This window comes from Centroberyx affinis, unplaced genomic scaffold, assembly GCF_046629955.1.
Source record: "Centroberyx affinis isolate AG114_WGS23_722 - 3 ecotype Tasmania unplaced genomic scaffold, CSIRO-AGI_Caff_v1 ptg005017l_1, whole genome shotgun sequence".
NCBI lineage: Eukaryota > Metazoa > Chordata > Actinopteri > Beryciformes > Berycidae > Centroberyx > Centroberyx affinis.
In genome coordinates, this window is record NW_027282471.1 from 1 (window position 1) to 60,752 (window position 60,752).

Genomic DNA, 60,752 nt, shown 5'->3' on the forward strand with positions numbered 1-60,752 from the left:
CTTATCTAACTTAAACTTAAATACATTGATGTTGGCTAACGATACCTGGTAGCTGGCCGTTGGTCCTACAGATGCCGCTCAGTCCGCCGATAGCGGATTTGATTAAGGAGATCATGTTGTATGAACAGCAAACCGTCACTCAGTATAGTCGCTATTAGAGCATTTTATGCACTAGGTAGCTTGTTACTAAAATCATGCTCTGCACAAGGTCGCTGCCATTGCTATGTTGTACCGGTTAATCAACATCCGGTGTGCTGCTTTCTGCCCGCCGTGTGGATACAAGCAGTGTTCATAACAGTTCCCGAGACGCACAGCACATGATGAACACCAACATTCTCTCTCTCCTCTCTCTCTCTCTCTCTCTCTCTCTCGCTGGCAAATTTAAAAAAAAAAAGAAAAAAAAAAGTGAGCAATGCAGCATCCTCCATCAAAGCCTCTCCTGCATCCTTTTTCATTTGCAAACACTGTAGTTTTACACACGCACACACACACACACACACACAAGCGATGGTCTCCCGTGGAGGATCATTTCAATGGAGCGCTGCCAAACAGAACAAAAATAATTGAAGTAAACCAGTCTTGCTAACTGAGAGGCACATGAAAACGAGGTTCCCTCATTCCCGTGGAAGAATTTAATGCAACTCTGTTAGCGTCTATGAATCCTGAGGGGGTTTTCTTGTCGCTTTAGGGGTTCTGAGCAGAAAGCCGCTGCACTGTGTTTTCAATGAAATATTTATTCCTCTATTGAGGCGAGTCTGCCACTTAACTCGAGTGGCAGAAAATCACAAATGTTTTGCTGTGGGATATTCAATCGTAATATGAAAATAAACAACCTGAATGACACCGCCTCGCCCCTGTAATGCATTCACTGCTGCGAAAAACAGCTTTCAGCCCCAGCCTCTCTCTCCTCTCCTCATTTAGAGCGTCTTACGAGACGCTCCGAGGGAAGAAAGTAGTCCTGCTGAGCGCGAGGACAATCTGATGTCATCTGGATTCATCCTCGCTCAGGAGAACGATCGGGTTGAAAATCCGACACCGCAAAACAGAATCCATTTTCGTTATGCTTATTATCTCCGTATGATCTCTCAGTAAATATTTGCGTCGGAAAGTTGAATTCTTAAAAAAATCATGTCACTCATTTTCTTTTTTCATTTTCCTTTGAATGGTATGCTTAATGCAAGATAAACTGCAGTAACGATCTCTCTCTCTCTCTCTCTCTCCCTCCCTCTCTCTCCCTCTCTCCCTCGCTACAGCAACAGGAGCAGGACCCCACCAACCTGTACATCTCCAACCTGCCGGTGTCCATGGACGAGCAGGAGCTGGAGAACATGCTGAAGCCCTTTGGTCACGTCATCTCCACGCGGATACTGAGGGACGCCAACGGCCTGAGCAGAGGGGTCGGCTTCGCCCGGTACGCGCCCACACACACACACACACACACACACACACACACACACACACACACGCATGCACACAGACTCACAGCTAAGGCTTGTAACAGACAAAAACAGAAAAATGGAAAAAAAAATTGGCATTAAAGGTTTTTGCAGGACAAACTGGCTGATATCACATATACAGTATATGCACCGATGTTGTGCCATGGATGCCATTTAATAATCAAGCCAAATAATACTGATTTATAATTATCACACTATCACACAGACTCGTGTTTTAGATAATTGCAAGAGGCAACATTACCCTAAGCTGACTCCCTACCATTTACAACCAGAGGACATCTAGCAGTAATGATACATCTCCACACTCCAGTACCCTTGGCCCCTTGCCTCTCCTCCTGTCTGTGTGTGTGTGTGTGTGTGTGTGTGTGTGTGTGTGTGTGTGTGTGTGTGTGTGGTCTTCTCAGTTACACCGTGGAGTGTGCCAGTGATTAGAGTGCTAGTCAAGGCTCCATTCAGGGTCACTGGCTATGTGAAGAAAACCCTAGACACACATGGAGACATGCGTGCACACACATACTTACCACACACACACACACACGGTGTCTCTCTCTTCTCTGTTACTCTCTCTCTCTCTCTCTCCCACACACATACACACACACACACACACACCGGCTCTGCTTGCCAAGCAGACAATTAGTCATTGAGCTGTGATTGGGTGAGTAGAGCTGAATAGGGGCAGACAAAGAGGACATGACACACAACAGATCAGACTGAATGGAGCTTTTTAGCTGGGACAAAGGGAGAGGAAACCCCTTACAACACACACACACACACACACACAGGCGCACACACACACACAAACACACATTCATGTATACTTAAAGGCATTTTACTCACGTTTACACACACAAACGCACAAGAACAGATGCATACTGCAGGTAGGCATTTAGCACACATATGCATGCATTAACATCCACAGTCTTTTTAATAATATATCTCTCTCTCTCTCCTTTATCTCTCTGTCAGGATGGAGTCAACGGAGAAGTGTGACGTGGTGATCCAAAATTTCAACGGGAAATTTTTGAAAACCCCCCCAGGCATGGCAGGTAGGACCTCTCCTCTCCTCTCCCCCTCCTCTCCTCTCCTCTCCTCTCCTCCTCCTCTCCTCTCGACATCATTTACTCAGCCTCTCTCTGCGTTTTCTCTCCGCAAAGATGGAGGAGAGACTCATCGCCACATTGCGGAATGCTTGTCATGTATCACTCTGACATCATGATAGTGGACAGCTTGCATGAACGCTGCGCACTTTCTTCCCAGGCTGCAGGAAAGTGGGTTATCTCCCGCCTATCTGAGTACTAACATCATCATTGTTTCATAGGCTTTTAATGGAGGCTGCAGAGGAGGCAGCCTTGGTTTCACAGCGGTAGACAAATGTGCACTGTGTGAGATCCAATACAACTGGTTAGCAGGTCATTTTCTGGAGATTTTTTTTTTTTTTTTTTTACTCATTCCTTCTCTTACTGTCACATTTGGTATCAGAGTCACTGTCATTCAACAAGTAAACTGTTAAATTATCTCCATATTTCACTATATTTTCCCATGTTTATTTTATTTGACAACTGGAAACCTGTCAGATAAAATGTTTTATCTGACAACTTTACAGTTACACCATCTGTCTGTACACAAACCAGTAGGTATCTGTTGTTTGTGTTGGTGTGACAGTTATCAGCATCATCTCTCTCTCTCTCTCTCTCTCTCTCTCTCTCACTTTCAATAACTGTATTGGCATGACTGTTCATCAGGAACAATATCGCTAAAGCAGTTTACAAAATGTCAGTTTGCAAAAAAACAAAAAACAACTCTCTCTCTCTCTCTGTCTCTCACTCCGAAGAAGCTCACTGTGTTGATTTAGTAGGAAGATCTGAGTGACTAATTCCTTGACTGTACATGACACGGATTGAAGCACACACACACACACACACACACACACACACACACACACACACACACAGACAGACGTCCCCTAAAGGAAACAATCTGTCCCGGTTTGCCCCCCCATATAAAGAGCAAAGACTCGTTCCCTCTTAACACAGAGGGGGAGAGAGAAGGGGAAGGCTGGGATCTTGAGAGAGAGAGATGGAGAGAGAGAGAGAGAGAGGAAGGAGGTGAGCGAGAGGAAGGGAGGGGAGGGAAGAGATAGGAGAAGGAGGTGCGTCGAGGATGAGATCGAGGATGCCAGGAGGTTTGAAGAAGCGATGAAGGGTGTGTGGGTGTGAGAGAGACAGAAAGAGAGAGAGAGAGAGAGGGAGAGGGCCAAGCGAGTGACTAAATATGAGTGAGATGAAAGAGCCTCTAAGAGGACGGGCTGGAAGAGAGAGAGAGAAAGCCGAGGTGGAGGGAGAGCCAAATTGAAAGCGACAAAGAACGAGAGAGCAGAGACGGAGATACAGAGGGATCAGATAGAGAGACAGAGAGAGAGGAGGAGTGGTGCGTTGAAGAAAATGGAAATCAAAAGACAGACAGAAAGAGAGAGAGAGAGAGCTGTTCCCCGTGCCGTGGCGGTATGATTTGTGAGGTATGGTGCGCTGCTCGGTTTCTCACACACACACAGACACACACACACATAGCTGTGTACATATAAACTGTGAGGTGCAGTTGTGTAGTTTTGTGGCAGACAGGCAGACAAGTCAATGATGGATCATTCTATCCACCTCTGCATCTATCTGTATGCCTGTGTGTGTGTGTGTGTGTGTGTGTGCGTGTGACACTTATAACTCTTACTTGCCAGGCCCAGAAGTCCTCATACGGGCAAAAAGTGTGACTATAAAGAATTTTAAAAAAGTTCAAAATCGAAATTGAAGAAAACTTTACTGATATGCAGGTTCTTGTATGAAGTTATGAGGGGAAATGGTGAAATATGATGATTAGCTAGTAGCTGACTGGGCAAGAGAATGAAGCGCCAAAGATTGTTGCTACAATTCATTATTATATTTTGAGAAAATTCCAACACATATCTTTCAATTATACAACAGTTTCCAAACACTCACTGCGACTGGATGGGAGGCATTCTGAGGCTGCCAGTAACAGTGGACTGATGGATACCTCATTAATTTCACTCTCTTGCACACACACACACACACACACACACCCACACACACACTTTCTCTAACCACTGTTTGGGCTATTATGAAAGCCTGAAAAGAGGCATTGCCTATCTCTGCCAAGGCTGTCCAGCTCTCCATTGTGTGTGTGTGCGTGTGTGTGTGTGTGTGTGTGTGTGTGTGTGTGTGTGTGTATTTATGTATCATAGGCTGACCTGTCAAATTGCTCTGAGCCCATGAACCAGTGAAATTGGTGGGAGAGAGAATCTAGCAGGCTAGACCCTCTGTGTACTGATCCATCTAACACACACACACACACACACACACTGTTTACTGGCCTAATACGCAGAGAGAAAATGCGTGTCTCTGAAGTCAGGTTCTGTTGATTTATGTCACTGGCTTTTCTGTGCCACTGACTGTCAAGCCTGTGGCATTTCCCAGTCTGTTGCAACAACATCATGACAGGCCTTTGTGTTTTTTTTTTGTGTCTATTTCTATTTTCAGAGTTGTATTATTTTTTTTGTCTTAAAAGAAAATCGCTGCTATCGAGGGTTAATGTTGAGCGTTAATGCCGCTGTGCAGGTATGTGTGTGTGTGAGTGTGTGTGTGTTCCTCTGATTAATGCCATGATCTGTCCCTCCATGCTGATGTATAGACAGGCCACAGTCATATTTCACCCTCTGGCCGCTAGATTTATGCCTGCATCGATCACATGACCAGAGCGTCCATCAGCCCTCGTTAACGGGACGCCCATCGATCCTGGTCCACCCTGCAGTTTCCAGTCATAGAGATAGAGGATCTAGATGGGACATAGAGTTAAATAGCATAGGGTTTTACTGGGTTTTTACAGATTCAGTCCAACCGCGATCTCCTTCTTGATGACACGTTCGACCAATCGGCGCTCGCAGATTGAAAACAAATGAACGCGGACTTAAAAAAAAGATTTATCCAAAGATCGACCGACCTGAACTGATTTCACCCACATTTATTTTGATTTCTCGGGCCAGGAAGGGGGACACAGATCCACATGGAAGATATCACCGGGCTCTCTCCTCTCTGTTTCCCTGCCATCTATTGGGTGAAAACAGAATTCACGTTATTTCTGCGATTGCGGAACCGTCGGGCCTTTTTGTTGTTGTTATTATGAACATGAGCGAGTCTTTCCGAAACTGAGAGACAAGAGAGCCAAAAGCCACGCAGGATTACAGGAATAACACATGCAAATTCTGTTCTTGGGGGGGGGGGGTGATTTTTGCTTGAATTCTTCCTATTTCCTTTGTCTTATCTTTTCTTTTTTCTTTACAAATAACAATAAATCCCCGGAACAATAATAAATAACTTGCAAAGTTGAATTCATTCTGGGTTATTCCCCGAACTGCCAACACACACACACACACACACACACACACACACACACAGACACACACACTCGACCCTTCACTAAAGGTTCAGAGTTTCTCAAGAGATCTTGTTGATTCATACTCATTTGAGATTTGGTTATAATAAGCCCAGTAATACCAATACGTTCTAACTTTTTTATTGATGAATGACTTAACCATAACTGCATTCAGCCTGTTTTTATATGCGTTTGATGCGTGCCAACACAACCAAACTTGATAAACACCAATGTAGACCTGATCAGTTATCATCAAAGAAGAGATGGAAAAGAAAGAAAGAAATTAGCCCTTTCTTCGTGTTTTTCCTCTCTCTCTTCCTCATTCTCACCCTTTGCATCCCCCCATTCGTATTCCTTTGTCTCTTTCCCTCTCTCTCTCTGTCCCGCATCTCATCCCCCCCTTTCTCTGTCTCCACTTGCCTCCCCCTGGCATTTCTCCCTCACACATTTGTCACTCCCCTCCTCTTCCTCTCTCTATCCCCCTTTTTCTTCCACTCTCTCTGATCTTTCTCCCTCTCTCTCCCTCTATCTGACACAAACATAGACATTGCAATACTGCAATGTCTATGTTTGTGTCAGCTTATATGTTATTTGGGGGCACTTATCCAATACAAGGATAGAATTGGGTGTTAAAATTTGATGGTTTCTAAGTACAAACCAAATCCCATTGATACTGTCACTGAAAAAAACGTTAAAACATTCTAACTCTTGATCATGTTGATACTTTAATTCTCAGAGAAATAAACACAGCATAGGGTCAGTAGATTTTGTTCCCGCTCGTCTCACAGCCAATTTCTATCTGTGTTGTTTCAGCTTTACAATAGCAATCATTAAACATGCACTCCCTATCACCCAGCCAGAGACACCTCACAAAAAAAAAAATCATCCTTACTTACCCGTGAAGAAGAAAAATGGCTGCCGGGTTGCTCAGCCCACTCTTCTCCGATCACAAGTTTAGTGTGGCCAGACAGTTAGCGTTCAACTGTGGCTGCTCTCTGAGGGAAAAACGATGGGGGGGGCTGCCACCATTTAAACAAAAAAACCCATCAAAAAATCCATTTATAATGAAAAGTTTTTGGTGGATGATTTGGTCAGTGGTTGTCATCGCCAGCTCCCACTTCGTCAGCTCTTACTTTAGCCGGAACAGCCAGTGAAGTGGGAGACAGGAGGGAGACCATTTCACTTTTGTCAGTTATATCTCTTCCCAAGCGTCCTCATTCTCATCCTCATCCTCGGTTTTGTTTCATTCGATGGTACATTTTGTAACATTTTATTACAGTAAGCCTAGTTAAATACGAAAAAAAGCCCCAACATTTTATAAAAATGGTAATGGTAATAGCTATATAAATAAACACAGGGCTCTGTCACAGGGCTTTGAACTCTTTGATGCTGAATGTCTCAAGCAGAAAAGGGATGCGGCCCATTTAGCCCAAGTGAGGGATTCCACATTTCTTCACATTTGCGGATTGGCTCCTGCGTTTTTTTCTATCTAATGATTTCCCATGTTGCCAACTACTGGATTGAATCTCATTTTAATTGAGGAATTTCACATTTTTTTCCATTTGAGGAGTGACGTTTATATAATCTTTGATGTATTTATATAATCTTTGATATTCCTATTTCTCTCTCGCCCCAGAGCAGAGAGGGATATCTTGCTCTGTTGGAGATTTAACAGTTTCTCTGTTGCCCTGCAGTGGTTTGCTACATCCCATGGCTATAATCAGTAGTAACAGTATGTGCCCCGGGCACCGCTGTACAAACCAGCCGCCCCGCTGCCTGTATAGAGATCCTGTAAGTTAAACACAAAACACCAGAGAAAGAAATCCATTTGAAACCAATGAAGCAGCTCTGTCTGTCTCTGTGTAACTTTGTAGATCTTTCTCTCTCTCACTTATGGCATTGTATAGTACAGTCTCTCTCTCTCTCTAACGTTTTGTTTACATCGCCTGCTGCCGTCACGTCCTTCCTGTCCCGTTTGTCCCGTCTCCATGGCGACAGGATGTCAGTGTCAGTGTCATTTTTTTTTGTCCAAACAAAGAAGAATAAATAAAAACTGGAGTGGACCTATTCACTATTCAAACTATTCACAAGGCAATGATCCAGCACTGACATTCATATTTTGAAAATAAAAAATGAAACTGTTAAATGGGCTAGTGAAAGCCTTGGTTAATGAAAAACTCTGGCTGAGGTCTGGTCCAACTTGTGAGCAATCCGCAGTTTCTGAACAAACCCACATGTAGTTTTTGTGCAGCAAAGTGTTTTGTCTGTTGTTTGATGATTTGTCCTCGCCAACCTCCCAGCTCTCAGCAAAGACTGTTTAGTAACTACTGGGAAATGCACATGCACACACACACACACACACACACAATAACCTGATGCGTGGGTGGTTGCCTTTCTTTCCCTTTTTTCTCTCTGTCTCCATATCAATTTTTCAATTCAAATGTTCTTTATAGGCATGAAATACAAAATTACTTATTGCTAAGCAAAAAGAACAAATAACAGAATAAACAGATTCAGGACATACAATATGCATTTTTTTCAATGTTAATGTCCTTTAATGCATATTTTGCTGGAAGTGTGGCAGACTTTTTTTCCTCCTACAATATGTTGTTTTCAAAATGACTACATATAGGCCCTATCCATGTGTTACATTCCCCGACATCATTAACCATCTAGTCTTTGGCTAGTCTTTGGTGTTGCTATGTTACAGTGCATTCGTTCTCTATGAGAAGCACGTGCAGTGCATGCTGGGATAGCTTGTGGTGGGAACTGAGCACCCACCCGACGCGGGGTGCGACAAAAGTTGAGTTCAGCTTACTTTATGCAAATGCACGCCGTGTTCACCATGCGAGAACAAATCCATTTGGCCGAAGAAGATGACATTTATTGCGCAATGGCTCTACCGGCTTTCACCAACTTTCTCATTACCGGAAAGTAACGTTAGCCGTCCAAGCATGTCTTTTGAGGACAAATTGATTATAGCAGTGTCAGGATTTCCTGAATTGCGTGAGCCCTCTCTCCCTGCCTATTAGGATACTGATAGGAGCCATGCTGCCTGGAGGAAGGAGGCAGATATTGTCGGTGCCCCTGGTGGGCTATTAAGACGGATTTACCAGTGAACTCAATCATTAGCAATAGTTTTCCCTCAGTCGATTTGGATTGATTGACTCTTATTTCTCCAACTCCATGTCTGGATATTAAAAGTTTACACAGCTATCTAAACTCTTTTAATATCAAAATATTTGGTTGATTAACTTGCTACCGCTAGTCGATATGCCCAATTCATCGTCTCCAGTGGGACTTTGGCGTTACAGAGTTGTGAGCAGGGGAGCAGCGGGAGTCAAACTGAGCATTAAAAATGGCCTCTTCCTCTTCTTCTCCTGTGAAACGCAACAGATTATATTAATATCGCTGTGAATGGGAAGCTGAATAGCTGTGGCTTGTCATTGTGAGAGAGAATGAATACAAAGCGAATTGCAAAGTGTGCTGCAGGGTGTTTTGTGTTGCCTGGAGGAATACGTGATGTTAAGCAATGTGCAACGTGCATCTATGCTTCCACAACAGTGAGTTCTACATTTATGGCTGCCTGCGTTGCACACCATGCCCCTACTCAAGATCATCTTGATGAATGGGAGCCAATCATCAAAGCTGATTCTAAACTGATGCTGTTCCTCCAGGACTTGGAGAAGGAGGATGAGCAATGTCCTTTTATCAAGAGGGAAACGGTTGACTCTTGTGCACAGACTGAGACTGCTGAAAGCTCTGTCCCCGTCCTGCATCAACCTGAATGTTGTGAGGGAACAGAAGTCACTGTCCTCTCTGCTGGAGGTGACAATAACTCCACCTCAGAGGAGGTTCTCCCCGTCTCTCTTGCTGAATACACCCTGATTCACCTGCTCAAGGAAGGATCAACCAACCTGCTTCAGGAGTCCCAGGCTCCAGCCATGCAGGTTGAGGTCAAAGCTCAACCAAGCCTTGTGGTTGAAACTGTTAAGGACACCAAGGATCTGTCCGGTCTGACCCTGGAAAAAACACTTTCATCCGTCTAAGTGGTCAAACCTACAGGACCTCAGAGTTCCAGAAATCTGTACAAGAAATCTGCTGGCAACATGGCTGCAGCAGCAGAGACGCCACTCTAACAGACCTGCCAGACAGAGGCAGATGAGCCAAAGCCCTGCTTGACTGCCCTCTCACCTGCAGTCCACTTCTGAACTCCTCTCATCTTCCTATCCACTTTACACAAATGAACAACTGAAACATTTTATTTGAATACATTTATTTGCACACTACTGTTATAGTGTCTTTGCGCATTTCTTCAAAACACACCTTTATTCCTGCAGTTATGCGTAACCTGTAGCCTAAAGCAGTGAAAGCGTAATGGAATTAGTAAATATATGTTGGCCATTAACATTTTCTATGCCTCTATTAATAACAATATAATCAACATTTATTCTAAATGTGGCCATTTTAGTCCATTTTGTTTTTAATATACCACTTGTTTTCTGTAAAAAAAAATATTATGTTTAGTGTAACATACTATTTAGGACTATTGCAAAAAATGTGCAGTTTGCAACATTATTGCTTCTTATATTCTGAACAATCTGTCATTGATGCAGTTTGATTAATGATCATAATGATTCCAGTAATTAAGATTATTCATATTGAACAACCAAACGATGCTTAACTAATCATGGAAATGACAATGTTCCTGTCTCAGTGGTTTTAATGATAATGCTAATATTTGAGCAGATATAATTTGTTACATTCATAATATACAGCCTACACAATTCATAAACATACTGGTCATCCATCTTAGAGAGAGAGAGAGAGAGAGAGAGAGACAGAGATGTTGCACTTTAATAGGCTAAAAAGGCCTTGAAAGGCTACTTTTAAATGTTGCTGTTGTTGGTGGTTTGCACTGATTAACTGCCCTCAATATCAAAATCTGGGTATATTTTATTTGCAATCAGTATTGTACTTTGACTGGCTCACAGCACCGTTATACATGCTCACATTATGCACATTGGAAGCTAAAGGGAGGGGCATGCCCACTTGTCAGAGCAGAGTTCATTGGGAATGAACTTGAGATTTGCCTAACTCTTTCTCTCAAGTATCTCCAGAACTGAGAAATCTCCTCCCAGGGAAGCATGCCCCCCCACCCCCCCCACCCCCCCCACCCCAACAGGTATGATAAGGTGGCAACGCAACCAAGCTAACATTAGTTGTCAAAGTGAGCGTGAAGCTAGCCTAGCTGCAATGCTAATGTTAGAGTGACGCCAGTGTTAGCTAGCCAACTTAGCTCTAATCCACTTTATTGGTAAATGCAACAAAATCACTAAGTACTTGGAAGTACTATGGAAATACCATCTGCTGGTCAGGGGTGGGCAAAGTATTCAAAATGTGTACTTAAATTAAAGTAGACATACTTTGACAAAGAACCACCTCACTTAGACTGGTGCCTTGTTCAGTGGTCATCTCAAATATCACCTGAGTAGAAGTCTTACAGTATCAACTTTCAAATGTACCAACAGTAGAGTAAAAGTCATAGTCACTGTGACGGCTGTTGTAACGTTGTTGTCTTCAGCCTTTTTGCATCCATGCAATCAGTTAATGATCACACACCTGCTGCTGCTGGCTGCCCACTGCCCAGTGTTGCTCTGCTCAGTGATCTTGAACTGGGTTCAAAAGTGCATCGCCCACACACACACCAATCAGATTGTTCTTTTCGATTTGGTCGGGTTACTTTGATTTTGAGTGTGAACGCTAGATTTAATATAAATAAATAAATTGAAATTGTAAATGAGGGGGATTTTTGTAATGAGTCAATGTATGAGAAATGTTAATTTTAAATGTTATCGTGTAGAAGTCAAAGTATGATTTTATAGAATTTTTCCTTAAGTTCTACTATTGCTGCTGCTGGTACAGATTGTGTTCCAGTTATCTTCCTCATTCCTTGCTTATCTATCCGTCTTGCTGCCATTGCCAAATTGTGTTCAAGTGACATGTGACAGCAGACTCTGGTGTTGTGTATACTGTACTAGGAATTATTGAGACATTTCTTTCTCTGAAGTTGAGTAAGATTTCTTGTTAACTCTCTCTTATATTTAGAAAGCTATACTTGGTTAAAATGACTCACCAGGTATTAAATGATCTGAGCAGACCTGTACTGATTACTATCTGTCCTGACATCTGTGTAATTAGTGTAGTTGTCCTCTCTTTTCTGAATCTTTTTTTTTTTTCAATTTTTTTTCTCCTTGATGTGCAACAATTATTGGAAGTCTATAAAATGAGTTCTTCCACTGTTTTTCCTCTCCAGACCAGTCAGACCAGGCAGACTTATGAGATAGACATAGAATTATGTTTTGGTTTGCCAACATGGCAGCCAGGGGGTTCTAGAATGCTACTGCAACACCTCTATTGTTTTGAATTTAGGAAGATGTGTTTCTCTTACTCCTTCATACTACTACAATGCTATTTCTATCTGGTGCTCTCTCTCACACACATCCTCTCCTCTGTGTGTCTGTCTCCCTAATGGACTAGTTATCTATTGGATGGCTTTTTGGCAGCTTGCGCCCTTTCTATTTATTTGCCTCATTCTTTCACCTTCCGTGGCTAGTCAATGTTTGTGCTTGAGATTCCGTCCCTGCTTTTACGTTATTATAAGACACTCCCTGTAATGAAATTCTCAGCAAAAGCCTGTGCAAGAGGCACACTCATGTTGCAGTGTGTTAGTGATGTGGTCAAGTGCAGTTTTCATATGAAGCAACAAAAACCTTTATAAAAGTAATAATAACTGAACCTCTGCAGCATTCCTCTTGAAGACTAATCAGGTGGCAAGTCCAACATTACCATCAATTGCCTTCCATCATGGTATTTTAAAAGGACAGACTGGTAATATGGAATTCTATGATAAATTAAAATGTTCCCAATCATTTATACCAGTTCAGGGAGCAATCAAGTAATCACAGCAAGCTAAAGTCTAAGCCTTGTCAACAACCCAATATAGTTTAGGCTTAAGTCTACAATTTATGTTGGCTTAGAAAACTTATTGTATCTATATCAATTCAAGAGATAAAAAGTAGCCGACGTGGGCTGTGAATGTTTGATTTACCCGTCAGGTTGTTTGTCTTCTGCCATGTGGGCTATTATTTTGATTGATGCGTCTGTTTGTCGCCGTTGATTCACAGCGGGCAGGTTGGGCTCCTGCCGACGGGACGGGAGGGCCCCTTTTATACTGAGTGCAAACTACGTCATACGTCATTGACTGACCGGGAGCCCATAAACGAGTGCACCCTCTCATTTACTCCCTCGGGTTTCTTAGATCCTAATATTGAACCTGTCACACTGAGATTGTGTCATTGCTTAGAAGGTGTGTTTTTGGGGGGTCAACACAAAGCGATGGGCCTTTAAACGGGTCTGTCCGTTACAAGTAAAGTTAAAGTTGAATGTTGACCAAATGTTGAGTGTTCAAGTCTAGTGAGATTTATCGTGAGCAGAATAGTAAACTAATGAAGCATTGTGTTATTATAACTGTCAGCATTGTGGAAATTTGACTGGCTCCCTTTGAAAAACTCTCTGTCTGGTTGTCAACAGAATCAAACAGATTTAGAATGTAGAATTCCCCGCTGGATCTTGTGTCTCCATTGGTTGTACCCACGGAGGATCAGATCAGAGACTGTGAAAAAGTTTCAGTTTGGGTTTTGACTGAAGGTCTTATCATCACACAGCTTAAATCTTTCGGCTTGGTGTTCTGTTTTTTTAGTCACAACTGAAAGATGCATTATGGTACTTTTTGTGCTGTATGATGGTGACATAACTGCAACCTGTTTGTTTTTGAGAGCATCTGTGGAAAGTTTTCCTGGAATTGCGCTTAAAAGTATCTGTGGAGTCTGTGATTTTGGATACAGGCAAGTTTTGATTCAGGAAACTGCTTTGGAAACAAATTAATTTTTCCTAATGAAAATAACATTTTAAGACTCCGACTACACTAAATGACTTGTTAAGATGGATGATTTTTGCAGTGTATCCCTTCAACTTTTTAGCCACTACAGATTAATTAATAATCAGTTGCCATTCCTTCACCATTTGTAACCCATTCAAATTCTGGCTTGTAAGGATAATTTTTTGCAATAGCCAGGAATGACACATACTCTAAAGGTGAGTAAGTGAGGATCATTGCAATTCCCAGCATCCGATCATTAAAAAAAGAAAAAAATCACTGCCTAGATGATTTAATAAAGGCTTTTCCTGGAAGACATTCAGTCATATTGGCTCTATCCTCCCCCCACCTACACTATGCACGTGCGTGCACACACACACACACATACACACACACACGCTTAACTCATTTGTTCTTGTTCAACAGATTTCACCAACAACTAATGGTTGTTTGACTTCAATTAATTCATATCAAAGGTGCGATTAGTCTGCTGGCTTTAGCTGATATGCTTCTTGTTCCAGTAAACATTAGTGGCAGCTAATGCCTCTGACCATACAACAGTGCAAATTAAGAGAAAAATGAATGGATGATAATTTTCTTTGGGGAGTCGAATTTCAAAGGAAAAACACATGATCCATGGTATGTATATATATAAATATATATATATATATACATACCATGGATCATGTGGATCATGTGTTACTATATATATATATATATATATATATATATATATAGTTATTGCGGAGACTAATCAAACAAAATGTATCTTCTGCTCAGGCTGTTGAACCTCAGTATTTTATTCTTCTTTATATGTTACTTAGGGGGGGTTGGGACTGCTACGGTAGCAGTGACTAGCCACTAGCTTCATATAAAATTTGAATTGTCCAGTAAAAAAAAATTGACAATTTCTCCAGAATCATTTGGGGACCTATTCTAAATTTGCTGCCCAAACAAATATTGGACTCCTGATACAGTCTGAAAAACACTTTATTAAAGCAAATGAGCAAATGAGGCAACAAAAAAGACACAAAAATATAGGTGTGTGTGTGTGTGTGTGTGCATTTCTGCGCAGCCTGGCTTACTGTATCATCGTTAGCCTTTCCCCACAGTGCTGGGCCAGTGTTTAATGGCTGGAGCTATTTCACCAGCCTCAGCTCAGATATAAAGGCAGCTTACAGCTAGAGTGTTATTGTTGTGTGTGTGTGTGTGTGTGTGTGTGTGTGTGTGTGTTCATGTGTGCCACTGTGGGGGATTATACAAAATGGAAGCGAGGAATACCTTCTCACCAACCACTGTCCCTCCTGCTGAAGGCTTGTTATACGTCACTTTTAACAAGCGCTGTCATTCTTCTAGAAGATTCCCTCTGTTCTCATGTTGCGTGCTTTACTCACTGGATGTTAGCATATGGCACACTAATAAACTGAATGAAGGAAAAGTACACAGTGACATTTTGGACTTCAGTCTGTCATTCTTTACCAGACACCTATCACATTATGAGGAAATACGTTTCTGCATTATTGTCTTTCGCCCTAAGAACAGCTTGTTAGTGTTGTTTGCGTTCCCAATTCAAACAATAAATGGCCCCAGCTATCCAAAAGCAAACAATGTTGTTTTTTTTTCAGCTCACTGAACTTTTTGCTGCCTTTGTGACAAGCCTGATGAATAAAAATAGATTAAATTCAAAATATCGAGGTATCCCTTTCATGTAAACGCCTGTGACAAACAATTGTCTTAGATCAGCGGGAGTTTCTGTTGTCTTTGTGTAGTAGTTTAGAAAAGGAGCAGAGAAGAAGAAGTGTCCTGACTATGAACTTGACAAGTTGTCAGCCAATCTGCAATGTTGCTTTCTCTGTCTAAATTGACTGCATTCTTTCCTTAACCCCTAAACCTGAAATTCAAAACTCAACTGAAAGCTAACGTTAGCGACGAAGCTAACGTAGCATTATCAGCGACTCTAGCCTACTTCTCTCTCTAGCTCTTCTAGTCAACATTATCATATCATTCCATGGCAGCAAGGTGACAGAGAGGCTTCTTTGGTTTTTGCGGCAAAATTTCTCACCTCAGCAACTTGCTCTAAGTCAGTTTATATGGAAGCTGGAAGCTAGCCCAACGGTACACATAAACATGGCCGCCACTCCTACCATCCAGCCTAAGTTCTGTGGGAGCAATATTTACAATTTGTTTTGTTTGGCACACTTGTGATAAGACTGTCTAAAACATACACACGCACAACCCTAAACAAATGATTATGTACCAAATGTATAGGCTATATGCGTGCATGGAGCAAAGAAGGAGGAGGAGAAGAGAGAGGTAGGGAGTGAGACATTGTGGAGACAAAGAAAGATAAGTAGAATAGATAGAGATGATAGCAGAGCCGCAGCCGTGTGGCCATGTGTTATTCAGATAGAAATCAAGTTAAAACAGTATAATGACAAAGCACTCCTAAATGCAGTATAATCACACAGCAGTCTGCGTCTCTGTCTACTTAACTAATCCCATACAGCCCCCAGGCCTTCCACACAGCTTTGTCTAAACCTTAAGCTCTGAATACTGAGATGAGTTTGTCTCATTTTTCACTTTACTGAGATGAAGAAGTAGTTTTCTTGAAGTAGGCCAGGTAATCACATAGCGTTTATTTTTACTTTCATAATGTTTGCATCTGTCCGCATGATGATTGCGATATAAATCAGAATCAAATATCTCCTTTGTCAAGAACGCCTCCAACCTCATGAAAAACTATACTTCTACATCTTCTTTGTGAGTTCTCAGGATTGTATGTCTGACCTATGAACCTCTTTGTTATTATGCTAGATGCAGTTATGGTGATCTATGAATTTTGACTTTCTCTACAGTTTGAAATCAGTTACTAAGGGCAAGAGTGCCAGCTAACAGCCTTGTGTAATTCATAACACAAACCCTAACCCTAACCCTGGTGGATTCTTAAGGTAATGTGTGAGAAAAATGGGTGGCTTAGTCAGACAATTACAGAGTGAAAACAACTGATGGGGTGGCAGTGCTTCAACATTTTGCAGTTACAGTTTGGGGCTTTCAATAGCTTAATATATTCTGTTGTATGTTTGCACTCGCTGTCCGAAGACCTAATATAACCATGCTGATAATTCAGATAAAGCATGGCTATCAGTGTTTTATTGGTTGCTAACTTGCCATGCATCTTCTATGGTGACCTTAGCTAACCGTTGAATGAAATCCATAATACCCAAGAGGGCATTATTTACTATGATCCAAGGTACGAAGGTGATGCAGTTGGTATGAATCTAGCCGATTATTGCTGTAATCTATTATCTATATTAGTATATAATCTGTTTATCATTTTGTGGAGGAATAAAGGGCTAGTTGTGGGTTTAGTTAGTACAAGTAGGAATGTACATATGTACTGTATGTCTGTATGTGTGCATGTTGGTGAACCATAACTGGAAATACAAGAAATATCCTTTGGTGTCAGTGAACAAAGAAGACAGACAATCAGCTGTGTATAAACTATCTGTCTTATCTGAGAGTCTTGGTTCATGTTAGGATGCTGCTTAACGCTGTGCTTCTTGAGTCATGCTCATGCTGAAGCATTGCCCAGAAATAGAACCCATTATACACGCCCTCCTGCTTTCTCACAAACTTTAAAGATAAGCTTTGTAAATAAATGTATACAAACCAAGGCCATTTTCTCCCTCTTTTTCTTTTTGCATAATCCCACACCAATCCAGCTGGTTCCTGCTAGTTCAGGAGCCTGGAGGGCATTAGAAGCTGCAGCCTATCAGGTTTAAGTTAAAGTTTGGTGAACTTTTGTACGGGAGGTCACAGTGAGCTAATCCCATTTGTAATCAAGGCTTTCTTCTTTCTCGGGTCCAGAAAGGGACCGCGTTGTCTTTGGAGAAACCGCTATTGCCGTCTATAGCCCCGGGGGTCATGCTGTGTGCAGTTATTTAGCGTATTAACTATGGCTGTTTGCTTTGTCGTTTGAACCGCGCTCCCCGCGCTTTGATGCTTCGCCAGTGGCTTTGTTTCCGTGTCAAGGCTGGTTGTAAGAGCTGTAGAGATGCTGCGATAACTCTGCCGTTGTTCAGCCGGATTCGACGTGGACGAGATGGATGTGAGAGCCGAAGTGCTATTTCAGGTCCAATCAATTCATGTTACGTTGTTGTTGAAGTCGCCGCATTACGCCCCGTCTTCAAGATTTATCTTTGAATTGTAATTCTTCACCTAATGAATGACATTTCACTCTTTTCTGCCATTAAAATGTCTGTTTCTCCCCGTCTCTCTCTCTCTCTCTTCCTGACTCACCCTGTAGCCCCTGCAGAGCCGCTGCTGTGCAAGTTTGCTGACGGAGGCCAGAAGAAGAGGCAGACCCAGGTCAAGTACCCCCAAAATGGCCGACCGTGGACACGGGAAGGAGAGGTGAGGCTTAAAACTGTTTGTATTTACAGTAAGTGTCCAAAAGCGCTCACCAGTGGTAGCTTTTGTAGAAGATCCCCGTCAACTACAGCAGTTTTTTCTTTCTCAGATGTTCTAAAGTAGAGTGGAAAAGGCATATTATAACACAAGAACCATGTTTCTCCATCCTAGTAATCAACAGATCATTATTTTCACCTTCTGCCAGCTGAAAAGAAGCAGCAACTCAGTTCTCACCATCAGAATGTGGGAAACAGTGTTGATTTGGAGAATGTTTTAACTGACAATAGCAACATTATCAAAGCCAAACTTGTGTTATTCTTGCCTTATCATAAGCATGACTAAAGTATAACCACAAACCTCTTTCAGGGCTTTTCCTGCTCAGCTTCCTAGCACAAGCATAATCATAATCTTATCATAATAACTCTAGCCTATGTCAACGAGTTTACAGCCCAGTGTTAGGCCCCAAAGTGAGAGTGGAATACAGTCACATACGGTAAAACTGTGTCGCAGCATTACACGGCTCACATGAAACGATGTGCTGCAGAAACTATTAGTCCGCTTTTTCATAAACTTGGAAAATCTGGCTCATTTTTGACATTTCACAATATAGTTTCAATGGTTTGGCTTGGAGCCCCAGTCGTTAAACATTTACCTTCTGCAGGGGCTATTATCAGCATTCATTTACAATAAAGAAAAGGCCAAATTAGAGTTGCTGCTGACAATATGAAAGCTGGCATATATAAATGCTATTAAATCCCTATTTAATATACAAGGCTTCTGCAATACCCCGATGCCAATTCATGCTTTCCTTTGTTGCAACTCCCACTTCCAGGCTGTCATCTCTGGAAGAAATTAAACATTGTTTAACGGCTTGAAAGCACATCGACCGTTGCACAATGTAGAGAGTTCAAAAAGTTGTTAGTGTCAATCCCACAGCACGAATTTACAGAACAAGAGAAAGTGAATAATCATGTAGCCGCCCACACGCCGAGTGCAGTGTTTTAAAAGTTTCCCAACATCCGCAGTGCGTGGAGGTTGGGAAAGAGCAGGGTGGTGGAGTGAGCGGAATGGAACCAGGCTGCAGCAGCGGCCGCCACAACAATAACAGGATGCCAAAGCCACAGTGTGTGCGTGTGACATCCGTGTGTTTTTTGTGTGTGTTTCTGCATGTGTGTGTCAGAAATCAGACATTAGCCTGGTCCGGCATAATAGGACTAAAAAAGGACTTATCACAATCAGGTGATTTGTCAGCCGGGCTTTAGTTTCACACAAATGAGCGGCGCTTTCAGGGCCGTCCTCCAACACATTCATCAAGAGGCCCAGGTCCTGACAAGCCCCACTCGGCCTTGCTGTGGAGAAGCGGCCATTCAGGGGGCTTATGTGTATTAACGGAGCCAGGTCTCTCCAGGCTGACTGATAGAGACATCTGGCCGTGGAGGTGCTGTGAGGCGCCTGGCCGCCTCCTCGCACTCTGTTACTCAGTCAGCCGGCCCTAATCTCTCACAACCCCGCTCTCCTAAATGAGTCTGGCCTTGGGACCGTGACACACACACACAGAAACACACACAGAAACACACATAGAAAACGTATCCAGGCACATAGACACACATCCGCACACGCAGAGTGATTCACACATTCACTAGAGCTGGCATTAAACACAAGTCAGGGAATTGTGTCCTGTCTTATACAATGCAATACAATGCAACTTTATTTATCCCACATGGGGCAATTTAAAGGACATTCGTTAAACACAAACATAAAATCCACAACATTTGTGGAAATAAACAAGTCAATGGATTGACTGGGAACTAGCCATGATACAGATTTTTGCTCAAGGTGACAAGTTGAATTCTTGTCCATCTGTAATTTACTTTATCTAAAATTCTGCTCCCAGGAATTATACATTTTTTGCCATTTGTTGTCATCAATGTGTAGCGCTGTTTGTTACTGCTCCTACAGTCTATATTCCCTCAGTCCTGACTAGAAACAGCGTTTGGGGAAAAAAACAAACATCGCGGCAGCAGAGTTCAGCATCGGGGCACACTTTCAACTCATCTGCCAATTTGGAGAGAGAGAGAGGAGCATTGTGCGGAATATAGAACAAGTACAAATGACTTCTGCTGGATTGCAGATAGAGGAGAGGGGGCAGACGGAGATAGAGGGGGGGAGAGAGACAGATTGAGAAAAAAACAGATTAGAATAGTAAAAACACTAGTGTAGCTTGAAGTTGAGACTAACATTGCCAGGAGGCGGTTACTCGTGGATGAAGATCTTTTTCAAAGCCCAATTGAGAGCAATGCAGTCTCATTCATTTAAACGGCACCCCGCAAGACAGAAGAAAAGAAGCACAGACAGAGAAACATGGAGAGAAACGTCACTTAATGATCAACACTCGACTTAATAGGGACAACAGCTCACTTAATAGAGAGGAGGAGCAGGCTGAGAGAACACTAAAACTAAAATATAATCCTGTAGCTTTGAGTTTATTCTGATGTTGCTGTAATGCAAAACCCAATCCCATTCATTTATACTCATCTATACTGAGTACTGTTGCTATACTGTAGCTAGTGGATAAGATTCTATAGGATACTATGGTAGGATACCCAGATACACACACAAACACACACACACACACTATGTGAGGACCATCACAAACATCCCCGAAAAGTCCTTTCTCTGGTAATTGTACCGTATTTGTGAGTACTTCTGAACCTGATAAGTACAGTTATAAGTGGACACACACACCAACATGCACAATCATTTTATTGTACACAAGTGCTTTTAACAGACTCATTTGGGCATGTTGAGCTACTGAGGAGATCATTAAGTATTCTTTATTGAGTGGGTGTTTGTGTCCCACTCGATTGTTTGGGTTCTCGTGTAATCTTGAGAGTGATTATTGTGCGTTTTGTTTATTTTACCTCATGAATCTGTCTGGCTTTCGTCTCTGGCACCGTCTTCGTCTCCACCTCTGTCCCTGTCTGTGCTTCCACTTCTCAGCTCTCTCTTTGTCTCTCTCTCTCTCTCTTTCTCTCTCTCCCTCTGTCTCTCTCTCTCTCTCTCTCTCTCTCTCTCTCTCTCATTCAATAACTGTATTGGCATGACTGTTCATCAGGAACAATATCGCTAAAGCAATTTACAAAATGTCAGTTTGCAAAAAAACAACAACCAACAGTATATACATTCAAACCATAATGAGATGATACCTGATTTAGTATGAAAACATGTGCTATTGCAATAGAACATAATCACCAATATCAAATGTAAAACAGTTCACCTCTAAAATTGAGAACATGTTGTACAAATCATTCAAAGGGCAGTAAATGCATATCGGACATTGTAGTAATCATTTGTGTGTGTGTGTGTGTGTGTCTCCCTCACTCCCTCCAGAGTGGTATGGCGTTGACGTATGATCCCACCGCAATGCAGAATGGGTAAGTGGAACGTTCTTCTTCTTGTATTTACAAACTTGTCTGTCTACAATCTTCACTGCTCATTTCACATTCTTGGTTGATCTCAGTTAAGCAAAATTCAGATTTGCTCAGCAGATTTCGTCTCAGATCAGCGTCTTAATACGTTTCTGTGTTTTTCTACTTTCTACTTTCTACTAAAGACTGACGTAGCACATGTGCAAACATCAACCAACCATCAGCAGTCATATGCGCAAGGGCGCTTGCATACCAATGAGCGCACCAGACATACGCGCACATATTCAAACAGACGCGGGACACGCACGCCCACGAGCATTTGCAATATTCATGCACACACACACACACACTCTCGCTCTCTCTCTCTCCCTGTCCCGCTCTCTCTCCCTCACCCTCACCATCAGAACGGTGCGGCGGGGGCATTTATTTATGCACCTATGCATACAAGCTGTCAGACGTGTAGGTTTTGATTCCAGACAGAGGAGCTGGGAGGTGTTGCAGTGCCGCTGTAAGACTTTCGTCAGCCGAGGCGATCCACCGCGTTCCCGGGCTGAATGCAGAGTGTCTGGCTGGTTCAGGGGGGGGAAATTGGAGATGGGTCCTGTCTGCTAGGAACGCTGCCGGTGATGCGCTCCCAGGAGACGCGTTCCTCCCTCCTCCCTCTCTCTCTCGCTGTTTCTCTTCTCCTCCTCCTCCTCGTCAGCTCGGTCCTCCTTGTCTTCCTCTTTGTAGCCTTATTTTCCCTCCTCTTCCTTCTGGTAATTCCGCTCCCGCTCCTCACCCGTTACCTTCGTCACATCTCCACGTTAGCCTTCTACCCCTTCTCTTCTCCTCTTCCTTTCCCTCCTCTTTTCCCATCTCCATGTCTGCTCTTATCCTGACTTTACGTTGTCTTCCTTCTCCTCTTAAGTCTCTCGTTAATTCCTACTCTCTCCATTTGCTTCTCCCCAGATGCTTTACTTCTGGACTTCACTGGTGTCTTTGCGTGTGTGTGTGTGTGTGTGTGTGTGTGTGTGTCACGCACGCGCATGCATCTGTGCGCTCGCAGCTCTTAAGCCCTCTCCGACCTCTCTTCCGAGGTCGCAGAAGCTCCTTCCGGCGATGCACTAAACGGCTATGAAATGCTAATGCAGCTAATTAGTGAGGAGGGGGAAAAAAAGGGGGGGAGAGTCGACAAAAGGGGGAGCGATGGGCGAGGTCAAGAGGAGGGCAAGGGAAGGGAGGAAAAAAAAGAAAAAAAAAAAAAAGCCAGAGGAGAGGGGAAGGGTAAGAATCGATTGTAGTTTTGTTTGTTTGCTCCGAGCTCATGGAAGGCTGGTTTTTCGGGTCTGATGCGGATCTGATGTTATTGGAAACACGTGTCCCGCCAGACCAGCCGGACCGCTTTGGCTCACAGCCTGTCCTCTCTTTACTTCTTTATCAGGAGGACAGGACACTCGGTCTCCTTTTCTCTCTCTCTCTCTCTCTCTCTCCCCATCCTGCCTGTCTGTCTGCTGCCCCTCTGTCCTTCTCTCTGTGTCTCTGCTCTCATCTCTCTGTCCCTTTCTCTCTTGCCCACACACATACATGCACTCACACACACACACACACACACATATATATTCTAGCATATATTCTCCGCGCAAAACTCCCTGAGGTCAGCACTAAATCACAGGCTAATTTTTTCAGGGCAAACTCCTGACAGCGCTGCTAGGTCACACCGGGGATTCACAGAGAGCTTTTTAATTCAATCCCGCTGTAATGTTCTGCACCCAATTACATGTTTAGTATATTGTTTAAACAGCCGTGCTACAGTCCCTATTGACAGCGTGCTGCTCAGGGCTAATAGCCTCCATCAATAACCTTGGATCTGTCCTCTACCTACTATCTCTCTCTCTCTCTCGATACACATCACTCTAATGAAAAATACAATAAACACAATCAGAGGAGCCGTATTGAATAACCAGGCTGTGTTCACTCGTTTGTATTCATCAGCGACAGTAATACAGTATCTCTAATGCGAGTCATACATCCGCACGTCGCACATGAAAATAGGTGGGTCCGCGCCACTCCGAGATCTCATCGCTTATCGTAGTAGAAAATTCAAAACATCACATTCACATACATATTCCGGTTCTATTATCTTTGGCAGGGGATGAATGGCATTTGAAAGGTTGTTTTCGTTGCATTCCGTAATGATGGACTGTTAAAAGGCTTTTATTGGAGCTCAGACTGGATCCATCCATATCCATGCAATTGTTAATGCAGACGCAAAAGCAATGGCGTACTCAAAGGTTTGAATGCATCACTACATGCAGTTCAGACATAAAGTAGCTCAAAGGAAGAATCGGCTAATAAAGAATATTTGTGACCAAGGATACACATAGTTTCCTTTTGAGGCTACTTATTGGAAGTCTGTTCAAGGTGTCACGGGGAAATTTAAGCAATCAGCCCTCCTATAAGCTGGAACTGAACCTCTCTGCATCCAGGAGGCCCCGGCTGCAACAGTTTGGGGAAAATATCTGCAGGTTTGCATCTCTGAGCCTATAGTTCAAAACTGTTTGTGCTATCGCGAAACGGGGAGCGAGGCGAGCACGTACCAAGTGGGCACCCCGGCAACTCGTTTCACCCTTGAAATGAGGTGTGTGTGTGTGGGTGTCACAGTGGATTTATACAAAAGCAGTTGCGGAGCACACTCTGAAACTCCGAATTGTGTTGAAGGACTCTGCATAGTCCTGCCACTTCTTCCTGTCCTTCGTCTCAGTCGCTCAGAAGTCCAGCATTGTGCGTCTAATATGATCTATTCTGTTATTACAGTATACTGTAGAGCTGCAAAGGCAGAGCAACAATGCGGCAAACAGTGTTTCAGTAGTTTGGAGTTTCTTTTGGAAGTAAACCAGCAGTGTTGCTTTCTTCCCAAGTCCTATCCTCCTCCAACCGAGCAACACTTGTACTGTGGCAAAAGCTTTTTTCATACAATCTTGGCTGTGTTAGAGATAGTATGACCCTTGTAGCAGGGAGGGCTGCTCTATCTGTCTCTTTCTCCCCCCCCTCTCTCTCTCTCTCCCTCTCTCTCTCTCCCTCCCCCCTCGCTCCATTATTCAGTCGACAGACACTTTGGGATCGATCGGGCACAGCGACACGGCCTGGCGGATGAAACATGTCCTCTCTAGGTACACAATGATAAATAAAGCACTGCGAGCCACGGCATTCTACTGCTGCAGGGTTGAGGGGGGGAAAATGAAAAAAAAAAAAAAAGAGAGAGAGAGAGAGATGGAGCGAAATCAGAAGGGCAAACAAAGGTATAGGCGCAGAGGTAAACACACTTTCAAATGCAGATGTTACAGATACAGCCTTCCCTACGAAATGGAATATGTGTAGGCGGGAACATATAGGGCGATATTAAAATATTTCACCCACTCGCACATTAAAGTGATAATTTCATTATTATGCGTACCAGAGGAGCAGACTCCTGTGCAACATGATGCATACTCCAGGGCAATGTTGGTTCTCACTTTAAAACATCTTCGCTGGTGTGACTCAGAGTGAAGCTGTCATAATTATTTTCTCCACAGCAGCCTTGATGATGTGTGATCCATCGTCAGCGGCGTCTTGAAGTGTTGTGCTCCATGATGAAAAAACCCCTCTTGCATTCATTTTCACCTTTGCACTTTGCACTTGCGCAGAGGCCTTGCTCCTCTTGACCGGCCTTACATTTTGTATGATACAGTAACTTCTTTTGCTTTCGGTTCAGTTTAACTCCACTGCCATAAGCTCGGCGATATTGGTGATGTTGAACGGAAAGATTTGTTTTAACCCCTCCTTTTCTTGTTTGCTTCCATAGGTTCTACTCTTCGCCATACAGCATCTCCACCAATCGGATGATTGCACAGACGTCAATCACACCCTTCATCGCTGCCTCTCCTGTCTCCACATATCAGGTGGGTGGAGCCTCTTGGAGCCCGTCTGTGTAGGCGGAGTCTTGGGTGACTGTAGAGGCTTTTGAAATAGCCTGCCAACTACGGCAGGTGCTATGTTGGACAGCTCATTGGAGAATTGGCCACTCACTAATAATGGCTACAGACTGTATATTACAACCAAGCCAGAAAAAAAGATACATCTGAAAAAGATAAGTTGTGTCTGGTTTTATGTGCTTTATAGCTCAAAGGAAATGGCCTAATGATGTTGATTTGTTTCAGAATTGAGGTTACTGTGACACAGTAAATTGTTTTTGACTCCCAGTTGTAGCTTGAGAAGTGTGGTGTTTGGCCAGCAAGCTAACTTAGCAAACTAACTAACATTAATATGTAACTACTAAACTACTAGACACTACTAGGTACTAGCCACCTAACATTAGTGACTGTGCAAATCAGACAAAATTGTTAACAAAGCAGTATTGGTTTGGATACATTACATAGTGGAAGACTATGGTTAGCTAGCTAACAAGCTGACATTATCTAAACACAAAACTGATAAGATGTATCAATGATGAAATAACCAGTCACCAGCCAAAACATGGCTCTAACATGGCTGCTCATGTAAGGTCACCTCATAGCCCTCTGTAAGTGTGTTAAGAGAAATTTAAACTCAGTGGACTACATGGGACCAGTGGTCTAGTATACAAGTTATAATACTGTTTTAATGTTTGAATAAGAATTTCAACCCAACCACAAGAGTTCTGGCCCATGGTCCCCAAACGGCTGCTGAATTTTTACTTTGACTAGGAAACTGTTTGGTCATTGTCGTCTTGTGTGTAGACCCTAGGTGTAGGCCTACAGGTCAAGCAAGTAGCATTTGTGCTATGTGGGCAAAGACTGTACACACACACACACACGAATGGAGTTATCAACTGATACAGTGATGAAACATTGGCTTGCATTGCAAAACCCCTCCAAACTCTTTCTTTCATAGGCACAGTGCATCCCCTCTCTCTCTGTGTCTCTTCCTCCGTTCCCATGTATCCTGTGTCGCATCCTCCCTTCACACACACACACACACACACACACACACACACACACACACACACACACACACACACAATACCACTTTATGTCGAAGCTGCTTGGAGTGGTAAATTTGCTTCTTTGAGAGGCTGACTCGGGCCTAGATCCACAGTTTGTCAAACAGACATACTGTAAAACAAACACCAGTCCCCCTCTACAGGGTTTCTCTGACTATAGAAGATTCTCTGTACAAAACACTTCTATGAACCAGGAGGAAAATGCATAGACACGCTGGCAGCAGTGCAGAGAGACCAGAGACACACGCACACCATGCTTTTTGAGGCCAGACGATGCATTTACATTCAAGATGCTGATTTCTCTGACCCCAAGCCCCAACATACACACGCACAAATGCAAAAATAAAATACGCATGAGAAGAAATTAACCTACTTTATACTACTTTAAGTTGGACTTCTACACATGCTGTAACCCACCCCCGCATACACACACCCTCTGTCTTTCATATACACACACATACAATTAATGTACACACACTCATGTCAAATCTTGCATGCGACAAAGCGTGCTTTGGGGACTTGTTTCTTCTCATGTTAAGGATGGGCACTGGGTAACAGGAGGAGATGAAAGTGGTGATTTGTGCCCAAGACAGGCTTTGATGATGAAACCTCCGCTGTGAAGCAGTAATTATTAGACTGTATTGCTCTCTGCGGTCTCTATATCCTCCTGTAATTACAACATAACATATACCGGACCCTCAGCCTCCGCTGTAATATTCTTCAAGACGTGCTGCCGCAGGGACCGGCGCTCTGAAATAGGCTTGTAAAGAGTTGAGCTAATGATTCATTTTCTCTTTTCTCCTTTGTTTTTTTTTGCTCCCTTCCTGTCATTCTAACTTCCAATTGTCCTGCTTTATGATCTCCCTTTCTCCATTCTTCACCCACTTAACAATCTTCCTTTTGATCTTCCCTTTCCTCTCCTCTTCTCTTCCTGACCTGCCTTCTGCATCCACTTTCCTTTGTCCTTTCCTCCATTCCTTTCCTCTGTTCCTACTCCATCTATCCTCTTCTCTTCTCTTCTCTTCTCTTCTCTTCTCTCCTCTTCTCTTTTCTTCTCTTCTCTTCTCTTCTCTTCTCTTCTCTTCTCTTCTCTTCTCTTCTCACCTCTCCCATCCCATCCTCTCCTGCCCTGTCACCATCCACAGGTCCAGAGTACATCTTGGATGCCACACCAACAGTATGTTATGCAACCAACAGTAAGTTCAGTGAACCAGTCTCTCCCTTGTTTTTTTGTATTGTATGTTATCTTGTCCCGGTGGAGTCATTTCCTTCTCTCTCAAACACTTGCCGCTGCTTCCTCTCTACCCTTCTTTCTTTCCTTCTTATCATCTCTGTGTACAAGCCAGTGTGTGTCCTCCATGTGGTTACGATTTGCTAACCTTAAAAGTTTAACACCAGAAAGACCAAGCTGCAGTCAGTTGATAGCTGTGTTGAATTTTAGAATTGATAATTCTCAGCTTTCATAATGTCCCTCCATGACTTTTCCTAGACCCACTTTCTCTACAAACCAGTGATGTTACATTTTAAAAATCATGCAAAGAAATAGTACTTTTTATTATATTGCTTGATTGCTGTTTGGCCCTCTCTTATACGCCCAAAATCCAAATTTGCTTATGCTCCTTTGAAATGGCTCGATCAGTAATACGACTGTCTATTATATTGGCAGCCACAGGGCTTATGGGAACAAAACTGTGAAGTGTCACCCATTTAGGAAGCTATAGCCCTTGAGATCATGAATGACAGCTATAACACAGTTATGAGTGCATTTGATGCTGCTCAATTCTTGAGATTCACATCTAATTTACATCTAAACTCTTAAGGACTGAATTACAAATAGTCTTTCTCTCACATAAATTACTCATCATCGACATCATATTTACATTTTTATCTAGTGATAAAGGATGAATGCAAACGACAGAGTAAGTCAACAACTGTTAATCACCATGACTGCAAGTGCGGTGGGCAAGATCAATTTCAAGATCATCATGATCGCTCATCAAATGCCCAGACTTGTGGCACAGTTTCCAGAAAGGCTGGAGCAGGAGAGACAAACTGGCAGAAACGTAGCCTTGGAATCTGAGTCCTAGTCTGCTGAATCAGCCTGTGAATAACCTTCTCCTCTGAAATCCATTATGAAAGCTCGCCCCCTGCTGGCTGCAATTGCAACTGCAGGCACAGCAAACATGGACTTAGACAAGAGCTAAGTTTGTGTAGCATTAAGCATAATAACACTGAAATTAAACAAGATTAACCTCTGCTGACTCTAGAGTTAACCCTTATCTACTCCTATACAAGTCTATCAATTGTTTGTTTTCCAATGGGTAGGATCACAGGCTCATTTCTGTAGGATAATTGCTAATATGTTCTACTTGAGTATGGTATTATAGAGTGCAGTTTCTGGGAGTGATACTCAAGCACACAACACACACACACACACACACACACACACACTACTATACAAATGCACTTATGTGTGCTCTATGTCTGGTGGGAGACTATAGTGTGTCTGGAGGTCTGATTGTCTGTACATTAAATGTGAGCTGAAGGATTTAGACCCACTTAGACTGTCTGAGCTCTGTCTGTCCACGCATATACACACACACACACACACACACACACGTCTTTGAGTAAAACACAAAGACGCCTCAACACACCCACGCATACATTTACACATATCCTTGTGTACAGTCAATACATACCTCCACCCACCTACAGACTCTGTCTCTCTCTCCCTCTCTCGCATTCTCTCGCGCACAAACAAACAAACAAAGCAAAACTTTGACTCCAACTCAAAGGCTTCCTTCCTTTTTCCCAGGCATTGTGTACAGCTGCAGTAACAGTAGATTGCTCTTTCGACCTCCACGCCCTTCGCCGCGAGCCCAGTGTAAAGCCTCCGCCGGCATCCTGTCTGTCCGAGATATAACTACCCAAACACACAGCATCAAACCCCTGCCTTCAACGTTCCTGTCTTTAATTGGTGCGAGCGGTGAGGCTGCTCGGTTCACTGTCTGCTGGATGACGGACCGGAGAGCTCAGCAGGAGTTCTACCCAGTTTGCTCGTTGGTGATTATTTATCAGTACAGCAGGAATGAGAAGCAGAGTAGATTAATGTTGAGGCCGATTCCCCTATTGATACAATTTGTTTCAAAGTGCTCCAGTTGGAAATAGAGCTTTAATCACCTTTTTAAACATTCATTTAGCAGTAGTTCACAGTTTTGCTGACCGGTCGTTCTCAAGTGCAGCGGTTGTTTGCAAAGCAGTTGTTTGCAGAGGAAAAAAAAGCTATTTGCAATACATTTCCATACAGAATCTGTGGAAATACTGTTTACCTGAACCTCAGAAAAGCATTAAGCCTAAAGAAAGTTTGATTTGTTTTTCAGAAATGAAAAAAAAATAGACTTTAAATAATTATTTTTTCTTCTTTTCTTATAATTATCCATGTGGATTTTCATTGCACAATCCCTGTTGTGTAAATGTCTGCGGTTTTATAAGGAGAGTGGACATCATTCTATATGGTGCTCCAGTATTTATAGGGAGAATTAAGAAGACAGTGATTTAATTAGAAGCCAAGTGCACAAGCCAATGAGAATTTTCAATGATGTGGTCGCTCACAGTCAGCAAATCATGCATCTGTGCAATGATTTGATATAAACCACCAGATCCCATGATGACACTGTCTTCTCTAGCTTTTTTTCTTAATGCAGGAATAAGATTTAGGCTCCTGTCCTATGGATCGTTTTTCTAGAAAAGAAAACTAAACTTTTGCTTCACTTAGAATGACAGTCAAGAGAGATTTTATCATTCAGATTCTCATCAAACTGCAGTGTTAGTGAGTTGGTCTCCTGCCAACGTCTCCAGACTATTTTATACCGGCAGAATTCAGTTATGCTCCGTTGAAATTGTCAGCTCTGGGGGGGATGGAAGATAGAAACGGCATTGATATGCTATATCAGCCGTGCACCGAGGGGTTCCTTACACAATAGTTAAACTTGGCCAAATTTTCTTTCTCTCTCTCTGTCTATCTGTCCCTCACTTTCTTTCTTTTTCCCTCTATCAATCTCTCTCCCTGTCTGTCTCTCTCTCTCTCTTGACTCTCTGCCAGCTCCTAATAACATTCTGTAGTCATGTCTGATTAAAATGACGTCTGTGAGAGCGGATAATACCCTTCTGTAAATGTGTCTTCAAACAAATGTCCTGTCTAATTATTTGGCAGGCCGCTTGATACGGCGTCCACAGACAGAGAATAAGAGAATGGACAAAGTGGGAAAATAAAAATAAATAAAGAAGTGCGTGTATGTGAGAGAGAGAGAGAGAGAGAGAGAGAGAGAGACAGGCACACGGGGGAAGGGAGACAGACAGTGAAAACGAGGAGGGAGGAAGGAAGGAAGGGATTACAAAGAGTAAACAGAGACGGAGAACAAAGAAAAGAAAACAAGCCGCGCAGAAGCGTGCCTGCGCTCGGCGAGCCCGCTCCCCGGTCTTGTCTCTGCATAGTCAAAGTCCCTGTTAGACAACAAAGGCGGAGGCTAGTCATTGTATTTCCTGGATACAGAAGAGCTTGGCAATTAAAACGGCTTCGGGGAGGGAGGCGGAGGGAGGCGGAGGGAGGGAGGGAGGCGGCGGCTTTATTCTGTTCCTATGGCAGCGAAAGCTTCGTCGGAGGCTGTTAATGTCTGGCAACTTCGATTAGTGCTTTGCGTTCATTGACACATTTGGGGTGACTTCGCGCACACACACACACACACACACACACACACACACACACACACAGACACACACAGACACAGAATCATCTCCGCACATCACTTCAGTACCAACATTGGAAGTTGGGAAATCAGGCCACCCTTTAAAAGCTGCTTGAATAGATAACTGTTTGTATCACACACAAACACACATAGTGATGCAGACAGACACTGTAGACACACTGTTATGGAGGAAATGAATGATTCTAATTAAAAGATTAGAATGACAAATTCTTGGACATGTGGGGACCTTTCCTTGTCTATTACAACAAAACCAATGCGTCATAAGCTAATGCAATGTGTGCTTTTTATTGTCCCTCTATGTAACTTATGTACTGTTTTGCACAATTTTAGATACAGAGGTCTGGCGGCCCCTTTCTTTGTTTTTATTATTATTATTATTATTTTTATATCTGTCTATGTCCATGTGTATGTCTGTTCACTTTGGTTAAGAATATGCTTAAATAAAACATATACTGTATATATTAAAAAAAAAGATTAGAATGACAAAAAAAACCTGCTGCTTTTGTTCCCCAGGTATAAAGAAGCAGACGCCCCTTTAGCTATGTGAGACAGGTGCACACATGCATAATCTCTCACATGCACGCACACACACACACACACACACACACAGTGGGGTGCCTTAAGGTCTGTGTGTTTCCGGTCCTTGGTGGAATGCCCAGATTACTTGAACCCCCTGTCTTTACGTCTTCATTAGCGCGAGGATGTCTTTGTGCATATTCACAAATCCCCCCTACAGGAAATGAATGCATTACCTTAACCGTGCATGCCAAGGGAGGGAAGGAAGGGGGGGGGGGGGGGGGGATTTCAGATCTTCCTAAAATGCCGTGTTAAGCCCATTTGAGGAGACAAAGGGGTAAAGAATGTGTCTAAAGAAATCTCAGTTCAATCCATATCTGATATCTGCAAATAGTACCAGGGATGTTTTTCTTTTCTTTGGTCTAAAGCTGAAATCCTGTGTGTGTGTGTGTGTGTGTGTGTGTGTGTGCGTGTGCGTGTGTGTGTGCACGTTTAGAGCGTACAATATGTATGCATTTGTGTAGGTAACGGAGAGAAAAGGAGAGAGAGAGAGAGAGAGAGAGAGAGAGAGAGCGCAGGTGGGGTTTGAATATGGTAAATCAATTTGTAGAATAATACAAACATCCGCTTCTGAGAACACACCAGCTGAAAGAGAGCAAACAATGCCCATTCACATCCTTCACACACACACACACACACGCACGCGCTCACACACACACCCAGCGCTCCCGTCACACCCACAGGGGTTAGTGGTTTTCTCCTTAAATGGGTGTCATTATCACTAATGCCGCGTATTTGATGCAGCATTGTGCCTGCAGCATTCTGCTAGTCAGCTTCACTTCTCCTCCACTGGAAAAATGACAGAGAGAGAGGGAGGGAGGGGGGGGGGAAGGAATGAGGACGGGTAGAACGAAGAGGGAAGGAGGGAGAGAGGAAATGAGAGAGACAGTTCAAAGTTGGAGGAGGTCTTTTTTTTTTCCTCCTCCTGTCCCTCAGGGAAAAAGATAACTGTCTGTCTCGTATACTCATTTATTGCTTACCCCAGGAAAAAACGTCTGATACATGAAAACATGAACACACACACGTACACACACACACACACCAACCACAACCATACAGGCATAAATCAGAGCAGACAATTAGCCATTGTGGATTTATCTCTCTTCTTTTGCGACGCTCTCGCAGCGTGGAAGCGTGTTGGGAGGCTGGATGAAGGGAGGGAGAGAGGGAGAGGGAGAAATCATTAAAAAACGAGAGCGCGGATAGACGGATGGAAAGATTGGGTATTAGCTCGACTCTGGCTGCTAAATCTACCTGCCTGATCCGAAGGTTTGTGTGTAGCTCGGTGCATTTCCGTAGGTGTGTGTGTGTGTGTGTGTGTGTGTGTGTGTGTGCAGGAGACATGCCAGTCACTCAGCTGTGATGCGGGAGACAGTGACAGAGCGTTTCTGATAGCCAGCCTGCCGCGTTCCTCAAACAAATCCCCCTATGAAAGGCAGCAGTCGGGAGGAAGTTTACTCACCGCTGTTAACAGCTCTGACAATCCTCGTCTGTGTGTGTGTGTGTGTGTGTGTGTGTGTGTGTGTGTGTGTGTGTGTGCGTGTGTGTGTGTGTGTGTGTGTGCGTGTCTCCCTGTGAAGCCTGCAGACATAAGGAACTGCACTCACAGCTTCGCAACTGTGAACAACTCTGACAGACTGTGCGTGAGAGCGACCGCTCACACAGCTAGAAGTTTCACTGCTCTCTCTCTCTCTCTCTCTGTGTGTGTGTGTGTGTGTGTGTGTGTGTGTGTGAGCCTCCCCACGAAGGCTAACAGCTAACACAACTGTTAAGATGACAGGGCCCTGAAATACTTGAATTCAATGCCGTCCTACCTGTGTAGAAGTTCTTCTGTGTGTAGTCCCAAAGAAGACACACCGATGTGTTAAAAATGACACGTCCTTTCTAAGATACAGTACTATTACTAATCTTAAGGTAGCATTACAATACACTATTCCTGCCCCAAGAGCATCAATACTCTGTATACAATAGACTGATGCTAGGACAGCATGCCATACACCTACAGTAAACTATTCCTGCCCTAATAGCAGCATTATTCACAGCAGAGTAATACAAGGGTGGCATGATATATGTATACAGTACACTATTCCTGCCCCAAGAGCAGCATTACCAGCATTTCTCTATACAATGGCCTTATGCAAGAGTAAGGTGATAAATGCATACAGTACACTATTGCTGCCCCAAGAGCAGCATTACTCTGTACATAGTACACTAGAGAACACTGTTCCTGCCCCAAGAGTAGCATTACTCTTATCCATCTACTGTCCTCCACCCCAATCTGAATGCAGCTTTTGGCTTGATCCGATTCATCAACTCGTTACAATCCCCTCCCTTGGCATCGCCTCCTCCGTTAATTCTCCCTACGCCCTCCGACTTCTCCCTTCATCCCCTTCATCCCCTTCCCTCACTCATTTCCCTTTCACCTCATTACTTCACTCCCATCTTTCTTTTATCCCTACCTTCCTCCTTCTCCCTGCTTCCTTCCCTCTCTGCCTACTTCCCTCCATATCATGTGATCAGTTTAAACTTAACTAGCAGCCTTTTTCCATTGAAGTTTACCCTGTTAATTGTGATAACTGGGTAAAAAGCTGGGTAAACGTTTTCAGGCTGACATAATTCTTTTGTGATGTATGTAAATTCATAGTACATATTACACTGAACAGTATCAAACATGTAAGTTATTTAAAGATAGGATATTTTAAGGGGGGGGAAGCATAAACAAATGCTTTTCTGAGAATCTAATTGATTTTTATTGATACTGGTGGTGGTTTGGAGCTTACAGTTCACCCACATTTTTATTTACCACTACATCACTGCTTATAACCCTCGCTCCCTCCCCACACAGGGTGCTGTGATCACCCCAGCCGCAGCCATGGAGCCCAGTTTGTCTCTGCAGCCCTCCAGTATAATGGCTCCTCTCACCCAGCAGATGAACCACCTGTCTCTGGGCACCACAGGCACCGTGAGTATGCACTGTGTGTGTGTGTGTGTGTGTGTGTGTGTGTGTGTGTGTGTTTACCCTCTGAATTAGTGGAAATAGGGATTTTTGTAATCAATTGTAATTGCCTTACTGTAGAAACCTCATAGCCAATTTTGCCTCAGTGAACTTTACTCTGACTGACAAGTAGCATTGTTTCCAACAAGTAAAAAAAATTGTGTGATGACTCTGGGACCAAGCCAAACTGTTAGTAATGTATTGTGAAATGTAAAAAGAAAAGAGTCTGTTTAAATGGGAAAATTGTCCAATTTTCTCAGTTCTTGAAATTCAGTGTTTCTGCAGGACAAATTGTTCATGCTTATTATGATAATGTCTCTGTCTCTATAAACCCCCCCTCACACACACACACTCTCACACACACCTTTCTCTCTCTGCAGTACATGACTGCTGCAGCGGCTGCTCCTATGCAAGGAACCTACATTCCCCAGTACACTGCAGTGCCTGCCTCTGCCATCACAGTGGAAGTAAGGACAAAAAGACGTTGTTTCACTGACTTTATTCAGAGAGAAGGACACATAAGCCGCTTTTCCACAGTAGTCCATATATAGCACTTTTATGGGCCAGGGTGAACTTGAAATCTTTATAACATGGGATTGAAAGCATTTTTGGTTCATTTAATACCATGGCTCACCTGGCAAATCTGCGCTATTGATGAAAAGATGCAAAAGGAATCAGAAATTTTGGAGAAAACCACTTGTTTTCAGGGCTCAGATATATGTTTTGTTAGGACAATTCAATTTGTATTCGCATTACTGTCTCCTGCAACCAGAAACAAGAGAAAATAATTTGCACTGCCTCCGAGATCCCAAGAAGTTTTCTTCCAGTTTGTAGTTTAGTTTGGCTAAATGAAACTAATATTTCTGTATGAAAACTCAATAATCCCAGTTTGTAAGTCTTGATAATATCACAGAATTGGGTTTTGATTCTATGACTAATAGTTAAGGGAGAGTTTCCCACTATTTATTACTGAGCTCTCAAAGGCCAGAGGAACTATATCTGAATTCTTAAAATGAGTGGCAGGAATTGAACTGAACCCACTTGAAGCAGTTGACCCCATCACCTCTAATCAATATCAAGTGTGGATGCTGTCAGTGTGTCTTTCTCTCAGGATAACACATTGATCTTTAATTGATTTTCATGATGTTTAATTCATTGTTGGAAAAATAGTTAAAAGGTTTATAAAAGATAAAAAGATTGGGAAACTGGATTGCTAATGTCTCTGAATATAACTGTTTGCAGCTGGACTTGAAAAAGACAAGTGCGCTTAGTCAGCCTCCCTCGGCTGGATAAAGGTTGAAATGCGTTCTAACAGGAGCAGATCTTGCATGTTTCACATCATGGGACTTGTGTGTAACTGTGCCTGTGGTGTCAGGGCGTGGTGACAGAAGCCTCTCAGCAGACGGCCCCCCCCTCCTCGCAGGACGCCAGCGGGCAGCAGCCCCTATCGGTGGAGAACGCAGGGGATCATGCCACAGCCTACTCCTACCAACAGACTAAGTGAGTGTAATAGGCACAAGTCTTCTCTCTACCTCTCTGTTTACCACATGCAAAAAAGATTAAAAAAGAGCATTTGTACAGCTGCTGCCGAGTTGCTACATTATTGCGCTATTACTGCTGCACTGCACTGTCCATAGTAGTTTTATGCTTCAGTATAACACTTTTGTTCTAATGTACAACATTCAAGTAAGAACTGTCTGAAGTGACAGTGCTATTGAAGGTTACAAGCAGGATGGATTTCAATACTTACAACTAGGGCTGCTGCTAACAATTATTTTCAGTATTGATTAATCTAGTGATTATTTTTTCAATTAAGCGATTAATCATTTAGTCTAGAAAATGTAAAAAAAAAAATACCAGAGTCCAAAGTGATTCTTAAAATTTCTTACTTAGTCTGACCAGCAACCAAAAAACACCCAAAGTATTCATTTTATAATGATATGAAACAGAGAAAAGCAGAAAACCTTAGCATTTGAGAAGCTGTAGCAAATGTTTAATGTTTTAAAACAATGAATCGATTAATTTTCTGTCAATCGACTAATCGATTAAACAACTAATCGGTTCAGCACGACTTACAACTATATTACAAGTATGCGGTGGATTATGTCCTAGTGTAACAGAGATTGATTAGACTTGCCATACAATTTTCTTACTGGCAGATTCATCAGGACAGATAGACAACAACTCCTTCCTTCAAAACACAACTTGATTTACAAGAGTTTTAAAAGTCTGCAGATTCATAGGTGGAGACTTGTCGATGTCTCTCCATGACCCAGATATGTCAAACATATTTTCAGTGAATCATGTTCAACAGGTTGAGTGTTGTGCCTCGCTTTCTCTAGCCCTTCTCTAAAGGCTGCTGGTTTCTGTTGCACACAATGGTTGCACAGAGAGAAGGTATCAGATTGTCTTTAGTTTCCTAAGTTACCCCTTTTTAACTGTCTCCTTATTGTTTCCTTCAGATAAGCAGAAGATGGTGGGATTATTGCTGCATTGCCTTGAGAAGGACTGCACTGAACACAGAGGGAATCAAAGTGAGACAAGGAAAAAAAAAAAGGTGAGATGGACAACACTGAGGGGAGAATGCTTCCACTTTGCACAGGCACCAAATAAAAGAGAAAACGAAGAAAAAAAAGGGGGGGAAAATCAATTCTATTTCTTACCATGAGAAAGAGAGAGGAAAAGCAAATGACGGGAGGTCGAACTCGAGGACAACGAAACAAAAAGCATTCTGCGACTTTGAGTTTATCATTTGTCGCCGTGGGACTGGACTTTGCCTCCAGACTCACGGGACGGAAGAGAAGAGAAGAGAAGAGAAAAGAAGAGAAGAGAAGAGAAGACAAAGACTGAAATCTAAACTCAAACAACAAGCTGTACAGAAAAAGAAAAAAACATTTGAATGTGCAGGTAGATTTTCAGACTTTTTTATTAGAAGAGGAAGGAAGCAAAGTCTAGAAAAAAAAAAAAAACAGGTTGTCTTCCTTTGATATTAAGCTACATTATTTTCATTCTTTTTATGATTTTAGTAGTTTTCTAGAATGTTAATGGTTTCTTAAATCTTTATTGCCTTAATTTTGTCAAACTTTGGAAAAAAAAAGTTTTCCATAGTCTTGAATTGTTAAAAAAAAGAAAAAAAAGTAAGACTGAATGATTGAATGATTTGAGAGGTTCTCGGGAGTTTTAAAGTTCCTAGAGCCACGGAGATGAAATCTACAAATATATCTGTACAGGATAAAAAAAATAAAAAATAAGGCTGTATTTGTATGAAGATGATTTTAAATTATGTGGTACAGTGCAACTCATGTTGTTAGAATAAATCTCCTTTAATGCGACTAGCGGGGAAGGGTTCATCCACTGCTTCATGGAAAATGCAGTTTAGTTTCATTACGGGAAAAAAAAAAAGTTTGGTTTCTCCATGGCATTCGTGTTTTGTTTTGTTTTTTTTGTCGTTTTTTTTTACTTGCAATCTTTTAATGACCTTCAAAAAGTTGTTGTTTTGCCTGCTATGCTTGTCTCACTGCGAAAAGAAAAGGATAAAAAGGAAAATTTCTGACTTTGACAAAAAGCAGTAAAAAAAAAAAAAAAAAATGCTAGGATTTTTAAATGTGCAAAGAGCAATAGTTTTAGGGAAACTGTTGACAAATTCTTTAGTCTTTCTTAACTGTCGAACAAACGCAGCCTACAGGTGGCATATTTTATACCAAAGATGAAGAACCAGAAACTAGGTAGTGAAGAGAACTTCCTTATTTTGCTTTTTTATTTTCTGTTTTATTTTTTGTTTTTTACTTCTGAAATTGAGATTTCTCTTGCTTGTTGTGTCATTGGTGTGTGAGATTAGAGTTTTAACGGTGACAGAGAATGTATGTCACTAAGGGGCTTAATTAAACCCACATAGGCGCACTTGACCGTGCCGCAAAAATAGCGCTCAGAGATTGTTTCGTTTTGTCGTGTGATCCGAACTCGATGGAGATCCAGGTCTGGTGGTAGTAGAAGAAGTGGGAGGAGGTGGGTGTACCATGATCCCAACACCCTACTGTATGTGTGTCAATGGGAAATGGACTGAATAGCAGGGACATGAGAATGATGGGTGTGTACTCTTTATACCTGTGTATACAGAAAATTGGCTCCTTTGGCTGCATCCATCATCCAAAATGCCCACAGTGAGATTTAACTCCCTTAATGATGGTTGGCCAACATACCGTAGATAAGATTGAATTCTTCCTATCTTAGATGTATCCATGCGTCCTCTTCAGCTTCATCGCAGCCTGAGCAACATGCCACTGTCTTGCCAAACACAAGCCATTTCAAATGTGAGCAGGGCCACGATCTCTGTGAGAGGAAAGGGGCATTTCTGTCCCGCTAAAGGTCTACCAAGAAATCACTGCAGCTTACTTACTGTGTGCGTGTCCTCTCCCAGGAGGACAAGGACAGAATCTTTGACTTTTTTGCATTGCCTTTTTGTTTTTCTGTTTTGAGAATTGACTTTGACGTGTGAGCTGCTATTAACTTTTCAGTATTGGGGAGCGAGGCGGTGTCGGGTCGGCCGGGTGGGGGAGAGGTGTGGCCCGAAAGAGGACAGTGACTGACTGAAAGCATCCTGCAGGTTGTGCGCCTCTGTACTGGTTAGAGAGGTACCCTCTTAAAAAACACTTCTCAAAAACTTGTGTTACTTTTCAACACAAGATATGTTAATAACACACATGTTGTGTTAAAATGTATTGTCATTATCATACTGTATGTTGTGTTGAAAAGTAACGTGTGTTGTCCCAAAGAAGACACACAGATGTGTTAAAAATGACACTAATTATTATAAAGAGTTTATGTTCCTGGTTGCAGACCTCGAAAAACACAAAAAGATATGGAAAATTACAATAAACATCAATCTCTTTTTAGATATGGAAAAGTTGAAAATAAGAATCTGCATTATTTGCATTGAATAATAGCACATAGTATATGTTTGAGTACACCATGTCTGTATTTGAGTGTAATTGGCTGTCAGAGTTGGCTGCTATAATAAGCCAGAGACATGATTGGCTGTCAGTGTTCTGCTCTGAGGTCACACCTTCTAAGCCCCACCCCCGTGGCCCTCCACCAATGAGAGGAAGGTAATGGAGATGGAGGAAACGTACTAAAACCATGGTTCAACCAAAATCAAGCAGATACAAACCTCTATTGGAAAATAAATTATTGAAAGAGAGAGAGAGAGTAGAGAAAGAGAGAACAAAAGTAATATTTATGAGATCTTTTTTGTACAGGTGTTTAAAAGAAGATGCAACAGAAATACTTTGATGATGCTATTTTTTTATTTGCTTGGTCATATGCCTCCCATGTCTTTCAAATTGTGATTCTGAGAGTGTCTGTAGAACCAGTGGATATTACTGTAGTTTCAAATGTCTCTTTTCTTTTTTGTTTTCTTTTTAGACAAATCTTTCAATAAAAAATAAAATGTTTCAAACAACTGACATCCTGGCTGTACTGTATATTCTGTATGTGCAAAACAATACCACTAGAGCGCACCATAGCACACAATGTGAGGGGAGGGAAGGGTGTTTGTGTGTGTGTGTGTGTGTGGGAATTTTACAGTAGGTCAGTGGACACAGATGCTAGAGAACCATGCAGATTTACTATTAAACATGCATACTTGCATTTTCATATCTTCTTTTGATTATTAAACCCACAAGATTTGAAGAACAAGCCACTAATGATTCACAAGTGTCAGTATGAAATAACCTCTAGAGCTCAGCTGATTTCACCACTAGTGGATTAGTAATATTATTCAGTTTATTCAGCATATACAGCCCAACACACAGTAACCTGCATCTCATACAACAGCCAATGAAATGCACAGTAAGTAGATTGTTTTATTAGATATGTTATATATGGAGTTATTATCAAAATATGAATAATACAGTCAGTGCATCAGATGAGAATCATGCATAATTCTCTCGAAGATGGAGCCACCACTTTGTTGTCAATGCTACCCAAGAATACGATGTATGCATACTGTCTAATTCCACATTTACAGGTGTTTCAACCATGCTGCCTTCAGTCACAAATGATGATCAACTTTTTTTTGTTTTTGAATAAAATGTTTCAGAATGATTGAATTTATCTTGAAACAGTGTCCCTCATTTGTTAACATTACTGTGTGTGTGTATGTGTATGTAACCCTAAATATCAAGTGTTTTCTGTACTGTTCCTCTGAATTACTCAGAGAAGTAGTGTGATCAGTAAATGTAATGTAGTGTAAAAATATTTTGACAGGATCAGAGATCTTTTTTATGGCTGTATAAACAACCTGCAAAGAATGAAAAGTCAGATTGTATGCCTATGTAAACACAGTGAAAGTTTATCTACAGAATCCAGGACACAGATAACGGCCACATGCACAAGGCTTGATCCTCAACTCAAAATTTTCATCAGTCCTTCATAACTTTCCTAAAATCCTCCACTGACTTTTGGTAATGTTTTACTTAATTTAAATCCTGTGCATTAACCTGTGAATGAACCTATAAAGTATGAGTAGCCTATACAATAATACTCTTTAAGTACTTAATGAAAATTGTCCCAAAACATAATTACAAACAAAAACCACACAACAAAACATTCAAATCGGATGTGCTGAAAAATAAAAATTACAACAGAGTTCCCGCACTCTTAAATAACAATTCATTTTTGCCAACCAGCTGGCCACTGCCCGAAACTCAAATTCATGCATTTGCATTTAAATTCATTATCTGCTGGCAAATAATAGAATGTATTACTAATGAGCCGTTGTTTTTTTTTTGTAAGTCTTATTGTAGTACACAATGTTTGTATACTTGGTACTCACATTATTGTGTTGTTACACAGTGTCAATACATTACATGTTAGGGTGATTTTCATTAAGCACATACAGAATATTATTGTGCACTTAATATGATACTTTTCAATACTGGAATAAAGCCATGGCAAAGCATTTTTCATATAAAGAAGACATATTCAGTGCAATTGTAATACAGTTAAAATCATAATCAGTAGGTGAGTGGATGGACAAAATGAGTTGCATGCTTTTGTGTGTATATGCTTCTGCCTGTGTGTGTGTGTGTGTGTGTGTGTGTGTGTGTGTGTGTGTGTTGCCGCTGTTTCGGGATATTCACACCACACAGACTGCTACAGTGTCACCTCTTTGCCTTTAAAACTGCCATGTCTCCCTGCCTTTAGTGGAGCATATGGCAGATACTGAAAAAGCCCATTACTTTACTTTAGTCTAGCTGAGTATACCGATCTGAAGCCGAAGATGCTAGCAGTCTCTTGGCCACTTCAGTGTTTAGAACTGGTTTGTCATCATTAAATGGCTCAGGCTCAAAGATACGAACATATTCATGATTAACTTTCCATAGGGGAACCTGGGCACATGCTACCATAGCGCCTCCCGGCTACAAACAGCTGGCAGAGGCTTACAATGACTGTCCGGTCCCTTTTGTGAGCGGCGTACCCGCTTTGACCCGCGTCGCTTCAGTAGCAGGTGCGAACGAGGATGATGAAGAGGAAGACAACGGTTATGATGGTGAGAGCGGAGAAGAGGAAGATGAGGCCGGCGAAGACGGGGCTTGCCATGGGGAGGATTTCCTTCGCCTCGGATGGGATCATGTTGGACATGCTCAGCATGTAGCCCAAGCTCCAGCCTACACTGGTCTCCTTCACCTGGAGAGGAGAGGAGAGGAGAGGAGAGGAGAGAAAGATTCAATTTTGTCATTTTACGTTTTGTTCTACAGATTTTGCCTGATGCACTTTTTCATTTGCATGCTGTTGCCTCCTTTTTTCTTTCACGTCACCTGCTATACATCACTTTGAATTTCTCCAGAAGTCAAGTGTGTCAAACAGGCCTGTCGTGACAAAGTGAACTAATGAAAGCCCCGGGGCCGCACATGACCCAGACCATCCGTCTAGTTTCCCTGGAAAGTGTGTCTGTTTTGTAACCTCCTCTTAAAGAAGCTATCAATTTGCCCCGCTCCAGATCCCCCAGAGGCACGAACCGGCACACGCAGCACAGTAACTCACTTGTTGGCGGCTTTTGGAAACTGGGGGACAGCACTGGGCCCAGTGAGGGAAGCCCTTGTTTTCAGTGAATGAGTCTTAAAGGGTAATAACGACGTGCAATTTGGAAACAGTGACTGCGATGTGTGACTTTTTTGGAGAGCTACTTTCTTGCTACGCGACATGAGTCTGAGACTGAATCTCACAGCCTGGGAATCTCCTTCTGCTGAGGGAGTTCCATTGTTGAAAGAGGCTTTGTGTCCCCAGGGTGGAGGCATGGAATAAATCGCCTGCCTTTCACGCTGGCATCAACTTTTTTTTTTTTTTTTTGTCTGTACATGATGAGTATGCCAGGCATCCATCTCTGCCTGGCTCCCAGTGGGTGGTCTCATCCGCTTAGCATGGAGAGCATGAAATATATGGGATTTAATGTGCTGCAAAATGGGAGATGATAGTGTTCAAAGGACAGCTCAAAACCTATTGTCATATTTATGTACTGAATATTATCATATTCTCTCACTGTTTGTCTAATGTGAGTGCTTTTGTTGCAAGAATAGAGAATATATAATAGAGCAGATAGAATAGAGTAGGACAGGCTGTGTCTAATGGGAGGAAATTATCTTTGCTTTCTGTCTTCGACTCTTAAACACTTCGTATTGCTCTTTTTGTCTTCGCAGCTCAGATACAACAGTGGGTCAGTCCGGCATCTTTCCTTTTTTGACCGACCTCTCTTTGGAACGCAATGTTTCTCCAGGTCTCTTTGTCGAACTTGTATCCGTCTGCCAGCAGGGTGAGGACATAGTGACCAGAGTAGCAGTACGTCTTAAGGAATCGGTCAGAGATCCAATGCTTCTCTGCCTTCAGCTGCAAGGGAGAAGAAACAAAGATCAGAGTTCAGCGATTAAGACAAATTGCAGCCCACATGAAGTGAATGTTAGTGAAGTGAATGTTAAATGCAAAATAGCAGCAGAAGAAACTGCAACTAAACTGCTGCAACAACAAGCCCAAACTGACTTCTTCCAACATTCATCCCTGTGGCTGTTTGCACCTGTCACCACGGGCCTGTTAGTGAGTTTACACAGTTATCTGTGTAATAGGACAGCAACCCATGGTGTTTATCTATGTCTATGTTTCATTTGAACTGGCCTGTGTCTAAAGGCTAAGCTATGGGTGTGATAGATCCATGGTCCCTGCCTCTATATTGTATGTCTGCTGTTAACTTTTCTTAGCATTTTTATACCTGTGAGCCAGAGACATTACAAAAAGACCCACAGCTGTAAAGTTTGTGGTAGAGAGTATCAAATAGGAAACGTTTCTGTGTTTCTTTTGTTTGTTTATTTGTCTGTTTGGTAACCCTTTAAATTACAGGCCGTTAATTACACAGTAATGACTGGAAATAACTAAGTAATATCCAAGTAAAATAGATGTAATAACTAGTAATAGCATTACAGTGACTGGTAATTACTGAGTAATATTCAAGTAAAAAAGACGCTTTTTACCAGTAATTGTATTGTAATGACTAGTGGTTATTTTTAGGCAATATTACTTAGTCATTTCCAGTCATTACTGCGTTATTAACGGCCTTTAATTTTTTTTCTCTTTCTTTCTTCCAGCCTCCTTTCCTCCTTACCTCCTTCCTTCCCTCCTTCCTTGCTTTCTTCCCCCCACCCTTCCTTCCTTCCTAAATTCCTTTTTTTGTCCATTCCTCCACCCCTTCCTTCTTCCTTTACTCCCTCCCTCCCCTTCCTCTGTCCCATCCCTTCCATCTTCCTTCCTTCCTTCCCTTGCACTGTAGCAGCAGGCAAATTTGAGAAACTTACAACTGTCCAGTGTGTGCGGCAGAATTCCTCTACTGCAGCCTTGAATGCATCCAGCTCTGAGTTCCCGTCCTGTCCCAGAGCCCTAGCAGTGAAGAAGAATCCAGCATATGCCTGGCGGGAACAACAGACAGAGTTATAGTAAATTATTATGAATGTACCGCACTGTATTTGTCTGCGTGTGCGTGCAGCTTCGTCACAGTGTGTTACCATAAAATCCCCAGTGACCGGTGGCTGCTGGACTCCGTTGAAGGAGCAGTTGGCTCCGGAGCAACTCTTGAAGTCAAATATGGACTTGACGATGCTCCTGCACTTGTCCGAGTCCGGAGCCCCCACCATGAAGATGTCTTGGTCTGGGTTGTAGTTCGCTGGCTTCTCTGTGCACTGCGTGTCGTAGATGAGCGAGGCCTTCATCGTGATGTTGAAGCCCTCGGCGTAGCAGGGGTTGAGAACGTAGGTCAGGTCCTGCGATGCCTGGAGGGTTAAGAGGAGGAAGAAAAGGGGAGAAGGGTAGGGAAGATGAAAGACAAGACCAAAAGAGGAGGAGAAGGAGGGGGAAAGGAAGAATTCGAGGCATAGAGGAAGAGGGGAGTGTAGAGTTTGCTTACAATGTTGCTTATTAGGGATGGGACGATGTGCTTATCGCACGATACGATTCAATACGCGATAAAATGGAGCTAATATCACAATTTATTTTTCTGCCCCACGATACGTATTGTCACATTTTTGTATCGCGATATATTGTATTTCGATATATCGTCCCATTCCAATTGCTTATATAATCAACACCTTCTATATGTCCAAAACTTCTTTGTTTGAATTCCTCATGAAGCAAATTTACCACACACACAACTTGCCAATCAACATTTCACCCCAGGGCGATTCTCAAGACAGTGCTGCAATTTTACACCCATAACATATTCTCATAGCATCCCTCCCTCTAATGACTATGAGCGTCAACTTTGTATTTACTTACTAGCTACCAGAGATAATGCATTTTCTCCCAGTCTAGCTTGATGACATTGACGGTCTGATCAATATCCTTAATGACATAATGCATCCTTGACTGGTCTCCCTTTGTCTGTTTGCAGCTCAAGGACACTGTTCCCTGATCAACTCTTAACTGGGCGTTAATGGATTTTTGCGTGCACATGCCCACAGACACAGACACACATGCAGTCTCACCACCACATGCATGCACCACACACACGCAAAAGCAATCTCAGGAAAGGGCCTCTGCCATATACGTAGTGATTCCTTGAGAGATCCCATCTGAGCATACACACACACATACCAAAGACAAGCCGTGTACCTTGACTATTTTGTCCAGAATCTTCCTCTCGACCTCGTTCTTGCCATAGCAGAGGAAACTGTGTGTGTAGATGTTGTAATGATAGCCGTACAGTTTGACCGGCATATAGTCAGACCCCCTGGTGTCATCCGGGACTGCAAAGGCAATCTGGGTGGATGCTCCACCAAGGTCCATGGACCCCACTGTCTTTGCCCCATCAGGACGGACATAGGCGTTCCACAGGGTCTTCTGCAAACACAATGGAAGGAAAGCTTTTGCAGACCTTTGGTGTGTAACATGCAATGGCCTACAAACTGATTTTGCTGATGTATTTTTTATACAAACAATAAAGTCACATTTTCACAATAGAGATGAGTGAGCCAGCTAATTTTAGCAGAGATCCAAAAGAAACAGCGAGTGAAGAGGTCACATATCACTTTGCAAAATACCATCATCATAATAGTGCTGCTTTGTATTGCTTTTTTGGCTTGAGAACAAGAACCATCATCCATCACTGAGCAGATGAAAATGCGAGTGTGTGGGAAGAAATTGGGAATGTGTTACAATCGGCAGAGAGTTTTTGTCCCAAAACAGGCACTACTGGCTGGAAAGTGAGGTTTGAAAGATAGAAATCTCTGTGCTTGGTGATGTAATCTCTCTATCAACCTCCTGCAGTTATGGTCATTTTGTGCTATGGAGCAAGAAAAATTTTACATATTGCCCCTTTGATATGGTATTTGATCTGTTCAGTTAAACAAACTTCTGTCAAACTTTGCAACGATAGAGATAAATATTGAGTTTTCAAGGCACCAGCTGAACCAAAACAAGCCTTTGGCCCAGCACATTCATTGGTGGCTACAAGAAGACTTGGACTAATCTTTGTTACCTCCACCAAGGAGGTTATGTTTTCGGTGCCGTTTGTCTGTTTGTCTGTTAGCAGGATTACGGAAAAACTACTGGCCTGATTTTCATGAAACTTCGTGGAAGGGTGTAGCATGGGCCAAGGAAGAACCCATTACATTTTGGAGCGGTTCCGGATCCGACTCACGAACAAGCAATAATAGCACAAACCTTGGCGGAGGTCTGCGCTCTCCGAGTGCCCTTCTAGTTTCCAATACCATACCCAGTTTACAGTCTTCTGCTGCTATTCTTATTAAAACTAAGAGTTCGATTGCCATATCATCATCTCATCAAAATAACTTGTTTAATCCAAATATGTGAGTTGTCCCGACTGAACTACTAAAAACCAATGTATTATATTTGACATTTCAGTTCATTTCTGCCTTGTTTTCCTTACCTCCAGGAAGTTGCCCATGAGGTAGTTGACAGTGATCCACCCATACAGCCCCTCTTCCTCTCCAGTGATGATGGAGGCGTTTTGGAACATGAAGGGCAGAGACTGCAGGTAGCTTCTGAAGCTAGCCAGGATCTCATTGGACCTCTGCTCATCCTTCTCACTTATGGCAAAACAGAAAATGGATTAGGATTAGAGTCGGGGTAGAAAATGGATCGGAAGCAGTCAAAATTGGAATCAGAATAATTGTCATCATGTCATTCATCATCACCTTGTCATCATCATTATCATTGACTACAATAACAACAACATCGATAACATCATATTTATTCTTATGAATGAGTTGTATAATCAAATGGATCTACCCAAATCCACAAGGCACAATACAGCTGTCAGACTTGGGACAGTTTGACACTGCCTAACGAAAGTAAACCATTCACTACTGTGGAAATGTCCTCTCCAAACAACATAAATTGGGGCCAGTACAGTACAGGCCCTAGGTCTAGGAGTAAGAATTTTTTATGCCCCCCTTTTCTATAAGAAAATGACTACTGTGAGAAGGCCCCATATGTGGTCCTCCCTGCATCACTGACCTGGGTGCAGTAGTCTGCAGTGTAAACATGTTTTTACTACTGGAGCTTCCAGGTGGCTCAGCAGGCTTGGGGGGAAACCATGTGGTGCATGAGGACATACCATGGGAACATATACTGTGCAGGTTGAATCTCTCCTGTCTTTCTGGTCACCCTGCACTATATTCTAGCTACTGAAGACATTTATTTCAACATGTTCTTACTGGAGCAGTCTCATTCCAGCAGTAGCTCCCAGAAAGATAGGCGTGTTTTTGTGTTTTTCAGCAGGAATGGCTTTGGTGATGTTGTCCATGCAGGCTTTGAAGGCTATCCATGATGCATTATCTTTATCTGGGTCAGCTTTCATTTCCGAGATACCGTCACCTGTGGACACAAGGCCAGGCTGAAATCAGATTCTTACATTACTGCACTAATAGCCTTGAATAAAATGGCTGAGTAAATGTGTTTAATATTTTCAGTTAAGCCAATTGAATAAAGGCTTTTAAAACTCAAATATGTTCAATAACCTCTGATTTTCCCCAAAAGAGCAACTCAAGATTTTTCTGTTATTATATCCAATAATTCAGTTGACTTTACCCTCACATTTTCATTTTGTCATCCTTCCTACGATACCAAAACAATTTTAGAACATACTGTACACACACAGTAGCTATAATTCACTGCTCTCATTTAAGAGAAAAGAACTCACCCTTAACTCTGCAGTTCTTCACCTCCTTCACCACTCCTGTCTCATTCTGCTTCTCCCCCGGCCACTCGTACAGGTATATGTTGGAACGGGACGAGCCGGAGTCGATCACTATGCCATACTGAAGAGAGCAGGGGAGAGAGACAAACAGAAAGAAAGAAAGAAAGATGAGAAAGAAGGAGGCAGAAAGAAAGGGAGAGAGAGAAAGAGGTAGATGAATGAATGATTTTCCCTCTACTTGCTCTTAAAAAAAATCCCCTCTATCTCTCTCCTTGGCTCTTACTCTATTTCTTTTCCTAGCACTTATGCTTAGATTGTCACCATGGTCACAATATCATATAACTCTAAGGTTGACTTTTGCACTCCTTCATTTTGGCTGCTGGTAATTTGGAACTAGGAATTGAACCTACTCATTGTAAGTCACTCTTGTCAGCCAAATGCGCCACATGTGGACTTTCAGACGCAGGCATCTCCATTTCACTCTTGTTTTGTGCACAATCATCATGTTTTCACTGTTCCAGTTTGCACTCGGGCCCAGCTGAGTGCATCCCTTATTAGCAAGAGACATAAAAGCCCCGTAATGATATTGTAATGTCTTCCCACAAAGAGCTGGGACTATAAAGGTAGGATTAAAAATGCAAGGGAGGGCTGCGGCTGCTGCACCCCCACCCACCCACCCACCCACATCCCCCAACCACCCACATCCCCCAACCACACATGGTCCATCAGTGCAGGGCAACCCCCCCTCCGCCTTTAACCCTGTCACTGACGTCTGGATAACATTAGGCTTCACATTCCCAGAGGGATAGTTGTATGGGAGTTAAGGTGTGTGTGTGTGTGTCTGTCTATGGTATATGGTATGTGTGTGTGCATTTGTGCATGTGCATAGTGCTCACCTCCAGCGTGTATTCGTGAGACTTCCAGGTGTCCTGGATGACGGCGACAGCGATGATGGCGGCGATGCTGGCCAGGAGGAGCAGCAGCACGGCCGCCGTGCGACACTTGCAGCCCCGCTCCCGCTTGGAGGCCATGTCCTGAGGGAGAGGGAAGGCAGACGGATCGAAGAGAATTGAGAAAAGAAGTGTGTTTTTTTTTTTTTACTCAAGGCATCTTAGTGCCGAAAGTGATGATACATGAAGAATTTTACAAGGTGAGATGAGCAATAATAGCACTTATCTAAACACAGAGTACTACAGGGAGTACTCTGCTTTTAGTACAGGGAGGCAAAAAACAAGATTTCTTTGAAATGTATAGTTAGTGGTATGTGTTTTTATCATCTGCCCAAATAAAGAGAGAGCCATTAAGTCACCCACAATGTTAAGATTCTTCTAAGAAAGTGAGGTTTTGTAGTTTTATTTAAGATCACACAGAAATTAAAAATGACTTTTCTGCCTTTTCATCTCATTCTATTTATCATAACATACACCTATTTGACAATTTCTGCCAAAAAAAAGACAAAAAAAATATTTTCTTGTATTTTTATATCAAAATCTCATTACTTTTACAGCCAACCAATAAAACCATCACAGATATTTGTACAGTCCCGCCCCTCTGCCCTTCCCAACTACTCTCCCTAATCCCATATCCCATTGGCTAGTTTCAAGTGTGGGATGATGGGTTGGAGGGGATGAGGAGGACTTGGGTCCAAAGTACAGTACAGTTCTTTGACAGCCAGCAAGTGTGTTTGCTGCTGTCTCATGAAAACCGTTTATCTCCAAAAGCTTTGGTAGTTATTTTTTTCTTTCTTTTTTTTTTTTTTTTTTAACTTGAATCGAAAGCGCACACAGACTTTCATGTGCCAGTGATCCTGAACGTTATTTGGAAAGTCAGTCTGTTTTCAGTCTTAGATCAGCATGATAACTTCACTGGTGAATTATGTTCATTCATGTATCCATAACCCTATTCAAAACAATCACAGGACTTGCCAAAACCTGTTCAAGTCTCAAGGAAGGATTAGAGAGGGTATCGGTATAGAGGTGATGTGCTGCCACTTTTCAACAGTACTGAAGAGACAATATTAACTTTGTGTGTGCATCTGCCTGTGTGTCCAGTTCATTTGAGGAATCATTTGAGGAGAATTAGCCGAAGCAGCCAGCCATTCCCAGCACTAACACCGGACAGCTGCTGGGGAGGTGCATGATGGGAGGTTCCTAACATGGCTACCACTCCACCAAAGCCTCCAGAGCACCAAGGCCATTTGGCATCAGAGTAAGATTTGGGCTGTAGGTAAGGTCAGTGTGAAAAAGAAATGTCACCTCACAGAAAGATTGGTTTCCATCACATCTTGGCCTCATGCAACAGCATAACACGGCTTGCCAGAGACATTTCCGCTGGAGTCTCAAGGGTTAGTTCATTGACAAAGAACAGTGCTGCAGGCCGGATCCACTGTCCATGGATGAATGCTATGTACACAAACACTGGCTCACAACATAATGTTTCTCATATGCCGGTGTGTTGCTCTCATACCCAGAGGTGGGAAGTAACTAAGTACATTAACTCAAGCACTGCACTTAAGTACAATTGTGTGGTTCTGGCACTTTATTTTAGTATTTCCATTTTGTGAGACTTTCTACTTTTACTCTACAAGTTTTACCTGCAAAACATACGATAAGCTCATAAAATATGTTGCATTGTTAGAGTTTAAACTCCCCAACAGTGGAGCAGTTAACAACATTAAAATACTTCTTTAGGTTAATGCTTCAATAATTTAACACTCTGAGAGAATGACGACTGTTTTATTGTTTCTCCCTTGTGTGCTATTGATAATAATAATAATAAACTTTATTTATATAGCACTTAGTAAATACATAAAAGCATGCATGGTAAGACATCTGAAGGGAAAAATCAAATGATTTATAAAAGACTGAATTCAGAAATAATGCCCTAGTAAAAGCAGAGCTGCAGGACAAGAACTAAAGGATGAGGTGCAAAAACAAATCACAAATGACATATATTTAAAAAAAAAAAAAAGGATTCAAGTAAAAGCAAGACGGAAAAGTGTGTTTTTAAAAGTTATTTAAACAAATACACCGAATTGACTGAGTAATAGAGGTGTGTAGAAATAAATGCATGTGTTACAATTTCCAAGTGTTTGAAAGATTAAAAAAAAAAGCGTTAATCTTAGAGAGTTTTCTAAGTTGAAGGAAGCAAGACTACCAATTTCTTGACATGATTTATCTAGGGTTAAACTGGAGTCAAAGATGACAAATTTCTGCAGCTTGTTGTTACATTTGCAGAGAGAGGGCCAAGACTGTGATGGATGTCGGCGCAAACCAATGATAAGAACTTTAGACCTATCACTATTCAGCTGAAGAAAGTTGAGTGACATCCAGGGCTGAATATCCAGAAGGCAGTTTTGTAAAACGGTTAGCTCTGCCATATCACCAGGTTATTTATGCATTAGTTGTGTGTGTGTGTGTGTGTGTGTGTGTGTGTGTGTGTGTGTATGAGATGTGAGTTTTATCCTTAATATGTACAGTATGTGCAAAAAAAATGGAATTTAAGCCTAAACCCCAGTTTTCCCATGTCACGTTATGTAATAACTTGGGGAAAATCTGTTATTTTGTAACCAGGATTTGTTTTATGTGACGTATATTCAAAGGAGATGAGGTAAGAATTTGTTCAAATGAAAATATTAAGTGGGGAAAAAGAAAAAAATTCTGGCTAAAGTATGAAATCCACCTCTACCAACATTATTAGATATCAATATGACAGTGAATACAAAGATTTTGAAAAAATACTCCCCCACACTCTGCTGTAAGTGTGTTCAGTAATGAGCGGTCATGAGCAGTTGCGGCAGACAGCGTATGATTACAACGTTGCATCAATCACAGCAGGTAAATGCTGCTATTACATCTCTGCCTGGCTGTAGGTGTTATTATCAGATTCTCAAACAGTATGGTCTCTCTCTCTCTCTCTCTCTCTCTCTCTCTCTCTCTCTTACCTTCCACGCAATATGAACACAAAGTAATCATTTGACTCCACCATTGTTGACATATCCATAACCGTTTCGCCGCTCTGCGCCTAGATCAGTCACAGCCGAGGTTTGTTGTGTTTTGAAATGACAGACTCCTGCTTTTTGAAATTGCCCCTATAACTGCAGTGAAGCCAAACAGACAGGGTGTGTGTAGACACTGATGACATGTCAACAAGCTGTGTGATGTCTTTCACAGACGCTACCTTGGTCTGCTGAACACCCCCGGAGGGTTACACAATAGTTTTAAACCGCCTCTTAACATGCCAGGTTTTTAGATTTGGTTGGCTTTTCCTTGATGGCTATACTGACATTTTTCATTTTCAATATGTTGGCTTGGTTCCAAGGTCATAAAATGTGTTCTATAAGAGATACAGGATATCTGTGGGATTCTGACAATGTGTTTAAGTACTTAGCCTATGACCGCTGCAAGACAGTCACAAGAAATATTGATCTGAAGTATGTCTAATTTATCTTTTCACACAGTTTTATCTACAATAAACTTCAGTCAGACTAACAGAATTTAAAAGCTTGAAAATACAATTGCATCCTACTGTGCTGCAAAGGTAAGAATGGAAAATATTTTCTTGTACTGATTAAAGTATAAGAGTGTGTCTGAGCACAAAAACAAAATAGCAACAGTAATCCCAAAATTATTCTACATCGCTATTGTGTTTCAACATGTATGAACATGTATGGATACTACGGTTTTAACCAACCTAATCATTTGCACTGAATGGACAGTGCATCTAATGCAACTAATGGTTTAATGGCACATCTTTTGAAGCAAATGAAGGAAAAAAATCATCTTGTAAAAGCACAATATTGATCTTTGGCCTCATAACTAGCCGGCCGGTGGTTAGTCTAATCCTTAACATCAATGTAAAGTAGAGGTGTGTTTATTCCTCCTGGCTGCAGGTTGCTTGTGCAGCTTCGGGGTGAGTTTACACAGACTGTCAGCTGCTGTCCATTATACCTGCTTCCTCTGCACTGACCACATTTGTCAAATGAAAATTTCTCAGCGACCTAAATCAAGTTTATGGACAGTTGCATGCGTTTCTCTAACAAAAGTTACCTGCTTTTGTAGGATACCGAGCGACAAGCCTGTATTATTTCATTTAGTCTATCTGACATTGCAGACACTTGGGAATTCAATGGCAGCACACATTTGAGTTTACCAGCAGATTCAGCATCAGCACATTTAATTGGAACCATTCCACTGCTTCCTAATGTTGGCCTCCCCCATTCCAATGGCTACTCTATTCAGCTATCTGAAACATTGGAAGAAAGTTCTCTCTCTCTCTCTCCCTGTCTCTTTCTGCAGAACAATCCTCTGAGAGTTTACTCTACATTTCAAGCACAGGGCAAACCACACAGTGCAGCAAGACTAGTTTTTCACTTGCCATGACAGATACATAGGTCAGCAACATGTCAGCAAGTCTGCACCTAAAGCTTGCTTTTTTTTTTTTTTGTTACCATGGATGAAATATGTCCCAGTAAAGACAGCGCTACCGAGGTGGGAGTGAAAGAATTCCCACATATTTGCCCAACAAAGTGTTGCTTTTGCTTGTAGGGACTGGTCCTGGCAGGATGACCTCAAAGGGGCGAGGAGGCCAGAAAAAAAATCAGGTATAACGCTTGATACATGCAGCCTATTACACTACAGCAGGTCCAGCTGAACCATCCAACTCACCCCACATGAAACAAACTTACTAAATTAACCCTTCGGTCACATGTCTTCTACTTTCGTGTAACGCTCCTGGTGTTTTCCTTTGACTGAAGGAATGAATGAGAGACAAGTTGTTTTATTTGCTTTTCCTACCTTGAAGAGCAGGCTTGGCGGATCCTGGCTTGGGGAAGGGAGCGAGACGACTCACAAGGAGGGAGAAAGAAGCACAGGAGGTAATAGGAGAGCTGGAGAGGGAGGGAGAGAGAGAGAGAGAGAGAGAGAGAGAGAGCAAGAGCGAGAGAGTGGTCCGAAGATTGTAAGCTCCTCATTGATCGGTCCGCGAGGACAGGAGTGGTGTACCCCAATAGAGAGAGGGTGGGAGGGAGGGAAGGAAGGCGGGTGGGGCATTACATACACACTCCAGCTTTCACCACTCCCACCACAAGGGATAACATCAGTGAAAACTGCCAGGACTGTTTCCACACACAGGGAGCACAGTCAGTGAGTGATACTGGACTGGTCCTAGTTCATTGTAAATGACTTAGGGCAGATGCAACCATATGCAGTATATGCTACCCCTATTTATGCCTTGTTAGTATCCCATGGGTGAAACAATGAGAGAAAGAGAGAGACAGAGCGATTGTTCAGTAGTTTGTTGATGTAATCAATGGGACAGAGTGCAGTGTGGATGATTTACCGTCTTCCACACAGTTTATCACAACGTCAGCTCCTGTTTGATGGGCTTGAACTGAAGCTATCAGACAGCATAATCTGAGCTCTTCGATGCAAAGCGAAGTGGGAATTAAAATGGCTTTGTGAGCCATGTGACCAACTCTCACTGTATCCCTGGGGTTCTGTTCCATTTTTCACCCTGGGACTCAAACAACATTCTTTTTCCCCAATAACCCGCAGGCCACATCATGCCCACGTTTACTGTTAACCTACAAAACGGAAGGTCTCAGTAATTAGCCCTGGACTGAGTCTGGGCATGTTGGCTTAACTTGAAACGGTGATATTCTGTTCTTACAGATGAATTACGTAATTTTCCCACATGCGCGCACATACACACACACATTTTCCTTGAATTACTGTTTTTATTCCAAATCAAAAGGTCTGTCGATGTTTGCTGGCTCCAGCCTTTACTTACAGTAAAGTCATTGCTTTATCTTACAAACTTTGCTGTCACTCAAAGTGCAACATTCTGCTGTAATCCAGTATGTTTGTTTTGCTTACAGAGGCAGACAGCGAGGAGCTGAAAGCATACTTTTAATTGTGTGTGTTTCTGTGTGTTTCTGTGTGTGTGTGTGTGTGTGTGTGTGGGTGTGTGTGTTTTCTGCAGCACTTTCTGGAAACATGAGAACTGTCTGTATGTGTGTCTGTGTGTGTGTGTGTATGTGTGTGTGTGTGTGTGTGTGTGTCTTATGGTAAGGGAAAACAGGAGAAACCACATTAGAGAAGAGAGTCATTAGAATGCATCAGCCTCCCCAGTCCAGATCAATGGGCAAAACAACCTCAACTAGCTCTCACAGCGACAACACGCTGCCATACCAACCTGTCCTGAACAAGTCAAACACTCCCATTCAGCCATGTATTCATTTATTCATTTATTTAGTCGGGCAGTTAGTCAATCACTTGCTCCCTACCTTACCCCTGTCCTCTCTCTCCTCTGTTGTGCTTTATCCAATTGCTAACAAGTCAATGGAACATTCTAAAGAGTACTTTTGCCCGGAGCTAGCAGCCCCTGCTTTGGAGGGTTAACCCCAATTTTACAGGGTTTCTAATAAAATTCTCAAACCTCTCAAGCCTCGGGCTCACTGGTGCAGTGTAAAGCTTGTCTCACGTAGCCGGAGCTAACTCAGCCCGCGGCCGAGGGCTCAGTTATGTGATCTGAGCTGACTAAGAGTTTGCGATGTGAACAGCACTCTAGGGTGCGAGGATCTTGCAGTTGGTCTCACTACCTGGCTCTTGGCTTCACACTGGCCCGGTCATGTCTGTTCCATTGTAAGTCAATGGGACAAAGATCATCATTTTCATATCGTACATATTTTCAGTTATTTTCCCTCAGTATGTTAATCTGCTGTTACAGTAGAAATGGCCCACTTTTCCCACAGGGATCATTCAAGTTTCCTCTTCTCTTCTCTTCTCTTCTCTTCTCTTCTCTTCTCTTCTCTTCTCTTCTCTTCTCAAAAAGTAACACTTCTAAAATGGCACCATCTGTGCCATGTTAACAATGCCATCACACAGACTTTTGTTACTACCGCTGATGTTTGTTTACTAGCACTGCGGCTGCGTGACAAATCCGCTGGATTCCATCACATCTCAGGGTGTGGGTGGTCCTCTGGTATCTGGGCCGACTACAAAGACACTGATGGGGCCAGTCAAAGTGAATTACGTGTCTGATTCATTGGGCAGTGAATGAAGATAAAGTATTTTTAGCAGCCTAAAGTGAGATCTGACACCCAGCAGTCTGAATGAACCGGAAAGATAGACGGTTGGCAATTAGATTTGCGCTGAAGGAGGAAGCAGAAGGAAGCCAGAGAGCTCCTGCTTAATCTCATGTCTTTCAATCCTCCTGGAGACAGATTAGATGTCTATCCTATAAATAGTGTATTTCTTACTGTAGTGGTTCTACTAAGGTGCTAGATGCTAAGGTGTACCCATATAGGCTCACTTTCTTGGACATGTTTTACATGGGGTAAGCTGCTGCTGCACTGTTGCCCCACCACCCTCACAAAATATTTGGGAAATCCAGCAGTACTAATGGAGGACAGATGCAGGGAGGCTAGTAGTGATGTTAACTGCTGTGCCGAGGCTTCGAAGCGTGCCGTCCGTACCATGTGACTGGTTTGAGAAGTGCTTCAGATCTTGCCCTCTGCCCAGTTAAAGCACTGCCACTTTCCAGTTTTAGCAGACTAATATTGCCCCTCCTGTCATTCTGATATTATGATACAATTATTTGACCACAGGACTGATTTACAAAAACATTTGGTGCATTACTCATAAGATTCTAGTTTACTATAGAGTTATGTTATACAATGATGATATTCTTTCCCAGTAGCTTCATTCACAGGTCTTTACTGGCGCAAAATATTACACACATTACATTGCTGACATCATCTGTAATATATTTCCCTGTCTACTCTTTGACCAGGAGATGATTTAGTGTGCAGATGAAGCCTCGAGAAATGAAGCCTTTAGCGAACCAATTTGCTGGAAAGTTTCAATGCTTCACGAAGCTTCATCTCGCCATCACTTCTACCCAGTATTGAATATAGTATAGTTTACCATGATATAAATGGGGACTTTGAGGGGATGGGGACTTTTGCTTACTAACACACATGTTTTACCATTTCCCTTATGAAACTATACAACACACCTCCACAACCAAATTAAGTGTTTTGTTCAATGCTATTGGCAAAACAGTGCGCTGATCACTATTCACACTATTTAAAAAAAAAAGAAAAATCAGTCACAGACATCATCCTGGATACTGTGACAGTCATTTTTTTTTTTCTGACTATAACAAGCTCGAGGGAATATTCACTAATACCACGATTTTTGGGGTTATATGAATATTTCACTGGTATTGCCCTTTAGGGAACAGTAGGATAGTAGTCTGTGGTGTATACTGGTGCATACCGTCAGCCTCACAACATTACCAACTATACATTAGGACATCGAAAGCCCACTGAGATTTGAAAAGCTGAGAATTCCTGCTAATTGTATGCATGTCTCTAATTTGAAGCTTTCACAATGCACTAAACACCCAGCCGATTCTCTGCCACAGGCCTGGGAGGAAATGTTGTGGCCGCGCTGTGGCCGGATCGATTAGAGGACCGAGGCACTCCAGATCCACAGACGGACCCAGCACTCCGCCATTCCAGCATCTCAATTAGAACAATGGCTGATAATGGGCTGTGCTCGCTCTTTCCCAAACTCTCTCTCTCTCAATTGATTTCTTGCTCTCTTGTTCTTGTTTGCGCTCCTGCTGTCTCTCTGTCACTCTGATGCTCACACATCTGCCAAACCTGTAATTTTTGGATTTCCACACTCTCCTTCTCAACCACAATATAAACAGAATGTAATTTGTGTTAGGTATTCCACAAACCGACATTTTTTTTTTTTTTTTTTTTACAGCGTATGAAAATTGATCCAAATGTGTGGTCATACAATTGTAATGGATTCAATTCATAAGTTGGCATATCAATATCTGAGGTTACGATCCAACTTTATGCCCCGTCATTATCTCAATTATGCTGATAGTGAATTGTCGTAAAAATCTCAGTGTCGTGTCTGACGAGCAATATTAATGGTGTCTCTTATTTAACGGTTCGCAGCTCTTAAAGAATGCATTATCACTGAAGTATTAAGTAAAACAAATCCACTATGCCTGTTTGTTTAGAGCAGAACATTCCGTGATCTGCCCTGTGTCTTAGCTGGACACTGTAAATCTCACCTAAAAGCATGTGATGTTTGGATTGGTTTTGTAATCGCATACCAGATGTATTCCATAAAGATACGCTTTAAACAGAAAGTGCTGAACAGATGAATAGGCATTGTGAGGTTGGCCGATACTGGAGATTCAGTGAGGAGGCAGGAGGCAGATCAACTTCTTTTTAAGCCCATGGTGAGGCACATTTATTCAAGCAGAACGTCTTTACAGGTGCTACCACCAGCCCAAGCAGCTTTACCCAAACAGCCTTGTATCCCCACACAGTCACTCCTTATATACCATCCTACCCAGGTGCTTAATTAGTGGATCAAACCAACAACAGGGGATCTCCCACAAAGACATTCTTACACATAATTAACACATATAGAGTTACATTTAGTAGTTATACAATTTGTAGTCTCCTATATATATACATATAACCATAATGTAGGAAGTACTACTACTACTAACAATACAACCTTACTATAGCTTCCAACCTTTAGGATGTCCCCCCCCCAATTACTAATGGGAGCACCCAGAACTATAAATTAAGCTTCAGCTGCTGTAGGACTCTTTCGCCCGAACACCGGACCTACAACACACTGGTAAGTACATCCAGAGAAACAGTTATGTTAGCAGTATTTAGACTACCATCAAACAATAGACAGCCGGCATGCCTGTTTGTGGTATTGCCCCAACTGCTTCTCCATGTCTCCTGCCTTGTGTCGGACTGACTTCCATGACTGCCAAGAACTGCAGACCAGTGAATCCTCCTGAGTTACACAAGCACAGACATTAATCAAACAAACACACAACATGATGTGAGGGAAGTGAGGGAACTCCATCACAGGCATGCAGTTAAAACGAAGGCAGGGTTTCAACGTTTCTACCTTTTCTGTCTCTTTTCTGCTGTAAACTGTCTAATAAACCAAATATAAATGATAAGAAAAAAAGACAGTTCAGCTTTTAAAGAAGAAGAAACTCTCCATCACACACATTTAGAAGGATGGGTGTTAGGAATTTGTACTGTTAAGGGTGCGGCTGAACTGCAAGTCCACTCACACAGAAGATGGTGCTTTCGTTTCCATTTAGTGGGCACACTGGGCACGTGATGCCATGTCTGAGTATGTGGATTTGCATACCTGCGAGTGCACACATGTATTTTCCGATGTGTGCTGTTGAGTCATGGGACAGAGCCTTAATCTTTGCCTAAATCTTATAATCTTTCTTTTTATAATCATTGCTGACAGCAGCAAAGATTACACAAACAAAATCATGCAGGAAAAAAGTGTTGAAATTACCAACCGACAGTATAGCGTCATTATAGCAAGGACTCCAAGCCTGTTTAACTCCTGCAGCTGCAACCATATCTGTTTCATTCATATATACATTCACTGGCCACTATTAGGTACACCTATCTAGTATCGGCTGGTCATCTGTTGCTATAGCCCAGTTATCATAAGGGCCAACAACTTGTGTGTTCAGATGCCCTTCTGCACACCACTGTTGTAAAGACTGTTATTGGAGCATTTGTGGCCTTTCAACCAGTCTGCCCATTCTCCTCTGACCTCTCTTATTAACAAGCTGTTTTCTCTCACTGGATGATTGTTGTTTCTCACACCATTCTCAGTAAACTCCACAGACTGTAGTGTGAAACTACCAGGAGGGCAGCAGCTGCTTCTGAGCTGCTGAACCAACAGCCAGACCACAGTCAAAGTCACTTGGGTCACACATCTCGCCCAGTCTAATGTTTGGTCGAAAAAGAAACTAAACCACTTCACCAAGTCTGCCTGCTTTATATACTGAGTTGCATCTACATTGTAGTATAGTTGATTATATCGCGATAACTGGATTACGTCATTTAGATGTGGACTGAGAGAGAAAGGGAAATGGGAATGTACAAGAATGAGAACATGGACAATAAAGCAAGTTAAAATCAAGATTGCTTCTGTATTGGACAACACTACATTTCTGG

General features: G+C 42.3%; 2 protein-coding genes across 2 annotated transcripts; one reads left to right on the forward strand and one right to left on the reverse strand.

The window, feature by feature from the left end:
* Positions 1-1,247: 1,247 nt before the first annotated feature.
* On the forward strand, positions 1,248-41,642 carry LOC139666439 (RNA-binding motif, single-stranded-interacting protein 3-like; the record flags this gene model as incomplete). The annotated part of the gene is made up of 10 exons (XM_071545650.1): positions 1,248-1,411; positions 2,424-2,503; positions 18,140-18,261; positions 21,634-21,677; positions 25,495-25,591; positions 27,816-27,866; positions 34,858-34,974; positions 35,388-35,474; positions 36,383-36,507; positions 37,470-41,642. Coding segments are annotated over 10 exons (891 nt in total), but the record flags the coding sequence as incomplete, so codon positions are not given.
* On the reverse strand, positions 40,849-54,647 carry entpd3 (ectonucleoside triphosphate diphosphohydrolase 3). Its single transcript, XM_071545649.1, has 10 exons — positions 54,499-54,647; positions 49,600-49,737; positions 48,707-48,824; positions 48,222-48,381; positions 47,432-47,591; positions 46,156-46,383; positions 45,054-45,317; positions 44,847-44,957; positions 43,753-43,890; positions 40,849-42,693 (listed from the first exon to the last, which is right to left on the reverse strand). The coding sequence occupies exons 2-10, from the start codon at positions 49,732-49,734 to the stop codon at positions 42,505-42,507; spliced, it is 1,503 nt and encodes a 500-aa protein (XP_071401750.1). The 5' UTR covers positions 49,735-49,737; positions 54,499-54,647; the 3' UTR covers positions 40,849-42,504.
* Between the last annotated feature and the right edge of the window lie 6,105 nt (positions 54,648-60,752).

Excerpts from the sequence above, each read along its gene's own strand:
- entpd3 (XM_071545649.1), bottom strand. The coding sequence starts at position 49,734 with ATGGCCTCCAAGCGGGAGCGGGGCTGCAAGTGTCGCACGGCGGCCGTG. Across the intron at positions 46,384-47,431 it reads TCATGGGCAACTTCCTGGAG|AAGACCCTGTGGAACGCCTA; the intron begins GTAAGGAAAACA and ends TTGTGTTTGCAG. Across the intron at positions 44,958-45,053 it reads CGGTCACTGGGGATTTTATG|GCATATGCTGGATTCTTCTT; the intron begins GTAACACACTGT and ends TGTTCCCGCCAG.